This window comes from Drosophila biarmipes, unplaced genomic scaffold (genome assembly GCF_025231255.1).
Source record: "Drosophila biarmipes strain raj3 unplaced genomic scaffold, RU_DBia_V1.1 ptg000018l, whole genome shotgun sequence".
Lineage (NCBI taxonomy): Eukaryota > Metazoa > Arthropoda > Insecta > Diptera > Drosophilidae > Drosophila > Drosophila biarmipes.
In genome coordinates this window covers 660,511-732,599 of record NW_026114536.1, presented here as the reverse complement: position 1 = coordinate 732,599, position 72,089 = coordinate 660,511, and the positions used below count along the sequence as shown (strand labels likewise).

At 36.6% G+C, this 72,089-nt stretch overlaps 3 protein-coding genes across 5 annotated transcripts; 1 reads left to right on the top strand and 2 right to left on the bottom strand.

The window, feature by feature from the left end:
- Window positions 1-20,641: 20,641 nt before the first annotated feature.
- Window positions 20,642-34,253, bottom strand: LOC122818489 (uncharacterized). Of its 3 annotated transcripts, none has more exons than XM_050890260.1 (2): window positions 34,143-34,253; window positions 20,642-21,323 (listed from the first exon to the last, which is right to left on the bottom strand). In XM_050890260.1, exons 1-2 carry the CDS (start codon window positions 34,167-34,169, stop codon window positions 20,886-20,888), a joined length of 465 nt encoding a protein of 154 aa, XP_050746217.1. In that variant the 5' UTR covers window positions 34,170-34,253; the 3' UTR covers window positions 20,642-20,885. The 3 variants fall into 3 exon arrangements, with proteins under 3 accessions (XP_050746217.1, XP_050746216.1, XP_050746215.1); XM_050890259.1 differs by lacking the exon at window positions 20,642-21,323 and adding an exon at window positions 23,281-23,955 and having other exon boundaries at window positions 34,143-34,252; XM_050890258.1 differs by lacking the exon at window positions 20,642-21,323 and adding an exon at window positions 25,918-26,586 and having other exon boundaries at window positions 34,143-34,252.
- Window positions 31,038-31,897, bottom strand: LOC127012073 (uncharacterized). The gene is made up of 2 exons (XM_050890257.1): window positions 31,262-31,897; window positions 31,038-31,208 (listed from the first exon to the last, which is right to left on the bottom strand). Exons 1-2 carry the CDS (start codon window positions 31,895-31,897, stop codon window positions 31,173-31,175), a joined length of 672 nt encoding a protein of 223 aa, XP_050746214.1. The 3' UTR covers window positions 31,038-31,172.
- A 4,052-nt stretch (window positions 34,254-38,305) lies between the features above and the next one.
- On the top strand, window positions 38,306-39,100 carry LOC108022262 (60S ribosomal protein L21). Its single transcript, XM_017091157.3, has 2 exons — window positions 38,306-38,464; window positions 38,534-39,100. Exon 2 carries the CDS (start codon window positions 38,549-38,551, stop codon window positions 39,026-39,028), a length of 480 nt encoding a protein of 159 aa, XP_016946646.1. The 5' UTR covers window positions 38,306-38,464; window positions 38,534-38,548; the 3' UTR covers window positions 39,029-39,100.
- The last annotated feature ends 32,989 nt before the right edge of the window (window positions 39,101-72,089 follow it).

Sequence of the window (72,089 nt, the reverse complement as noted above, 5' to 3'; positions counted from 1 at the left end):
GCAACTCACGCCGCCAAAAACTCAAATAATTTTTAGTAGAATAAATTTAAAAAAATTCCATCACCAATCGACGATACATAACATTGTGACAGTGATAGATTTAAATGGAAATCAATTAATCTAATAATCCATTTAAACCCGGAAATATAAAAATGGTGGACCGAAAGATAAATTATTAACACAAAAACAAAAAAAAAACTCGAAGAGAATCAAAACCAAAATAAACAGTGACAAAAAAAATAAAGGCAAAAAATTAATAAGAAAATCTTCGAATAAATTAAAAAAACAAAAGGGGGGCTGTAGGGCAATCCCTCGCCATACTAACAAATAAATTAAATTAAGAAGGAAGGAAGGGCTGAAGGGCAATCCCTCGCCAAAATCAGCACGACAACACTCAAACCAACTAAGGAAGGAAGATCAACCAACAACCTCACAGAAGGAAGACCCCATCAGGACAGTTTCGTGAGGAATTAATTTAAAAAAAATAAAAAAAAAATTTTTAATTTAAGTTCAGGAAATTAAAAAAAAAATATAATAATAAAATTAATAAAAACAACAAGTTAGATTTGCGAATTAAATAATATCATCAAAAACAATCTGGAAGATTTAATAAATAGCTTTGGTGAATTAAATTTAAAAATGGCAACCGGAAGTTCAGCACCAAATTTCCCCGCAGGAAGTATAGCCACAGCTGGCGGCCTTACAGTGAAGTTAATAAATGGATTTATAAATGTTCAGTTGAATGAAGTAAGCAGGAAAATAGAAGGTTTAGAAGGTAGATTAGCCACAGATGCAAACACTGTAGAGGATTATAAAATTCAAACAATCGACCCAACTATAAAGTGCGATACAACACTTGAAGTGGTAAAATATTTACCAAAGTTCACCGGGAAACCAACACAATATGTAGGTTGTAGAGAAGCTGCGGAGACTCCTATGAGTCTTTATAAAATTCAAAGCGAACAATACTTTATTGCTTTAACAATTTTACGCAATAAAATTATGGGAGCTGCCCATGATGCTCTTACCAATCATGGTACCGTTTTAAATTTTCAAGCAATCTTATCTAGATTGGATTTTATATATAACGATAAACGACCAATACATATCCTAGAATCTGCACTAAGTATTCTCAGGCAGGGACGAATGACAGTTACCGAATACTATAACGAAGTTAATAAAAAAATGACTTCACTAAAAAACAAAAGCATTATGACACACGGAAAGGACAGTGTAATCACCAAAGAAACAAACAAAACAATAAGGGGCAACGCTCTACGAATATTTATATCCGGATTAAATGGATCTATCTCAGAAACTCATTTCTCATTAAATCCACCAGACTTACCCAATGCTTTGGCAAAGGTCCAGGAATTAGAATCAAAAAATTTCCGTGCTCAATTTGCGAACAGGTTTAATGGGTTAAAAATGAAAATAAATATCAGGGAAACAAGTTACGATTTGATCAAGTACGACCAAATAACCAATATTATAACTGGCCACAAAAGGGAAATTTTTGGCAAAACAATAACCAAAACAACACTAAACAGCAACAAGCTGTCGAGCCAATGGAAGTTGATCCATCGATTCAACTCCAAAATAAACCCAATAACAATCGGCAGCCGAATAATAATTGGCAGTCAAATAATAACCGAGAAAGATATAATAATAATTATTATCAAAATAATAATCGATCAAATTACTATCGCCCAAACTAAAATAAAGAGCAAACTGAAGCTCAAAAAAGGGAACCAGAGGGAACTTTAAATCAGCCAGCGAATAAAGTAACTAGATAAAAAAATTATTAATGAAGATCATTTTTTAGACGAGACCCCTACAGGGGAATGCCTTATTTAATTCGGACAGACAGAAAAACCAAGAAGCAGTTAAAAATTTTAATAGATACAGGAGCCACTGCTTGTTATATAAAAAAGGGAATTTTTGAAAATAAAAATTATCTGTATATAAAAGGTAACTACAGTTCATGGGTATTCAATTATTAAGTATTACCATATTATAACTATATTTATGAAATAGAAGGATTGGAATCTAATCTTCTAATTGGATTCAATTTATAAAAAATATTTAGAAAAATTGGAGCTATAATAAATATAGCAAGGGGAGTATTGGAATATAAAGGGAAAACTGAAAAGTTAAAATATTTCGATAATGAGGAAAAAAATGAAATAAGTTTAATTGAAGAAAAAAATAATATTCTTCCGTTAAAAGAATTTATTATAAAAAAATATTTTGATGATAAAAGTAGAGAAAATACAGATTCATTATTTGTGGAAAATAGTGAGAAAAGCTTGGGACTCAAAAATCCTGAGAACGCCGACGTAGAAATATCCGTCAATAAAAATACCAATATCTTGGGATTAAAAAATCCTGAGAACGCCGACGTAGAAATATCAAATTAAAAATGTCTTGGGAATTAAAAATCCTGAGAGTGCCGACGAAGATAATACCGTCAAAAATCGAATAAATAAAAATCGTTTCAAATGTAAAAATTTCAAGCCCGCCGTCGTTGAGGAATCCGACAAACAACAGATAAATAATATAGATACAGATAAATTAGAAGGACTAAAAGAAAAAATAGTTCACTATATTGAAAAAGAGCATTCAAAGATAAATATGGAAATACCTTTTAGAACAGACATAAAGGGGGAAATAAATCTTATTCGCGACAGGCCAATATACGGGAAACAATATCCGTATGCTTTATCTGTCACCGACTTTGTGAATACCGAAATCATTAGAATGTTATCAGAAGATATTATAAGGCCTAGCCGAAGTCCTTACAATTCACCAGTTCTGGTAGTCCCAAAGAAAGGAGAGAATCAAGACGGGAGCCGTAAGTTAAGAATCGTTATTGATTATAAAAAATTAAATGAAAGCACCATACCTGACAGGTACCCAATGCAAAAACCATCAGTAATTTTATCTAATTTGGGGAAAGCAAGATATTTTTCAACAATAGATTTAGAATCAGGTTTTCATCAGATACTAATGAAAGAATCTGATGTCGAAAAAAACATATTTTTCAATAAATAAAGGAAATTACGAATTTTTAAGAATGCCATTCGGATTAACAAATGCACCGAGAATTTTTCAGCGAGCAATGGATGACATCTTGAGAGAACAAATAGGGAAAACATGTCATGTCTACATGGACGACATAATAATATTCTCAAATTCGATTGAACAACATTATAAAGACTTAAACAAAATTGTAAATATATTATTAAATGCAAACATGAAAATCTCTATAGAAAAATCAAAGTTTTTTAAACACGAAACCAGTTTCCTAAGATACATCGTATCTTATAACGTCATTAAGACAGACCCAGAAAAAATTGACACCATTACTAAATATCCGCTTCCAAAAAATATTCGGGAACTAAGAAGATTCCTAGGCCTTACGGGCTTTTATAGAAAATTTGTTTTAAACTACGCATTTATAGCCAAAACCTCTAACAAAATATCTTGGCGGTCATAATGTCAAAATTTCAAAAAGAATGTCAACAAAAATGTTAATTCAGTTGGATGACCCAGCTATTGAAGCTTTTAACGAGCTGAAAGTATAATTAGTTCAACCGGACTATAATAAAAAATTTACACTGACCACCGACGCTTCGGACGCCGCAATTGGTGCAGTTTTAACTCAAGAAGGTAAACCGATTACTTTTATTTCAAAAACCTTATCCAAAACAGAACAAGTTTATGCAACTAATAAAAAAGAACTTTTAGCTATAGTATGGGCTCTTAAAAATCTAAGAAATTACTTATATGGAGTGATTGGAATTAAAATTCAAACCGATCATCAACCATTATCTTTCGCAATCTCTGATAAAAATCCTAATATAGAAATGAAACGCTGGTAATCCTTCATAGAAAGTTTCACTCCAAAAGTCATTTATAAACCAGGTACCACCAATGTAGTTGCAGACGCCTTATCAAGGATTCAGATTAACAATTTAACTGGAAGTAACGAATCGGTCTCCGATCAAAACACTCAGCATTTAGCAGATAGTAGTTTTGAGAATGTTATACAAGAAACCCGAAAACCCTTAAACCAGTTTAAGCAACAATTGCTAATAGCAACGGGAATTTGATACTCCCGAAAATTTTATATCAATCTTAAGAGAATACATTCCTCCTAATATAACAGTAGGTATTCATTGCACTTTAGAGGACTCTTATAGAATTCAAAAACCACTTAAAGAAAATTTTATGAATAAATTTTTGTATACTAGAATATTTGTCCAAGATGTGGAAAATTCTGAAGACAGAGCACTTATAATCGAAGAAACACATTGTAGAGCACACAGGGGACTTGACGAAAATAATAAACAAATCAATAGATAGTATTATTGGCCAAACTTACTCACAAAATTAAAAGAATACATATCAAATTGTAAAATTTGCAATGTAAACAAATACAACAGGCATCCAAAGTCTCACTTTCATATCTTGTATTGACGCTTATTCAAAATTTATAGTAGTAAAAGAAATCCAAAATAAATTAAATATCGAAAACAAAGTAATGGAATTACTTCAACAATTTCCACAAGCCAAAGTAAAATTGACCGATAATGAACCGAGCTGTACCTCGGCCCAATTTAAATCTTTTGCACATATGTGCGGTTTGACTTTACATTACGCGGACCCGAGGCACAGTACCTCAAACGGACAAGTTGAAAGGGCACATTCTACATTAACAGAATTAGCTCGATGCATTAAAGAAGAATTTAATTTAACTGACTATTCCGAAATAGTAATTAGAGCCGCTCAAGATTATAATCAGAGCATCCATTCATCAACGAACCAAAAACCATTTGACGTACTATACAATAAAATAGAGCACGATAATATTCCTCAAATTTTAAAAAATACACAAGAGAAAATGTTAGAAACACATAATGATAACAGAAAAGAAAAACAATATCATGTAGGACAGATAGTTTATGAAAAAAAACACGGGGAAAGAAATAAACTTAAAACTAGATATAAAAAACAAGTAGTTAAGGGAAATTTACCTAACAAAATAATTATCAACAGTAGAAATAGAATTATTCACAAAGATAATATAAAATTCTAAATATTTATATATTTCTTTTTTTTACTTTTTCCAGAAAATGTTTTATCAGGTGCTCATACTACACCTTATTTTTTTTCAAAATCAGAAATAATTGACTATACAAGTCACGAGTACCTTTTATTCAAGGACAATAAAGACGTATTGACGTATGATTCATACGCAGACCTATTTCACGTAACTAACTTAAGTTTTTATAAAGAAATAATAAAATTGGAATTATGGGAAATTAAATATGACTTAGAAGTAATCGAATTAATTTTATTACAATTAATTTCAACTAGATCAAAAAAGGGAATAAATGAGTTAGGCACTGTGTGGAAATGGTTAGCTGGAACTCCGGATCATGATGATTTTATTAAAGTTCAGAATAAAATCAATGAATTAATTGAAAATAATAATAAGCAATCTATTATTAATTCCAAATTGTTTAAAGAAATAGAATCACTTTCTGATGATTTTAAAAATGTTTTTATTGATCAAGATTTACCACTGCGAAAACATCGCTTAATTTAATTGACACAATCACACTTGCAAAAATTGACGTTTTTAATACCAAAATTTTAAGCAATGACATTTCTGTTTTTAAAATCGCACTTCATAAAAAACTTTTAATAATTTATATTAAATACCCAATAATAAAAAGCAGATGCGAAATATATCACGCCAGAGCGATTTCTCAAATCGATGGGAAACTAGTATTAAGCAATCAATTCGCTAAATGCGCAAATATGTTTTATGAAATGTCTAACTTTAAGAACGAACTTTTTAATAATTATTGCACTTTAATTAAGGAAAAAACTTGTTTTACCCGATTATTAAATGGCGAGAAATCAACTTGTAAAAAAATAAGAGAAAAAAATCAACAAATAGACATCATACAAGATGGTGCCATTCTTATAAATGGTAACAATATTTAATAACATTTAATGGTACAACCGAAATTAATAATATCTCATATACCAATTTGGAAAACAAAATTCTTGACTACATAACTACGAACCACTTCAAAAATTATGAAATATCCGATTACATTTTATCAAATAACTCGGAACTCTCTTTGGATAATATAAATATCTTAAATCCTTTCATTAAAATTAATAATATTAAAATATCACTTACCTTTATGTTATTAATTTTAATCATTATATATTTGATATTTTTAATTATTATAAAATACAAAAATGCTATATTATTTGTAACCAAAAAACAACGACCAGAACCAGAAATATCTATTAACCAAGAAAATTTTTTAACAGAATTAAGAGATCAATTAAATGAATTTCATATTGAATCGGGCCGATCCATTTTAGAAGGGGAGAGTTATCCAACCCGTGAAACCAGGCCACTTATGGCTTTTATAAACAATAATTTCAATTTCTGCATTTGCCTTTGTCTTTGCCCTTGGCTTTGAGGTCCGATCTTGGTTCCCCAGCTAAGTTAAACAAATCAAAATTAAATTAAACATTAGCTTCCGTTCGAAGCCCAATCAATTGCGCCTTTTGCGTTTCAAGTGTCCAAGAAATTGCATCGGTCAGCATAATTGAATTTCACAATAAGATGCGACAGTTTCATCTTAAGCTTTTAATCTAAACATAAATTAAAGTTCAAAGTTCTTAAAGAAAAACTCCTGGCCGAGGTTCATTGGATTAGATTCGAGATTGGAAGAGTCAGTCCAGTTTTGAAGAAGACCGCGATCGGTAATAGATAGTAACGAAAAGTGTTATCTAAAAATTGTGTTAATAAATTAATCAATAAAGGTTTATCACCAAAAATAATATATTAAAATAAAAAATAAATTTTTTTAATTTTTTTAATATTTTTTTTTTTTAATTTTTTTTTTTAATTAATCAAAACCAAACGCAACTCACGCCGCCAAAAACTCAAATAATTTTTAGTAGAATAAATTTAAAAAAATTCCATCACCAATCGACGATACATAACATTGTGACAGTGATCGATTTAAATGGAAATCAATTAATCTAATAATCCATTTAAACCCGGAAATATAAAAATGGTGGACCGAAAGATAAATTATTAACACAAAAACAAAAAAAAAACTCGAAGAGAATCAAAACCAAAATAAACAGTGACAAAAAAAATAAAGGCAAAAAATTAATAAGAAAATCTTCGAATAAATTAAAAAAACAAAAGGGGGGCTGTAGGGCAATCCCTCGCCATACTAACAAATAAATTAAATTAAGAAGAAAGGAAGGTCTGAAGGACAATCCCTCGCCAAAATCAGCACGACAACACTCAAACCAACTAAGGAAGGAAGATCAACCAACAACCTCACAGAAGAAAGACCCCATCAGGACTGTTTCGTGAGGAATTAATTTAAAAAAATAAAAAAAAAATTTTTAATTTAAGTTCAGGAAATTAAAAAAAAATATATAATAATAAAATTAATAAAAACAACAAGTTAGATTTGCGAATTAAATAATATCATCAAAAACAATCTGGAAGATTTAATAAATAGCTTTGGTGAATTAAATTTAAAAATGGCAACCGGAGGTTCAGCACCAAATTTCCCCGCAGGAAGTATAGCCACAGCTGGCGGCCTTACAGTGAAGTTAATTAATGGATTAATAAATGTTCAGTTGAATGAAGTAAGCAGGAAAATAGAAGGTTTAGAAGGTAGATTAGCCACAGATGCAAACACTGTAGAGGATTATAAAATTCAAACAATCGACCCAGCTATATAGTGCGATACAACACTTGAAGTGGTAAAATCTTTACCAAAGTTCACCGGGAAACCAACACAATATGTAGGTTGTAGAGAAGCTGCGGAGACTCCTATGAGTCTTTATAAAATTCAAAGCGAACAATACTTTATTGCTTTAACAATTTTACGCAATAAAATTATGGGAGCTGCCCATGATGCTCTTACCAATCATGGCACCGTTTTAAATTTTCAAGCAATCTTATCTAGATTGGATTTTATATATAACGATAAACGACCAATACATATCCTAGAATCTGCACTAAGTATTCTCAGGCAGGGACGAATGACAGTTACCGAATACTATAACGAAGTTAATAAAAAAATGACTTCACTAAAAAACAAAAGCATTATGACACACGGAAAGGACAGTGTAATCACCAAAGAAACAAACAAAACAATAAGGGGCAACGCTCTACGAATATTTATATCCGGATTAAATGGATCTATCTCAGAAACTCATTTCTCATTAAATCCACCAGACTTACCCAATGCTTTGGCAAAGGTCCAGGAATTAGAATCAAAAAATTTCCGTGCTCAATTTGCGAACAGGTTTAATGGGTTAAAAATGAAAATAAATATCAGGGAAACAAGTTACGATTTGATCAAGTACGACCAAATAACCAATATTATAACTGGCCACAAAAGGGAAATTTTTGGCAAAACAATAACCAAAACAACACTCAACCGCAACAAGCTGTCGAGCCAATGGAAGTTGATCCATCGATTCAACTCCAAAATAAACCCAATAACAATCGGCAGCCGAATAATAATTGGCAGTCAAATAATAACCGAGAAAGATATAATAATAATTATTATCAAAATAATAATCGATCAAATTACTATCGCCCAAACTAAAATAAAGAGCAAACTGAAGCTCAAAAAAGGGAACCAGAGGGAACTTTAAATCAGCCAGCGAATAAAGTAACTAGATAAAAAATTATTAATGGAGATCATTTTTTAGACGAGACCCCTACAGGGGAATGCCTTATTTAATTCGGACAGACAGAAAAACCAAGAAGCAGTTAAAAATTTTAATAGATACAGGAGCCACTGCTTGTTATATAAATAGGGGAATTTTTGAAAATAAAAATTATCTGTATATAAAAGGTAACTACAGTTCATGGGTATTCAATTATTAAGTATTACCATATTATAACTATATTTGGAACACGACATTTATTTTATGAAATAGAAGGATTGGAATCTAATCTTCTAATTGGATTCAATTTATAAAAAATATTTAGAAAAATTGGAGCTATAATAAATATAGCAAGGGGAGTATTGGAATATAAAGGGAAAACTGAAAAGTTAAAATATTTCGATAATGAGGAAAAAAATGAAATAAGTTTAATTGAAGAAAAAAATAATATTCTTCCGTTAAAAGAATTTATTATAAAAAAATATTTTGATGATAAAAGTAGAGAAAATACAGATTCATTATTTGTGGGAAATAGTGAGAAAAGCTTGGGATTCGAAAATCCTGAGAACGCCGACGTAGAAATATCCGTCAATAAAAATACCAATATCTTGGGATTAAAAAATCCTGAGAACGCCGACGTAGAAATATCAAATTAAAAATGTCTTGGGAATTAAAAATCCTGAGAGTGCCGACGAAGATAATACCGTCAAAAATCGAATAAATAAAAATCGTTTCAAATGTAAAAATTTCAAGCCCGCCGTCGTTGAGGAATCCGACAAACAACAGATAAATAATATAGATACAGATCAATTAGAAGGACTAAAAAAAAAAATAGTTCACTATATTGAAAAAGAGCATTCAAAGATATATATGGAAATACCTTTTAGAACAGACATAAAGGGGGAAATAAATCTTATTCGCGACAGGCCAATATACGGGAAACAATATCCGTATGCTTTATCTGTCACCGACTTTGTGAATACCGAAATCATTAGAATGTTATCAGAAGATATTATAAGGCCTAGCCGAAGTCCTTACAATTCACCAGTTCTGGTAGTCCCAATAAAAAGGAGAGAATCAAGACGGGAGCCGTAAGTTAAGAATCGTTATTGATTATAAAAAATTAAATGAAAGCACCATACCTGACAGGTACCCAATGCAAGACCCATCAGTAATTTTATCTAATTTGGGGAAGGCAAGATATTTTTCAACAATAGATTTAGAATCAGGTTTTCATCAGATACTAATGAAAGAATCTGATGTCGAAAAAAACATATTTTTCAATAAATAAAGGAAATTACGAATTTTTAAGAATGCCATTCGGATTAACAAATGCACCGAGAATTTTTCAGCGAGCAATGGATGACATCTTGAGAGAACAAATAGGGAAAACATGTCATGTTTACATGGACGACATAATAATATTCTCAAATTCGATTGAACAACATTATAAAGACTTAAACAAAATTGTAAATATATTATTAAATGCAAACATGAAAATCTCTATAGAAAAATCAAAGTTTTTTAAACACGAAACCAGTTTCCTAAGATACATCGTATCTTATAACGTCATTAAGACAGACCCAGAAAAAATTGACACCATTACTAAATATCCGCTTCCAAAAAATATTCGGGAACTAAGAAGTTTCCTAGGCCTTACGGGCTTTTATAGAAAATTTGTTTTAAACTACGCATTTATAGCCAAAACCTCTAACAAAATATCTTGGCGGTCATAATGTCAAAATTTCAAAAAGAATGTCAACAAAAATGTTAATTCAGTTGGATGACCCAGCTATTGAAGCTTTTAACGAGCTGAAAGTATAATTAGTTCAACCGGACTATAATAAAAAATTTACCCTGACCACCGACGCTTCGGACGCCGCAATTGGTGCAGTTTTAACTCAAGAAGGTAAACCGATTACTTTTATTTCAAAAACCTTATCCAAAACAGAACAAGTTTATGCAACTAATAAAAAAGAACTTTTAGCTATGGTATGGGCTCTTAAAAATCTAAGAAATTACTTATATGGAGTGATTGGAATTAAAATTCAAACCGATCATCAACCATTATCTTTCGCAATCTCTGATAAAAATCCTAATATAGAAATGAAACGCTGGTAATCCTTCACTCCAAAAGTCATTTATAAACCAGGTACCACCAATGTAGTTGCAGACGCCTTATCAAGGATTCAGATTAACAATTTAACTGAAAGTAACGAATCGGTCTCAGATCAAAACACTCAGCATTTAGCAGATAGTAGTTTTGAGAATGTTATACAAGAAACCCGAAAACCCTTAAACCAGTTTAAGCAACAATTGCTAATAGCAACGGAAATTTGATACTCCCGAAAATTTGATATCAATCTTAAGAGAATACATTCCTCCTAATATAACAGTAGGTATTCATTGCACTTTAGAGGACTCTTATAGAATTCAAAAACCACTTAAAGAAAATTTTATGAATAAATTTTTGTATACTAGAATATTTGTCCAAGATGTGGAAAATTCTGAAGACAGAGCACTTATAATCGAAGAAACACATTGTAGAGCACACAGGGGACTTGACGAAAATAATAAACAAATCAATAGATAGTATTATTGGCCAAACTTACTCACAAAATTAAAAGAATATATAACAAATTGTAAAATTTGCAATGTAAACAAATACAACAGGCATCCAAAGTCTCACTTTCATAACTTGTATTGACGCTTATTCAAAATGTATAGTAGTAAAAGAAATCCAAAATAAATTAAATATCGAAAACAAAGTAATGGAATTACTTCAACAATTTCCACAAGCCAAAGTAAAATTGACCGATAATGAACCGAGCTGTACCTCGGCCCAATTTAAATCTTTTGCACATATGTGCGGTTTGACTTTACATTACGCGGACCCGAGGCACAGTACCTCAAACGGACAAGTTGAAAGGGCACATTCTACATTAACAGAATTAGCTCGATGCATTAAAGAAGAATTTAATTTAACTGACTATTCCGAAATAGTAATTAGAGCCGCTCAAGAATATAATCAGAGCATCCATTCATCAACGAACCAAAAACCATTTGACGTACTATACAATAAAATAGAGCACGATAATATTCCTCAAATTTTAAAAAATACACAAGAGAAAATGTTAGAAACACATAATGATAACAGAAAAGAAAAACAATATCATGTAGGACAGATAGTTTATGAAAAAAAAACACGGGGAAAGAAATAAACTTAAAACTAGATATAAAAAACAAGTAGTTAAGGGAAATTTACCTAACAAAATAATTATCAACAGTAGACATAGAATTATTCACAAAGATAATATAAAATTCTAAATATTTATATATTTCTTTTTTTTACTTTTTCCAGAAAATGTTTTATCAGGTGCTCATACTACACCTTATTTTTTTTCAAAATCAGAAATAATTGACTATACAAGTCACGAGTACCTTTTATTCAAGGACAATAAAGACGTATTGACGTATGATTCATACGCAGACCTATTTCACGTAACTAACTTAAGTTTTTATAAAGAAATAATAAAATTGGAATTATGGGAAATTTAATATGACTTAGAAGTAATCGAATTAATTTTATTACAATTAATTTCAACTAGATCAAAAAAGGGAATAAATGAGTTAGGCACTGTGTGGAAATGGTTAGCTGGAACTCCGGATCATGATGATTTTATTAAAGTTCAGAATAAAATCAATGAATTAATTGAAAATAATAATAAGCAATCTATTATTAATTCCAAATTGTTTAAAGAAATAGAATCACTTTCTGATGATTTTAAAAATGTTTTTATTGATCAAGATTTACCACTGCGAAAACATCGCTTAATTTAATTGACACAATCACACTTGCAAAAATTGACGTTTTTAATACCAAAATTTTAAGCAATGACATTTCTGTTTTTAAAATCGCACTTCATAAAGAACTTTTAATCATTTATATTAAATACCCAATAATAAAAAGCAGATGCGAAATATATCACGCCAGAGCGATTTCTCAAATCGATGGGAAACTAGTATTAAGCAATCAAGTCTAACTTTAAGAACGAACTTTTTAATAATTATTGCACTTTAATTAAGGAAAAAACTTGTTTTACCCGATTATTAAATGGCGAGAAATCAACTTGTAAAAAAATAAGAGAAAAAATAAAAAAATTGACATCATACAAGATGGTGCCATTCTTATAAATGGTAAAAATATTGTTAACAACTCCCATTTAAACGGCTCATAATTAATAACATTTAATGGTACAACCGAAATTAATAATATCTCATATACCAATTTGGAAAACAAAATTCTTGACTACATAACTACGAACCACTTTAAAAATTATGAAATATCCGATTACATTTTATCAAATAACTCGGAACTCTCTTTAGATAATATAAATATCTTAAATCCTTTCATTAAAATTAATAATACTAAAATATCACTTACCTTTATATTATTAATTTTAATCATTATATATTTGATATTTTTACTTATTATAAAATACAAAAATGCTATATTATTTGTAACCAAAAAACAACAACAACAACTTTGTCTTTGCCCTTGGCTTTGAGGTCCGATCTTGGTTCCCCAGCTAAGTTAAACAAATCAAAATTAAAGTAAACATCCTTTCATTAAAATTAATAATACTAAAATATCACTTACCTTTATATTATTAATTTTAATCATTATATATTTGATATTTTTACTTATTATAAAATACAAAAATGCTATATTATTTGTAACCAAAAAACAACAACAACAACTTTGTCTTTGCCCTTGGCTTTGAGGTCCGATCTTGGTTCCCCAGCTAAGTTAAACAAATCAAAATTAAAGTAAACATTAGCTTCCGTTCGAAGCCCAATCAATTGCGCCTTTTGCGTTTCAAGTGTCCAAGAAATTGCATCGGTCAGCATAATTGAAATTAACAATAAGATGCGACAGTTTCATCTTAAGCTTTTAATCTAAACATAAATTAAAGTTCAAAGTTCTTAAAGAAAAGCTCCTGGCCGAGGTTCATTGGATTAGATTCGAGATTGGAAGAGTCAGTCCAGTTTTGAAGAAGACCGCGATCGGTAATAGGTAGTAACGAAAAGTGTTATCTAAAAATTGTTTTAATAAATTAATCAATTAAGGTTTATCACCAAAAATAATATTTTAAAATAAAAAATAAATTTTTTTATTTAAAAATTCCGGAAGGCATTTAATTTGCATGCATATATACCCTTCAGTTCTGTAGTCCGATCGCCGGGACATGTCCGAGCGAAAAAAGTTTTTTGTTTTTTCCTGCCTAAAACTGTATTCTGCTGTCGACGTCAGCAGAGAATTCGGATCAGTGTAGAAGACGAAAGCAGTTCGGCAAAAAGAGAGGCAGATCTTCGCATATTAGCCTCTCTCTGTCTGTGTCTTATAATCTGCCTGCCCGCGGCTCTCAGATAGCAACCTTTGGCCGGTCCTTTTGTTTTGCTTCTCTCCGTTATGTTCAGAAGGAATACAAAAAAAGAAGAACACCTGGTGCATTCTGTATGAGTTATGAAAATAGAAGCAGCGGCTGTTTAAAGTGTGCGCTGCGTCTCATTTTAATTTATTAATGAAAGTGATAAATTGAGAATTTCCGATGGGATTTTCCTGAGACTTGACCCTTGCAGGTGAAAACTCCATGGAAATCACGAATTTCCGATCGGATTTCCCTGGGACGTGTCCCTTGCAGGTGAAAACTCCATGAAAAAATCGCGAATTTCCGGTGGGATTTCCCGGGGACGTGTCCCTTATAGAGGACAGGCCATACAACAAATGAATATAAGTAAAAGGGAAAATCCAAGGGAACTTCGAAAAAAATTTCCTGTGCATTTTCCCTGTAAAATTTTTATTTTGGAACTGAAGTGTATGTATATAATTATGGTAGCTCTGACGATGACATCGCTCGTAATTTTATAATGCAAATTTTAGGTCAGTCGATAGGTATTGATGAGACAAACACATTGCAGTTAAATTTTTTTTCTATCATAAAAACTGTAGGCGCTTCAGATTTTTGCGGGTTGTAGACGTGGCCCGCTGAAGTAAACTTGCGCTCCGCAGGAAGCCCAGGAATCCGCATGCCAAGTTTAAGTAAATTAGCTCTTATAGTTTCCGAGATCTCAGCGTTCATACGGTCAGACAGACAGACGGACATGGCTCGATTGACTAGGCTCATCAGGACCACATCAAGAATTTATAAAGAATATGAAAATGACACAAAAAAATGTGAATATTCTGTCTTTCGTATCATAGATTTTTTGACACTCAATATTCTTACATTGACATCTAAATAATGGCATATTGATACTATTGCTTGTTTTTTGCGTGTAACAACAGTAGTATAAGAAAATAGTAATATAAGAATAAATTTCAAAATTTTTGCGTAGCCCATCTGTTGAGTAAATTAATACAGAAAGTCAGAGAATCTATTGATACCGCAGCCAAAATATACGCTTGGATTAAAAGAGGCCAAAGCAAAGAAAAATTTAGTTATCATAGGACAGATGATTTTTGTAGATATACAGGTGTAGAATGAAATCAAGTCAAATCAGAAGACAGCCCAGCGATCACGGCATCAAGGGGAATTTTTTCAAGTGAACTGATTAATTTGTACTTCAGTAAATGGACCAAATTCGTTAAAAAAATAAAACGAAGCTGACAACTGATGCCATTGGCATACTTGACACAACAATTAAGCAATTAAATACCATGCTGATTGCCTTGCAATTTAAGGTTCGACGAAAAAAGGGTTTATAAAAGGCTTATGTATAACATAACAGAAATGGTAACTGGGTCGAAACCATTTCAATGCGATTGCGGATAATAAGGAAGAAATTATGAATAAGGCTTATATACAGCTGTTTTTTAACAACAATACTAAGATTTAGTTTTAATATATAAAAAACTACATTAATAACAAATAACAAATAATTATTAACCATTTATTTATAAAATTATAAGAACACTGTTTAAAAGACAATCACCACTCGAAACCAATTGATACACGTTGTAGATTATATTGTACTAAATTATTGTAGAACGAATATCGATTTTTTATCCAACTATTCTATGCAATAGCGAAAAGAGTATTTTATTATTTAGCTATCAGTATCAGTAATGAACATTTATTTAGCTGCGAAGAGATGGAATCTAGCTCTAATTAATTTAAGTCGGACTGTCTCAGCGGCATTTTCTGCCAGGGAAAATAGAAACGATTACGAAGGTCAAACCAGCACATGTTTTCATCTTTAAAAAGTCCAATACAACAATAGAATAAAGGGTGTGTTATAAGTAGATCAGCCTGTTGACATTTGGAAATGGTTCAGTGAGAATCAACGGGTTTTTGCTTGATAAAAACTACCTAATTTCGAAGACCAATGCTTTGCAATAAATATCACAGACTATATTGATGATTTAAGTCTATACAAACTAATCCTTAAAGCAATCGACGATCAAAATTCCGTAATACGTTTTTTTATAACTACTAATTTCGAAACATTATACTTAGTGGACATCACGAAACGTGTCTCAGTTAATGATGGATTATAGACAGTTTTCGTCTTTCGATCAATCACTATGATTATGATTAACAATTTCAGACATGAAATTAATTAATTTCAATTATGACTAACAAATCATAGTGAATGTCCGATAGATAAAAACTGTCTATAATCCATCATTAACTGAGACAAGTTTCGTGATGTCCTCTAGACTTCTGCATAAATGCATCCAAAAGGGCAAATCAATCCCTTATTCTAAAGTGGGCACACTCTTTTCTTTTTTCAGTTTATTTGGGTGTGAGTGGGTGGGTCCGTTTTAACTAACAGTGCGCACTCATTCCATAGTTGTACAGGTGTTGATAAGTACAGCAAAATTGGTGTGCAGTAATCACGCACTGTATAGTGTTTTAGTGTGCAGTTGACTTACTGTACAGTGAGTGAACCTTTATGACTGGTACATTCATTCATATATAGTTCTGGTATGTATGTATGTCATGGAAAGAATACTTCGGCTTGCCGAAGTTAAAGATAAAATTTGTACTTCATGCTTTCCGACTAATTTTCCGATCGTTCCTATGGCAGCTATATGATATAGTAGTCCGATTTTGATAAAATGTAATTCGAAATTCAGAACCAAAAAAAAAAATGTTATTTTTAAACGTAGGAGGTTATAAGTTAAGAAACACCGAAGATACAAATTTTCAATATTATTTTTCCTCTAATTTTCCGATGGTTCCTATGGGGCTATATAATATAGTCGTCCGATTTTGATAAAATTGAATTCGAAATTCAGAACTAATTTAAAAATGTTATATCCAAGCTTAGAAAGGTATATGTTAAAAAACACCAAAGATATAATTCTTTTTTATTTTTTTCCGCGATAGTTCCTTTAGGAGCTATAAGATATGGTTGTCCGATCCTGCAATAGAAAGAAAACTTTTGGGAAAGTTTCAGCCCGATAGCTTTAAAACTGAGAGACTAGTTTGACTAGAAACGGACGGACAGACGGACATGGCTAGATTCTAACGAAAGGCAATGCTGCTGGCGGGGCCCGGAACTGGGCCTCTTTTCCGCTCCTCGACGTAGGCTTCTGAGCAGCTTGTCCGGCTCCAAATACCATAGGGGATGACCTCCTTCGGTCTGAGCGAATACACGGCGTCCGCGCATCCTTTTCCTTTTTTCCCTTTCGGTGGCTCGGCAATATGAACAGGCTGATCAAGTCACTCGCGCTAAACTTTTGCGGATTACACTCGTAAAGAAAATTTAACTTCTGCTTGCTTAGGCTGCCGAAACGGGAAAGACCGACTTTGACGCCACAATTCAGGCGGCAACCCAAATCCCGGAGTATGAGGTGAAAAACTAGTCTTGAGAAAGCCTGACATTTGCCCCTGTTGCTCTCACTCATTCCGAAAACTGCAGCAAAACCTCTCTGCGCACGAATGCTAGATGGCGCCACCCCTGTGTCTCTATGAAACACAGATGGAGCCGATTCTGTTAAAGCAAGCGCTACAAGATCGACTCGTCTTGTGACGCTGATCAAGAATATCTATACTTTATGGGCCCGGAAACGTCTCCTTCACTGCGTTGCAAACTTCTGACTGAAATTATTATATCCTGCAAGGGTATAAAAATATATTTGTATTTTCGTCTTGAATGTTTCATTATAAAACGCAAAATACAGGTTGTATAAAAAAGACGAATGTATTACTTACCCATGAAAAGTGTTACCACATAATGTTCTTAATCGAAGTGAGTACACTGAAAATGTTCCGCTATTTTCTTCTGGCCTGTACTGTTCATTAAAGAACGAGTGCAGCAAATTTAAGAACACTACACAACAATACAGATATGTTATGCTACAAATGAGTACTGTAGCATGTTCACATATGGAATGCACACTGTACTCAGTGTTATACATTAATATAAATACAAACATATTGTGCACTTGCCCACAATACTTTCAGACAAAACTACAACCCAAGCAGTTCCCCAAGAGCACACCACCCTTGAGTGCACTGGGACTGGACATTGCAGAATCAGCATAATTGCCATGCGCGGCCGCTCTGTCACCAAGTGAACATACTACCTCTCTCTTTCGCGGCGAACCTCCGTCAGCCTTAAGCATTTACACATAAGCGTCGACCGCAGCTCTGGCGCCATAGCTCAGCGATAATTAGCGAAATAGACGAAGACAGCAAAATCAAAGAATATTCAAGTCTAAAAACTTAACCGCCATGAATGCCTTCAAGTAGCAAAATATGACTACCATTGTACGAAGTAATACATTTAAACAAAAAAATTATTTTAAATAAACAAGTTGGGAGCGCACGATACAATCGCTATGGCTCCAACAAAAACCAAGCAAACTAAAAGTGTTTTCAATGAACAAAAACGAAAGTGGATGAATTCAAATGGAATTAAAGACATGAAATGGTAACAAATGGCATTACGTTACATGGCGACCGTGAAATAAACTAAGTGGCTTGAGTGACTCGAAGCTGCAATCAAAAGTCAACAAGGAAGAACGTTATAGCCAAGTGCCTCGACTATCAGATACCCGTTACTCAGCTTGATCTCCAAACTCTCACGCTCTCCAACCGCTCTTCGCCGCGCCGTTACTACGCAAATTCGCCGCGTACCTGGTGAGCGACCGGAGTTATTCAACTCGACTTCAACTTGACTTCTCCAGGCGCGATTTTTTGGGTTTCGGCTCGTCCGCCTCCTTCCATTCAGTACTCTGGCGTTTTGTTTTCGGGATCATAATAAAAACACCACGTTTCGTCACCAGTCACAATCTTGTAAAGGAAATTCGGGTCTTTTTTTGCCTCTTTATAATGTCCCTCGAATGTTGAATTCAGAGCATTTTTTGGACGTCGGTCAATTTGTGTGGAACAAACCGTACACACACCTTTTGTAAGCCCAAATGTTCCGTCAAAATGCGATAAGCCGATGTTTTGGAGATGTTCAATTCTATTTCCGTGAATTTTAATGATTATTTCGGCTGACTTTTTATGAAGTTTCGATGGAATTTTCGGTGATCACGGATTTTGGTTGGCCCACATGTTCATCGTCATATATGTCCTTACGACCAATTTGAAAACGTTGAAACCACTCGTGCACTCTGCTACATAGGCAATCATCGCCATAAACTTGTTTTATAAATTGAAACGTTTAGGTAAAAGTTTTACCAATTTTAAAACCAAATTTAATGTTGGCTCTTTGTTCGAAGGACGTTTTCGCACCGATGACAAAAACATACTGACACTTAAAACGCAATAACCTCACTTCCAATAAATGAAATGTCATGAACTTTTTACTGGAAGTCGATAAACGATAGCAGATTCTAACGCACCAGTTGACATATAGATGGAGCCACTAGAGGGCGCTAGATTAAAAAAGTCCTGTTTACTTTAGAACTCACCTTATATAATGTATTTACTCGAAGTTAGTGAGTGATTATTAATTAAAGAAAGAGTTACTCAGCTTAAGGAAGCAAAAGGAAATGCACAGAAATATTGTAACTACCTACCCGCTATTTCAGTATATGTTATGTGGCCGGCAGACAGATTTAAGCGAATAACGGTTTGTGGGCGTTGGAGAGGGAGTGACCAAATTTTTTTAGGTCAGTCGATAGGTATTGATAAAACAAATATATTCCAGTTAAAATTGTTTTCTATCATAAAAACTGTAGGCGGCACAGATTTTAGCGCATTGTGGCACCCCACTAAAACAAATTTGCGTCGCGCAGGAAGCCCAGGAATCTGTATGACAAGTTTTCTGCTCTACCTCTTATAGTTTCTCTCTCAGAGTTCATACGGACAGACAGACAGACGGACAGGCAAACAGACGGATACGGCTAGATCAACTCGGTAAGTGATTATAAAGAATATATTTACTTTATGGGGTCGGAAACACTTCCTTCTACCTGTTACATACTTTCCGACGAATCTAGTATACCCTTAACTCTACGAGTAACAAGTATAATAAAATTTTCATTTTGAGTGGACCCGAGAGAATACAGTAAGGTTAATAGCTGGGGTGATTATCCCTATCGGCCCCAACAGATCACATTTTCCAAATTTTAACTTTTTCGGTTTCACCACTTTTTCTCCCACGCCAATTAATTTTTTTTAAAGTCTTGGAATGCAAGTCTTTTAGTTTTTGCAATACATTTCGAAACAATCTGACAATTACTGTACATTTTCATTTCTTTTGAATATGGCGCGCTTCGTCACTAGGTGGACTGCCGTCCACAGTGGTAACCTTAACTCTTCGGGAATAAAAAGTGAGCTTTTACTGTAAAGGACAGATTTATGCTTTGTGTTAACAATATTATCAGCGGTGTCACCGCTTGGCCGATCACGGGAATGCCTTATAACTCAGGACAGTTGTTGAAGTGATGTGGTGTGTAACGAGCGTTTTAATTTAAAGACAATTGTTCTTAACCTGATACATAATTACTTCTCCTACATACCGCAGTTTCTCTTCCCCTTTCTGTCATGGCGCAAATCGATCTGTTTTAGCCGCCAAATATTGTGTTCCTTTTTACCCGATTTTAGTGCGACCAAATAACCTAAACAACTAGACTTCATAAAAATACTGACTTCATAAAAATCCTGACTATCGATAGCCTAATCCGTTCCGCGACATCCCCACCGCCGTGAAGCAGCCGCATTCACCACGTCCAGGACAGCTAGCTTCGAAGCGGGACGCATAGTCTTGGCTCGATCGGTAGTCCGCACCGCTGCTCGACGAGGTACTCCATCCTTCCCGGTGAACACCTCTTCCACTACGCCTCGTTTCCATTCCCTTCGTGGTATGGCTGGATCGCAGATGAATACAAGGTCTCCTCGACGGATAGGCTCGACGCGCTTGCACCATTTCTCCCTGCGCACAAGAGTTGGCAGGTACTCATGCACCCAACGCTTCCAGAAGCGATCGCGCATCATCCTTGCTATGCGCCACTGCTTCCTAGTAGCGGATCTCACGGGCTCCTGTCCATCATCCTTGGGGAGATCTGGGATATCCGATGCTCCTTTCAGCAAATTGTTAGGCGTCAGTGGAGCCTCCTGGTCCACATGAAATGGTAACAAATGGCATTACGTTACATGGCGACCGTGAAATAAACTAAGTGGCTTGAGTGACTCGAAGCTGCAATCAAAAGTTAACAAGGAAGAACGCTATAGCCAAGTGCCTCGACTATCAGATACCCGTTACTCAGCTTGATCTCCAAACTCTCACGCTCTCCAACCGCTCTTCGCCGCGCCGTTACTACGCAAATTCGCCGCGTACCTGGTGAGTGACAACTTGACTTCTCCAGGCGCGATTTTTTGGGTTTCGGCTCGTCCGCCTCCTTCCATTCAGTACTCTGGCGTTTTGTTTTCGGGATCATAATAAAAACACCACGTTTCGTCACCAGTCACAATCTTGTAAAGGAAATTCGGGTCTTTTTTTGCCTCTTTATAATGTCCCTCGAATGTTGAATTCAGAGCATTTTTTGGACGTCGGTCAATTTGTGTGGAACAAACCGTACACACACCTTTTGTAAGCCCAAATGTTCCGTCAAAATGCGATAAGCCGATGTTTTGGAGATGTTCAATTCTATTTCCGTGAATTTTAATGATTATTTCGGCTGACTTTTTATGAAGTTTCGATGGAATTTTCGGTGATCACGGATTTTGGTTGGCCCACATGTTCATCGTCATATATGTCCTTACGACCAATTTGAAAACGTTGAAACCACTCGTGCACTCTGCTACATAGGCAATCATCGCCATAAACTTGTTTTATAAATTGAAACGTTTAGGTAAAAGTTTTACCAATTTTAAAACCAAATTTAATGTTGGCTCTTTGTTCGAAGGACGTTTTCGCACCGATGACAAAAACATACTGACACTTAAAACGCAATAACCTCACTTCCAATAAATGAAATGTCATGAACTTTTTACTGGAAGTCGATAAACGATAGCAGATTCTAACGCACCAGTTGACATATAGATGGAGCCACTAGAGGGCGCTAGATTAAAAAAGTCCTGTTTACTTTAGAACTCACCTTATATAATGTATTTACTCGAAGTTAGTGAGTGATTATTAATTAAAGAAAGAGTTACTCAGCTTAAGGAAGCAAAAGGAAATGCACAGAAATATTGTAACTACCTACCCGCTATTTCAGTATATGTTATGTGGCCGGCAGACAGATTTAAGCGAATAACGGTTTGTGGGCGTTGGAGAGGGAGTGACCAAATTTTTTTAGGTCAGTCGATAGGTATTGATAAAACAAATATATTCCAGTTAAAATTGTTTTCTATCATAAAAACTGTAGGCGGCACAGATTTTAGCGCATTGTGGCACCCCACTAAAACAAATTTGCGTCGCGCAGGAAGCCCAGGAATCTGTATGACAAGTTTTCTGTTCTACCTCTTATAGTTTCTCTCTCAGAGTTCATACGGACAGACAGACAGACGGACAGGCAAACAGACGGATACGGCTAGATCAACTCGGTAAGTGATTATAAAGAATATATTTACTTTATGGGGTCGGAAACACTTCCTTCTACCTGTTACATACTTTCCGACGAATCTAGTATACCCTTAACTCTACGAGTAACAAGTATAATAAAATTTTCATTTTGGGTGGACCCCGAGAGAATACAGTAAGGTTAATAGCTGGGGTGATTATCCCTATCGGCCCCAACAGATCACATTTTCCAAATTTTAACTTTTTCGGTTTCACCACTTTTTCTCCCACGCCAATTAATTTTTTTTAAAGTCTTGGAATGCAAGTCTTTTAGTTTTTGCAATACATTTCGAAACAATCTGACAATTACTGTACATTTTCATTTCTTTTGAATATGGCGCGCTTCGTCACTAGGTGGACTGCCGTCCACAGTGGTAACCTTAACTCTTCGGGAATAAAAAGTGAGCTTTTACTGTAAAGGACAGATTTATGCTTTGTGTTAACAATATTATCAGCGGTGTCACCGCTTGGCCGATCACGGGAATGCCTTATAACTCAGGACAGTTGTTGAAGTGATGTGGTGTGTAACGAGCGTTTTAATTTAAAGACAATTGTTCTTAACCTGATACATAATTACTTCTCCTACATACCGCAGTTTCTCTTCCCCTTTCTGTCATGGCGCAAATCGATCTGTTTTAGCCGCCAAATATTGTGTTCCTTTTTACCCGATTTTAGTGCGACCAAATAACCTAAACAACTAGACTTCATAAAAATACTGACTTCATAAAAATCCTGACTATCGATAGCCTAATCCGTTCCGCGACATCCCCACCGCCGTGAAGCAGCCGCATTCACCACGTCCAGGACAGCTAGCTTCGAAGCGGGACGCATAGTCTTGGCTCGATCGGTAGTCCGCACCGCTGCTCGACGAGGTACTCCATCCTTCCCGGTGAACACCTCTTCCACTACGCCTCGTTTCCATTCCCTTCGTGGTATGGCTGGATCGCAGATGAATACAAGGTCTCCTCGACGGATAGGCTCGACGCGCTTGCACCATTTCTCCCTGCGCACAAGAGTTGGCAGGTACTCATGCACCCAACGCTTCCAGAAGCGATCGCGCATCATCCTTGCTATGCGCCACTGCTTCCTAGTAGCGGATCTCACGGGCTCCTGTCCATCATCCTTGGGGAGATCTGGGATATCCGATGCTCCTTTCAGCAAATTGTTAGGCGTCAGTGGAGCCTCCTGGTCCACATGAAATGGTAACAAATGGCATTACGTTACATGGCGACCGTGAAATAAACTAAGTGGCTTGAGTGACTCGAAGCTGCAATCAAAAGTTAACAAGGAAGAACGCTATAGCCAAGTGCCTCGACTATCAGATACCCGTTACTCAGCTTGATCTCCAAACTCTCACGCTCTCCAACCGCTCTTCGCCGCGCCGTTACTACGCAAATTCGCCGCGTACCTGGTGAGTGACAACTTGACTTCTCCAGGCGCGATTTTTTGGGTTTCGGCTCGTCCGCCTCCTTCCATTCAGTACTCTGGCGTTTTGTTTTCGGGATCATAATAAAAACACCACGTTTCGTCACCAGTCACAATCTTGTAAAGGAAATTCGGGTCTTTTTTTGCCTCTTTATAATGTCCCTCGAATGTTGAATTCAGAGCATTTTTTGGACGTCGGTCAATTTGTGTGGAACAAACCGTACACACACCTTTTGTAAGCCCAAATGTTCCGTCAAAATGCGATAAGCCGATGTTTTGGAGATGTTCAATTCTATTTCCGTGAATTTTAATGATTATTTCGGCTGACTTTTTATGAAGTTTCGATGGAATTTTCGGTGATCACGGATTTTGGTTGGCCCACATGTTCATCGTCATATATGTCCTTACGACCAATTTGAAAACGTTGAAACCACTCGTGCACTCTGCTACATAGGCAATCATCGCCATAAACTTGTTTTATAAATTGAAACGTTTAGGTAAAAGTTTTACCAATTTTAAAACCAAATTTAATGTTGGCTCTTTGTTCGAAGGACGTTTTCGCACCGATGACAAAAACATACTGACACTTAAAACGCAATAACCTCACTTCCAATAAATGAAATGTCATGAACTTTTTACTGGAAGTCGATAAACGATAGCAGATTCTAACGCACCAGTTGACATATAGATGGAGCCACTAGAGGGCGCTAGATTAAAAAAGTCCTGTTTACTTTAGAACTCACCTTATATAATGTATTTACTCGAAGTTAGTGAGTGATTATTAATTAAAGAAAGAGTTACTCAGCTTAAGGAAGCAAAAGGAAATGCACAGAAATATTGTAACTACCTACCCGCTATTTCAGTATATGTTATGTGGCCGGCAGACAGATTTAAGCGAATAACGGTTTGTGGGCGTTGGAGAGGGAGTGACCAAATTTTTTTAGGTCAGTCGATAGGTATTGATAAAACAAATATATTCCAGTTAAAATTGTTTTCTATCATAAAAACTGTAGGCGGCACAGATTTTAGCGCATTGTGGCACCCCACTAAAACAAATTTGCGTCGCGCAGGAAGCCCAGGAATCTGTATGACAAGTTTTCTGCTCTACCTCTTATAGTTTCTCTCTCAGAGTTCATACGGACAGACAGACAGACGGACAGGCAAACAGACGGATACGGCTAGATCAACTCGGTAAGTGATTATAAAGAATATATTTACTTTATGGGGTCGGAAACACTTCCTTCTACCTGTTACATACTTTCCGACGAATCTAGTATACCCTTAACTCTACGAGTAACAAGTATAATAAAATTTTCATTTTGAGTGGACCCGAGAGAATACAGTAAGGTTAATAGCTGGGGTGATTATCCCTATCGGCCCCAACAGATCACATTTTCCAAATTTTAACTTTTTCGGTTTCACCACTTTTTCTCCCACGCCAATTAATTTTTTTTAAAGTCTTGGAATGCAAGTCTTTTAGTTTTTGCAATACATTTCGAAACAATCTGACAATTACTGTACATTTTCATTTCTTTTGAATATGGCGCGCTTCGTCACTAGGTGGACTGCCGTCCACAGTGGTAACCTTAACTCTTCGGGAATAAAAAGTGAGCTTTTACTGTAAAGGACAGATTTATGCTTTGTGTTAACAATATTATCAGCGGTGTCACCGCTTGGCCGATCACGGGAATGCCTTATAACTCAGGACAGTTGTTGAAGTGATGTGGTGTGTAACGAGCGTTTTAATTTAAAGACAATTGTTCTTAACCTGATACATAATTACTTCTCCTACATACCGCAGTTTCTCTTCCCCTTTCTGTCATGGCGCAAATCGATCTGTTTTAGCCGCCAAATATTGTGTTCCTTTTTACCCGATTTTAGTGCGACCAAATAACCTAAACAACTAGACTTCATAAAAATACTGACTTCATAAAAATCCTGACTATCGATAGCCTAATCCGTTCCGCGACATCCCCACCGCCGTGAAGCAGCCGCATTCACCACGTCCAGGACAGCTAGCTTCGAAGCGGGACGCATAGTCTTGGCTCGATCGGTAGTCCGCACCGCTGCTCGACGAGGTACTCCATCCTTCCCGGTGAACACCTCTTCCACTACGCCTCGTTTCCATTCCCTTCGTGGTATGGCTGGATCGCAGATGAATACAAGGTCTCCTCGACGGATAGGCTCGACGCGCTTGCACCATTTCTCCCTGCGCACAAGAGTTGGCAGGTACTCATGCACCCAACGCTTCCAGAAGCGATCGCGCATCATCCTTGCTATGCGCCACTGCTTCCTAGTAGCGGATCTCACGGGCTCCTGTCCATCATCCTTGGGGAGATCTGGGATATCCGATGCTCCTTTCAGCAAATTGTTAGGCGTCAGTGGAGCCTCCTGGTCCACATGAAATGGTAACAAATGGCATTACGTTACATGGCGACCGTGAAATAAACTAAGTGGCTTGAGTGACTCGAAGCTGCAATCAAAAGTTAACAAGGAAGAACGCTATAGCCAAGTGCCTCGACTATCAGATACCCGTTACTCAGCTTGATCTCCAAACTCTCACGCTCTCCAACCGCTCTTCGCCGCGCCGTTACTACGCAAATTCGCCGCGTACCTGGTGAGTGACAACTTGACTTCTCCAGGCGCGATTTTTTGGGTTTCGGCTCGTCCGCCTCCTTCCATTCAGTACTCTGGCGTTTTGTTTTCGGGATCATAATAAAAACACCACGTTTCGTCACCAGTCACAATCTTGTAAAGGAAATTCGGGTCTTTTTTTGCCTCTTTATAATGTCCCTCGAATGTTGAATTCAGAGCATTTTTTGGACGTCGGTCAATTTGTGTGGAACAAACCGTACACACACCTTTTGTAAGCCCAAATGTTCCGTCAAAATGCGATAAGCCGATGTTTTGGAGATGTTCAATTCTATTTCCGTGAATTTTAATGATTATTTCGGCTGACTTTTTATGAAGTTTCGATGGAATTTTCGGTGATCACGGATTTTGGTTGGCCCACATGTTCATCGTCATATATGTCCTTACGACCAATTTGAAAACGTTGAAACCACTCGTGCACTCTGCTACATAGGCAATCATCGCCATAAACTTGTTTTATAAATTGAAACGTTTAGGTAAAAGTTTTACCAATTTTAAAACCAAATTTAATGTTGGCTCTTTGTTCGAAGGACGTTTTCGCACCGATGACAAAAACATACTGACACTTAAAACGCAATAACCTCACTTCCAATAAATGAAATGTCATGAACTTTTTACTGGAAGTCGATAAACGATAGCAGATTCTAACGCACCAGTTGACATATAGATGGAGCCACTAGAGGGCGCTAGATTAAAAAAGTCCTGTTTACTTTAGAACTCACCTTATATAATGTATTTACTCGAAGTTAGTGAGTGATTATTAATTAAAGAAAGAGTTACTCAGCTTAAGGAAGCAAAAGGAAATGCACAGAAATATTGTAACTACCTACCCGCTATTTCAGTATATGTTATGTGGCCGGCAGACAGATTTAAGCGAATAACGGTTTGTGGGCGTTGGAGAGGGAGTGACCAAATTTTTTTAGGTCAGTCGATAGGTATTGATAAAACAAATATATTCCAGTTAAAATTGTTTTCTATCATAAAAACTGTAGGCGGCACAGATTTTAGCGCATTGTGGCACCCCACTAAAACAAATTTGCGTCGCGCAGGAAGCCCAGGAATCTGTATGACAAGTTTTCTGTTCTACCTCTTATAGTTTCTCTCTCAGAGTTCATACGGACAGACAGACAGACGGACAGGCAAACAGACGGATACGGCTAGATCAACTCGGTAAGTGATTATAAAGAATATATTTACTTTATGGGGTCGGAAACACTTCCTTCTACCTGTTACATACTTTCCGACGAATCTAGTATACCCTTAACTCTACGAGTAACAAGTATAATAAAATTTTCATTTTGGGTGGACCCCGAGAGAATACAGTAAGGTTAATAGCTGGGGTGATTATCCCTATCGGCCCCAACAGATCACATTTTCCAAATTTTAACTTTTTCGGTTTCACCACTTTTTCTCCCACGCCAATTAATTTTTTTTAAAGTCTTGGAATGCAAGTCTTTTAGTTTTTGCAATACATTTCGAAACAATCTGACAATTACTGTACATTTTCATTTCTTTTGAATATGGCGCGCTTCGTCACTAGGTGGACTGCCGTCCACAGTGGTAACCTTAACTCTTCGGGAATAAAAAGTGAGCTTTTACTGTAAAGGACAGATTTATGCTTTGTGTTAACAATATTATCAGCGGTGTCACCGCTTGGCCGATCACGGGAATGCCTTATAACACTCAGGACAGTTGTTGAAGTGATGTGGTGTGTAACGAGCGTTTTAATTTAAAGACAATTGTTCTTAACCTGATACATAATTACTTCTCCTATATACCGCAGTTTCTCTTTCCCTTTCTGTCATGGCGCAAATCGATGTGTTTTAGCCGCCAAATATTGTGTTCCTTTTTACCCGATTTTAGTGCGACCAAATAACCTAAACAACTAGACTTCATAAAAATACTGACTTCATAAAAATCCTGACTATCGATAGCCTAATCCGTTCCGCGACATCCCCACCGCCGTGAAGCAGCCGCATTCACCACGTCCAGGACAGCTAGCTTCGAAGCGGGACGCATAGTCTTGGCTCGATCGGTAGTCCGCACCGCTGCTCGACGAGGTACTCCATCCTTCCCGGTGAACACCTCTTCCACTACGCCTCGTTTCCATTCCCTTCGTGGTATGGCTGGATCGCAGATGAATACAAGGTCTCCTCGACGGATAGGCTCGACGCGCTTGCACCATTTCTCCCTGCGCACAAGAGTTGGCAGGTACTCATGCACCCAACGCTTCCAGAAGCGATCGCGCATCATCCTTGCTATGCGCCACTGCTTCCTAGTAGCGGATCTCACGGGCTCCTGTCCATCATCCTTGGGGAGATCTGGGATATCCGATGCTCCTTTCAGCAAATTGTTAGGCGTCAGTGGAGCCTCCTGGTCCACCGTCACCGGTAGATGAGTGAGCGGACGAGAGTTTACGATGCTCTCCGCCTCAATCAGCAGGTTCTCCAGTACATGCTCCTTGGGCGCGAGCTCCTTCATTGTGTGCGCCAGCACCTTCTTCACGCACTGCACCATCCTCTCCCAGGCACCGCCTTCAGCTGGGTTCGCCGGGCAGTTGAAGATCCATTTGACTCCCTTACACGACAGCTCGCCCTGGATCTGTGCAGTCTCGAACACTTCGCTGAACCTCTTGGCCTCGCGGTCGGCTCCAACGAAGTTCTTCCCATTGTCGCTCCTTATCCTGACCACTGGTCCACGGCGACTCATGAAGTTCCTCATGGCGATTATGCAGGAGTCGGTGGACAAATCGTGAGCCATCTCCAAGTGGATAGCCCTCGTGGTCAGGCACGTAAACAGTGCCACCCACCTCTTCTCTGTGCGACGTCCTATTGTCACAAAGAGCGGCCCAAAGTAGTCCAGGCCAGTAGACTTAAATGGCCATCCGTTGGCCTCTAGTCGATCCGCAGGCAGGGGGCCCATCTGAGGCTGTGTGGGTCGTGCCTTCCGCAGCTTGCAAACGTTGCATTTGCTCACCACCCTCCGCAGCAGTCTCCGCAAGTTCGTTATCCAGAACTTGCTCCGAATCGATCCGATCGTCGCCTCCGTGTTTTGGTGGCACATCTTTTCGTGGTGTTGCTGCACTATCATTTCTGCCAGCGCCTCCTCGTGAGACAGTATGATCGGCCGACGTGCGTTGTATGGCACACACATCGCGTCGTCGATCCTTCCACTGGCTCTCAATACTCCGTCCTCGTCAAGGTATGGGGACAGTCCGTGCAGTCGGCTGTCCTTGGCGACGTTTCCTTGGCTGTCCTCAGCAAACGCTTCTCGCGGTCAATCCGTAGACCTCTTCATCGCGACGTATTCCACGGCATCGTCGAACAAATCTGAGCGCCCACGCAGTCGTCCTCACCAGTCAATTATAGCTGGAGAACCTCTGCAGGGATATAAAGTTTACCGTGACCAAGGCAAACTCACATTTCATTTCCTCGTCGTCGGTCGTCGGAGGAATCCAGTCCTCGCTCGATCTCGGCCAGCTCTCCTCTGGTCCTCGTAGAAACGGCGGTCCGCTTAGCCATCGCGAACCGATGCTCAGGTCCACGGCCTTGCGCGGCCTTGTCGCGTCATCCGCCACGTTTTCGGCGGACGGGATCCATCTCCACTGGGACGCCCCTGTCGATTCCAAAATCTCCGCCACCCGGTTTCCGACGAACTGTTTGTATCTCCGGTGGGTGTTGCTTATCCAGTGCAACACAGTCTTTGAGTCCGTCCATAGCGCACAGCTGCTGATCGCCACACCGTGCTCCTGCTTGACGGTGTCCATCAATCTCGTGCCCAATACCGCTGCTTGGAGTTCCAGTCGCGGGATCGACATGGTCCTCATCGGGGCGCATTTCGTTTTGGAGCTTATGAAGTGCGCCTGCACGTCTCCGTTCTCGTACGTGGCCCGCCAGTAGGCCGCTGCTGCGAACGCCGTTTGACTGGAGTCCACGAAGATGTGCAGCTGTAGCGCCCGCACTCGTCCGCCGCCAAAGTAGTGGCGCGGGCATCGGAACTCCTGGATCCGACTCATCCCTTGCCGCTAATCCTCGAAGGCTGCGGCCAATTCATCCGGTAGCGGCTCGTCCCAGTTGACTCCTCTCCGCCAAATCTCCCTCAGCAGCAGTTTGGCAGTCACCATGTAGCAGCTCAGGAACCCAATCGGGTCAAACGTAGACACCAGGCTTAGGAACTCCCTCTTAGTAGGGACTCGTTCCCCCGTCATCACGTTCCTCGGGACTCGATGGTACTTGACGCCGAACTTGAACTCATCGGTAGCCGGCTGCCAGTACATCCCAAGCACCTTCTCCTCAGCTTCGGTCCATCCGACGCTGGCGATGGGCTCAAGTGGGTTCAGGGCTCTGACCACACTTGCTGAACTGGAGGTAAATCGGCACAAATCAAAACCAGCTTTAGCGTGAATTTCTCTCACCCGTGTCGAGATGGCGATAGCTTCGTCCTCGCTGGCGAAACTGTCGACGTAGTCATCCACGTAGTGGTATTCGTTGATGGCCAGGGCTGCTCGCGGGTCCGTGCTGCTATACCGCAAGGCATTCACGGTCTTCACGTAGTCCGCCGAACATGGTGAGCAGGCCGCTCCGAACGTCATTACTGCCATCTCGTATACGTCCGGCTCTCGCTGGTCGTCTCCGTCTCTCCACAGAAACCTCTGGGCGCATCTGTCCTTCGGCTGCATCAGTACCTGATGAAACATCTCCTTGATGTCTGCACAAACTCCAACCGCTCCTTCCCGAAAATGGAAGAGCACTGCTGGGAGGGGCTTGTAGCGCTGTGGGCCTTTCAGTAGCGCTGAATTCAAAGACACACCGTCCACCTTGGCAGCCGCATCGAAAACCAGCCGGATTTTCCCAGGCTTGTTCGGGTTTTCCACTCCGAAGTGCGGCAGGTACCACACTTTGCCCTCCTGAAACCTCTGGACTTCCTGGGCCTCCAGTCGTCGTGCGTATCCCTTCTTGACATAATCGTCCATTATCCGGATGTAAGCCGACGCGAAGTCCACATCGCGCTTCATTTTACGCTCTATGTTGACAAGCCTCCTGAGGGCCATGCTGTAGCTCTCCGGCAATCTCACTTCGTCGTCCTTCCAGATCCATAACTTTTGGTTCTGAAGGGTACTCCTAAATGCGCATGATCCAGTCCAATTAGGATCCTCGGCGTCGCATTGTTATACGGCATCACCGGCAGACGCGTGTTCGCCTTCACTGCTTGTACATCCTCCTGACGCAGGCTCTGCATCGGAAGGTTCAGATTGGCCACTCCGTACACATTTTTCAGCCCATGGCGCTTTGGTTTGCCCGCTGCGCTGATCTGCAGGCTGACCACCTTCGTGTGCTCCAATTGAGTCGATGTTGAGGTTTCGGTGCGGTAACTCCTGGCGATCGTACGCCAATCGCCCTTCATCCCGCTCACGTCGCGCGTCTACAACTGCGGCCGACGTAGGATGGTTCCTTTCGCTGGAATCCACTGACCGTGGCACTCCCCTCCGATTGTTGCCGTCTCTGTACGGCTGTCGGTCCTGATCCCTCCTGTGGCCCCCATCTGCGACTGGCGGCCGTTTGGATCGTTCAGGTACTTCGTGGAGCAGGTGGTGATGCCTCATCTGCCATCCGAGGACGTTGCATCCGCGGCTCTTACTGCAGAACCGGAACATGTGTCCAGGCACGAGAAGCACAGTCGTCGCTTCCTCGCGGACTCGATCCGTGTCGTTGTAGAGGCGCTCATGAAGTCCTTGCAGTCCCTGACCTGGTGCTGTCCCTCGCATATAGGGCAGCATCTGGGGCGGTCGACATATCGCTCCTCCTCGCGAACACTATTCGCGTGCAGAATCCTTCGCTTCGGTTGTTCCCTGGCTCCGGCGTCCGTGACAGTGCACACCAGTTTGGCGAATTCATGGAGCCACTCGCTCAGGTGCGCCACTGTCGGATACGGCTGTATCGTGGCCGCGTGCCTTGCCCAGTCCAACCTCTTGCTTAGCGGCAACTTGGCTATCAGCTTCTCCATTAGGGTTGGGTTGGCTAGGTGCTGGCTGCCGGTCGCGGTCGACTGCAGGAACGCTGACAGGTTGCTAACCTTCGTCGCGAACGGCACGATTCTCGCGATGTTGGCCTCCTGAATCGGCTGCACTTCGCGCACGCTCTCCAATTGGCTGCGGATCAGTTGCTCCGGGCGTCCATACCGGAATCGTAGCTGCTCCATAACAGCTTGTACGTTGCTGGGATGGATGAGCACGTTGCTGGGATGGATGTTTCGCGAGCCTCTCCCTTCAGGGCTTTCACTAGCCTCTGGTTGTTCTCCAACTCGGTGCACTGGTAGGCTGCAGTTGTCTCCGTGAACGCACACAGGAATATTGGCCATTCCTCTGGCTGACCCTCGAAATCGGGAAGATCGGGTAGTCTGCGTGGCGTCCATCCTTGTATGCTTGTCGTCGGCGCTCCATATGATATGGGCGATGGCGCAGGTACCTCTGGGTGAACATAACCTAGCACCGGCTGTGCTGCGGCGCTCACACAAGATCGCGGAGAACAGCGCAGTATTGTTGTTGTTGACACAGGTTGTCCGTTTGCCCAATGGCCGCCAAGCGTCGGCGCCAAATTCGCACTCCATTGTGGGCAAATTTGCACTCGCTTGTGCCGGCAACTGCAGCGATGGCGTCATTCCGAGATCCGTTTGCAGATTGTCCCTCATCTGCCTGGGCAGGTTTTCGCTCAAACTCTGCCGTGGCGCTGCTCCATGATGTGGCAGCGTTCCACTCGAACATGGCGGTGTATTCGCTGCACCGCTCACTCCAACGCCGCGTGCCCCGTTCCAACGGGATGTCTGGCGGCCTCTGCCTGTCCTCCACTTGCTCTTGCCTTCGCCAGCTCCGACTCCAGACGTGCGATCCTTTCCATTAAGGCCGCCACTACAGTTGTGGAATCCGTAGTCTGCCCCGTCGCTTCGGGCTGCAGGTTACTTTCCGCTTTCCTGGCGGCTGTTCCACTTTCCTTCGGAGTCTGTGGCCTCTGCCGATCACCAGCCACACTCGCAGAGCTGGTCGCGGTGCCAGTTGCTGTGGCCGTGGTGGTCGCAGTTGCGGGAACGCCCGAGGCATCCAGCCTGGGGCTCCGCCTGGGTGAGTGCTTCGTGGGCATCATCTTGCACAGTGCGAATAAAAGAATTTGTCACCGCTTGGCCGATTACGGGAATGCCTTATAACACTCAGGACAGTTGTTGAAGTGATGTGGTGTGTAATGAGCGTTTTATTCTAAAGACAATTGTTCTTAACCTGATACATAATTACTTATCCTACATACCGCAGTTTCTCTTCCCCTTTCTGTCATGGCGCAAATCGATGTGTTTTAGCCGCCAAATATTGTGTTCCTTTTTACCCGATTTTAGTGCGACCAAATAACCTAAACTAAATACTAGACTTCATAAAAATACTGACTTCATAAAAATCCTGACTATCGATAGCCTAATCCGTTCCGCGACAAGCGGTGTCACAGAAACCAATGGATTTCAAGACGGTTGGTTTGGAAACCAACCCTATTAATGGTTAGGGTAATGAACAAGGCTGGATACATACACAAAGTTTCTTTCCAGCCTAGTAATTCTTTAACAGACGACCAATCTAAGCAAAACGTTTGCCATCCGACGCTATTTTGACGCACATGATAGTCAAACCGACCACCATTGCAAAGCAGCCTGACCCTTGGGACTACTATCCCTAAATGACAAATGCAAACGAATTGGACTACGTGGTATTAATATAAATATATTTTTAGGAGAAACACAGACGAGTTATGCATTGGGGAGCCACACACAACATTACCAGCTAGTTGACCTCTAATGTTGTGCTGAAGGATGCGCTGGCTTTTATAGGGAGGAGGAGAAAGGCCGTCCGCTACTCAGACTGGCTAAGAGTTTCAATAGTCGGAAAATTGTATTCTTTGTAGGGTGACGAAATATATATTGTTAAAATTGAAAGAATTTTATAAAAAGATTTATACCTTTTTTCCGTCTATCTGTTCGAATGGTTTTGAATTTTTGACAAATGATATGCTCTGTGGGAATCGGAGTTTCACATTTGGAAATGGGAGGCGCAGAAGCAACAGGTTTGGTTCCATTCTTCCTTTGTGTAAACACTCCTCTCATGACATGCTCTCGGTCAAGTCCCACAATATTGAGCAACATTTTGGCGTCCATTTGATGCCAATGATGCGAGTGATGCACTGACCTCCTGAAGGAGTCTTTTGCGGTGATTCTTTGTTTTTCTTCCATTTTTAAATTTTAATTTCCACACCACTTCTGCACAAACACAGCCATAGCTTAACTTTCTTATTCTTTGGACAGCGGCTAACGGAGCTCATTGATATTCAGTAGATAAATTTGGTATTTTTCTGGTATTTTCTTAGATTATCTGAGTACCGCGGTGCAAAAAAGAGTCGACAAATAGAGTTGGCGGCCTACTAGCCTCTCGCTCACTCGTATGGTTAGCTCACGATTTTCCTCAATGTGATTAATAGGCTTTATACCCCCTTCCCATAGTGTCCAGTAGTGAAATGTGAAACTTCGATTCCCACAGGCCACATCCATCATTTACCATCCGATAACAGCTGATATCAAGACATGTGCCTAATCAAACCAATCCTGTGGCACCTGCGCCTCCTATTCTCAAATAAGGAGCTTCGATTCCCACAAAGCACATCAAACATTAACCATCCGATGACAGCAGTTGCACCGTTGTTGTCGCTTAAGCTTATTACTCGAATCGACTAAGAGATTCAAAAGTCAAAAAGTCTTGTTTTAAATAGCGTGACCGAGAATTTCAAAGTTCACCTGCAATGCATGCAGCTTGATTCTACTGTCAATGTCTGGTAATCACACCAACGATTGTCGGGTCTGCGGTACTCAAATGAGCTAGGGTTATACCAAAAAAATACCACAGGAAGCTACAATAAAATCCAAGAGACGATTCCGAAACAGAATAACCACTAAAGCTACTATTACTAAAAGGACATCCTGGCGGTCGCGTTCACGTAAAAATAGTAAATTCTGTGCAAACAAATTTTATAACGTGGTACTAATATCAAACAAAAGCATCTCTTAAGGAAGTTAAAATATTGTGACGATCGAACCTTCAACAAACCAAAGTTTTGACGGTCTACTGTAATAAATAATAAATAAACTTTCTACATTTTTCAGATTCAGCACGCTTCATCAAAATCAAACATTCCATCCATTACGGGTGTACAAAATGTACCTTTTTATAGCTGTTTTTTCGTCAAACTCGCTAGTTTTTAAAAAAGTGGTAGAGCGAATGTTTCTTATATTGATGTTTTTAACATCGTCTAGAATTTTTTGGACTCTAAAATAACGTTTTGGGTCAAACTGACGAACAAAATATAATTGTTATTTTTACAAGTTCCCCAAAGTTGTACTTTGCATATTACTCTTGAACGGGGCACCCAAATTTGAGAGTTGAGATGCCAAATATGTAAATAGAGGCGGTATAGAAAGTATATAGTAGTAGTTTATAACTTCATTTTAGTGTGGCGGATGCTTTGCCATCTAGGCCCAGCTAAGCATACGCTGCCAACTGTCTGCTGGTGGTGGTGGAGTGCATTGTTTCCCCAATGGATAGCACGGCGGAAATTGTGGCAAGCCAGACGAAGTCCAACTGGTCATGCTCCTTCTCAATGGTATTCTCGATTGAATTATCTCCAGGATTTCATCTGCACTGACCTCCTGAGGGCGTTTTTCGAACCGTTTCTTTTTTTCCTCAGTTTGTATGGTTTAGTTTTTGCCACACTTCTGCACAAACACAGCAAAAGTTTAAATTTCTTTTTCTTTGGCAAGTGGCGAACTGCATTCATCATAATTCACTAGTTAAATGTGGTATTTTTTCTGGAATTTCCTTAGCTCATCTAAGTAGCGCATTAAAAAAAAGACCCGATGAGAAGCGTTAGCCTCTCGTTCACTTTAATGGTTGGCTGGTGGTTTTGGCGTATGTGATTATTTCGCTTTACCCCCTTCCCATAGAATCCATCCGTTCGACACGGTTAGAACTTTTGACATCGCATTGTTGGACATCGCATATAAAGGTCCATGAACTTGGATGTGGGACTTACTGGGAAACAGATCAACAGATGATAGTAGATGATGAATAGACCTCTGTGGGAAAACGCTTTTAAAGGGTATGACGAACCGCAGTAGTGATAGTACTTTTTCCGCGCGACTCACCAGTATTAACACGAACATAATTCCCTTATTTAAAGAGAATACTTATTATTATTGCGGGCCCTACATAGGTTTAGTACCCACTGCATACAGCCACTTGCAATTGAAACTATTATTTGAAAGGATATCTGTGCAGTAAAAAAAAGATTTTGGCACAAATCTATGGAAAATTCGCATCTGTAATTTTAAGTCAAGAAGTGCGTTGATAAGTTTATGCCCTTCTCTACCGAAAACAAATATACACTTATAAATCACCTTGTGTGCACGAGTAAAGAAGTGACCTTCATACAGAGAATTGGCATGGGACACTTCCCATGTGAGATCACTTTGAAAATTCTGAATATTTCATTAAGTTTTGACCTATCATTCATTTTTGAATTAAAGTTATTGTTTAACAGCTAAGTTCTTTGTTTTTTCACTTTGTTTTATACGTCAGACATGGCCTTAAACATTTGTATGGGTCCTCCAAAATGCTCCTGAAAAAAGTAATGAAGCGTGTTTAAAAAAATGTGGATCACTAGTATATTTATATTTTCAGTATAATAAAAAAATTAATAACAAATCAAAATTTGTCGCAGCGCACATTTTAAACAGCCTACTGCATCTCTTTTCATAACTCAAACAGAATGCACCTGCTCTTCTACTTATTTAGGTTTCTTGCTGAACATATCGGAAAGTCGCAAAAAAATAGGACTGGCCCAAGGCTGTCTCTGTGGGGGCAGCGCGCAGGCAGATTATAAGACAGAAGAAGATAGGTATCTCTGAAGATCTGGCTCTCCTTCTAGGCTGCCGGCTTCTCTGCCAACGTCGACAGCGGCACAGAGTTTTAGGCGCAAATAAAACAACAACAACAAAAGCTTTCCGCCGCCGACAGGTCACTCCGAGCTTACTTTAAAATTAAGGGCTACTATAATTAAATATACACAAGCAATAAAATTATTATTAAATTATTTTTTACCGCATTAACCACTGCGCTGCCTGTGAAATTGAATTAGTGAATTATATAATTAATGTCTGTTTAAGCATTTGGTCGTGTTTTTGGCTTGCGCTTCGAATGTGTATAGAATGCAGTATTAAGGATAAGATCAAGAAAAATTTATTTAGCCGCAGATTTATGTTCGTTTATGTTCGGATTAACTACTACTGTTTACGTTTGATGTTATCGGATGGGGAATGTGCTCTGTTGTAAACGCAGGATCACATTAAATACGAACTGATTTCGACTCAGTGGCTAATTTTCGAAAGGTCAAAACTTTTTGTACAATGCACAGTGAGGAAAGCTTATAACTCGCTCCTACATAAATGTCAAAAAGGGGGAACTGTGGCAACTCTATGTAGGTAGAGGTCTTTCTTTCCTTTCCCAACTTTACGGCAGCGTGCACGTCGATACATAAAGGTTAGGATCTGTATAATTTGGAGTGATGGAAAACTTGCATGAGATGTTTTAATAAAATTATTTTTGTAGGGGACATCCAACAAAATGACTAACTCAAAGGGCTACCGACGTGGCACACGGGATATGTTCTCCCGTCCTTTCCGAAAGCATGGCGTCATACCACTGTCGACATATATGCGCGTCTTTAAAATTGGAGACATCGTGGACATCAAAGGACATGGAGCCGTACAGAAGGGTTTGCCATACAAGGCTTACCATGGCAAAACTGGGCGAATTTTTAATGTGACTCAGCACGCCGTTGGTGTAATTGTTAATAAGCGTGTACGCGGTAAGATACTTGCCAAGCGTGTTAATGTGCGCATTGAACACATCCATCACTCCAAGTGCCGGGAAGATTTCCTGCGTCGCGTCAAGGAAAACGAGCGCCTCCTAAAAGAGGCAAAGGTCAAGGAACAATGGGTCTGCCTAAAGCGCCAGCCGGAACAGCCAAAGAAGGCGCATTTTGTCAAGAAGTTGGAGGAACCTATCGCACTGGCTCCAATTCCATACGAATTCATTGCCTAATTGAATTATTTTGTGGCTTTGAAATTTGTTAGTTCCGCAGTAAATTAAATGATTTTCTATCAACCGCTGCAATTTTCGTTTTTATTATTGTTACGGAAGATGTATCCAGCTATTTTTTATTCTAACAATTCATTCAATTTTTTGTGATAAGTAATTAAAAAAAATAATGCATTAATTTAGTAGATTGTATAATTCATTTTCGTCGCAAACATAGGTATCAGGACATTGGTATGCTGTAGGTGCGATCGTCCCCATACTTTTAATATCGTTAAAAAGTGTTTTTGATTGATATCAGAAGTTTTTGTTTTTAAATCAATATATTATTCATGTTACACAAAAATCAAAGAATAGAAGGTGAGAGCTTCACTAGATGTTCAGCTTTTTTTTATCATTCATATAATTCTTCTAGTTTCCCAAAAAAGGTTGAAGAAAATTAAATAAAAAATACTGCACCCCAATCTTCTTTAAACGATGGTTATTAGAAAAATTATGTTACTTTATTATTTTTAAATACTTTTTTTTACGTTTACATTTTGCACAAGGCTGTAGCTGTAGTATTTTGGCATTGAGGAACGCTATAGTGGAGTGCCTCGACTATAAGGTACCCATTAATCAGTTTAAGGGTGCTAAGGAGAAAGTAAAGCTATGTTGTAAGGCACCACCTATTTCAGTATATGGTACTGTGGGCGGCAGAAGGATTAAATCATTTTGGTCATTAAAGTGGGCGTTAAAGACGGTGTGAAAAAATGTTTTTGACCGTAAACGATAGGTACTACAGCCATCCCAAAGACGACCCTAGGAGGTCAGAGTATATAAAAAGGGAAGCCTAGTCCGAGTCCATTATTTTGTGAAAATACCCACAGGAAGCAGTGATGCAAGTGATGGAAATAATCCAATTGAGAAGACCATTAAAAAGAATCATGCCCACTGGTACTTCGATAAGAGCCTGTCCATGCAAAGAAAATATGTTTTCACAAAACAAATTGGTTCAGTTCCATCGAGCGCTCCATTTTGAAACGATTTGAGTCCACCACCACCAGCTACTTGGCAGCTTAAGCGGAGCTGGAGGATGCGCTGGCTTCTATAGGGTGGAATAAAAACAGCCAGTCTAGGGGAGTCATAAGAATCCATGGACAGGATAACCCGTTCCCATATTGGGAATCGTAATGGGTAGGAATACTCAGTTGTACATCCAAAATCACCGACTTGTAATTCTTGAAACAGCATCTATAAAAAGCTCCAATATTAAAAGTGGAAAAGATCTCTGGCTGGGATGAGTGACAGGGCGAGATTGGGTGTATAAGTGTACGCCTGCATAAGGGCGGTTAACTTCCATCCCATTAAACTGATGGGAAATAGATCTGCTGAGCCTGTGCTCGCACACGTAATAGCTAGAGCATTTTTTTCATGCCAAACTTTAGTCGCGTCATTTTGCACTAATTTTTTATTTGTGATTCCAAGATGTTTTGGTTTTATCTTTAAAATACATTTTACGATAGGATATCCGGGCCTTCATAAAAAGTTCTTGGAGCCGTTTCCCCTAAAGATAAAAAATTAATTAAAAATTTAAATGTTAATTTCAAACCTCTTATACCGAGGCCTACCAACGACACTGTATCTCCCCAGCCATATGAGGCGGCTGCTGCTACGTCTTTTGCGATCGTTAACCCTTCTATCAAGCCCTGGCGCTCTCATCCTTCCTAACGCACCATCAACAACAAAAGCTAGAGCTTTTTGTTTTTCGCTTTGCGCGACATACGCAGTCAACCTGATTCTAATATTGGTGCGCTGTTCGGAAGTTGCGCTTTAATTTTAGTAATTACGATAGAATCCATCTTATGGATTCGGGTCATGATCCTGGACCAATTATGGATAGAATGACCATAGATGACCGGATATGCGCAAACAATACAAATATCAATATTTATTTTCAAAATGTCGGTGGAATGAGTACGAAGGCTCAATCCCTTTTCCAGGCAACGTCTCATGGTGATCACGTCATAATTTTTATTAAAACCTCTCTCAACATGGATTTCTTTGATAATGAACTCTTCGATACGAATTTTTATCATATGACCCGTAAAGATCGAGATTCTGTTAAAACATGATGCTCCAGGGGTGGAGAAGGTTTAATTGCTGTGCGGCGTTAGCAGCGTTGCACTTCTGTTTCCAGAACGAGGATTCTCCGCTCGATCATTTTTCGCTGGTCTTACGGAGACAATTTTCCTGACACTATCACACATACCACCAAGCAGCAGTTTCGATTTATATAAAGGGACAACATTACATATAGAGAGCATGGTCAGTATATATTTGTTTTGGGCGACTTCAACCTATCTTCACTCGTGTGGGCTTATGATGTTGAGTCATCAACAATAGTTTCCAGTAATTTCCATCTTCTCCATGAAATCTTAGTCATCGATGAGCTTCTTAGCATAAGGATTAGTCCAGATTAACTTTGTATTTAATTACTTTAAAATGCTTATAGATCTAATTTTTGTACATCCTGATTTACATATGTCTTAATTTATGTTGCAGTGATAATCCTTTAGCCGCATCTGATGCTCATCACAAGCCCCTATTAATCTTAGTTACTTGTTATATATATTCAACAAATAATTCTCGCTTGCCTCTTACTTATTTTAAATCTAGCAGTTTAGACTCTATCAGTAATTATATTTCTAATATTAGATGGGGGAAAGTTCTAAAATCATTCTGGAACTTTGTAAATTCTAAACAAACCTCTTACTTTTCTTTACTTATGTCATTTGAAAGTCATTCAGTTGCCTTCGATATTGGGAACGCTAATCTATTTGCTAATTACTTAGCATCTTTCTTTGAACCGAGTTCGCTGTGGAATGACGATGACTTACTCAGTGCCATTGCCACGATGCTACATATTGAGTGCTTAGATGTCACTGATTTTGACTGCTATATGGCGTCTGAGAGTTTAACGACTCAGAAAAATTAGACTACGATGGCCTTTCTAGATTTTTTTTCAAAATCTGTATTGGTGTTTTTTGTGAGCCCCTTATAATCATCTTTAACATGTCTATTTCCACAGGCTTATTTGCGCATAGATGGAAACTTCCCATAGTTTCTTCTATATTCATGTCTGGTTACAACAACATTGTTCCAAATTATAAAACAACTGCAAAGCAAAGTAATATCTCCAAAATGTTTGAACGAATAGCTAACCAGCTAACTCTTCTTGCTGGTCGGATCATCAGTCCTAACCAACATGGTTTTATGCCTGAATGGTCAACTCCCACTAACTTAGCTACGTTCAATCTTTTTTGTATCCACTCGATCATCAGTCATCATCAATTTGATTTAGTCTACACCGACTTTGCCAAAGCTTTTTACAATTCTTTCGTAATACTTTATTAGCAAAACTGCAGATTGGAATTTCATTCAATAAATATATTTAAATCATATTTAAATGATTGGATTGATATAGTAGAGTGCAATGGTGTATTGTATTTGGTAATTTCTGGCCTTCCTCAGGGATGGGAAGGGAAGGGAGCCTCAGGAATATGAAAATGCTGAGTTCGCAAATAATTAATTTAATTTAATTTAAATATCGATCGATATTAGCTTTTTCTTAAAGCGTAAAAGGTAGTCTTACGCTCCCAATTCTTGTTAATTTTATAATAGTTTGTAGACAAAAAAGTTCAGCCTTAGAATCGCATTTCTCAGATTAATTTCGGCACCCATACATAACAACTTTTCCAAGAATCGGTTTTGAGTTATTTACTAAAATATTGCTTTTTAATGTTGCTGATTTAAAGAGCTTATATTTTAGAGTCCAACAATTCAACCGTTTGGCATGAGGTTATCTTTTTTAATGATCGCACTCCAAATATTGGGGATCAAAGAAAAACAGCACTTAACGAGGTGAAAATCTAGCAACGATCGCAACTACAGTAAACAAAAGTTCTGATATAAATTTTTGTGACGAAAATGTATTAAACGATCTCCTAAATACGAGGTGTGTTCAAAAAGTAAGGTGACTTTTCAAATTTCGCGGGCAACATATTTTCGATTATCGATTTTTTTGTTTTGTTATGTTGGTACACTCTTCCCTAACATCTGTACCAAGTTTCAATTGAATCGCCTTTTTTTTTTAGTTGTGAGAGGCGTAAAGGTGACAAGTTGTTTTGCGTGCTCAGCGATTTTTCGCCATCGAAAAATATGGATCAAAGGATTTGCATCAAATTTTGTGTAAAAAATAAAATTAAGTGCTCCGAAACACTTCAAATGTTGACAGTGGCATACGGTGAAACTGTTCTGAGTAAAAAAAATGTTTACAAGTGGTACAAACTCTTCCAAGATGGCCGGGAAGATGCCAATGACGACGCCCAAGCACGTCAACAACTGATGAAAACGTTCAAGCTGTGAAGAAAATTGTTTTGGAAAATCGTCGAATCATTATCAGAGAAATTGCTGAAATTTTTTCAAACGTTTTGGGCATGAATTTTGACCAAAAGAACCGTCGCATGAGCATCGCTCAAGAGCTGTTGGATGACGTCAACGACGACCCAGATTTACTCAAAAGGGTCATAACCAAAGCCCAATCGTCACAATGGAAGAGCCCAGATGATCCAAGACCGAAAAAAGCACGCCAAGTTCGATCAAATGTCAAAGTTTTGATCGCTGTATTCTTCGATTACCATGGCGTGGTGCATCAGGAGTTCTTACCATATGGTCGTACGGTCATTAAACAGTATTATCTGGAAGTTATGCGCCGTTTGCGAGAAGCAATACGAAAGAAACGTTCAGAATTGGGGGAAAACAATTCATGGCTTTTGTATCACGATAATGCCCCTGCTCACTTATCTTTGGTTGTGAGATATTTTTTGGCCAAAAACAACACCACAATAATGCCTCAGCCACCATATTCACCGGATTTGGCCCCATGTGACTTTTTCTTGTTCCCAAAACTAAAGAGACCTATGAAAGGACGGAGATTTGCAACGATTGAAGAGATAAAGACTGCATCGATGAAAGAGCTCAAGGCTTTACCGAAAAGTGCTTATGGGAAGTGCTTTGAGGATTGGAAAAACCGTTGGCATAGGTGTATTGTATCTGAGGGGGATTACTTTGAAGGGGACAACATTAATATTGATAAATAAATTAATAGTTTTTCTTGAAAATACAAAGTCACCTTATTTTTTGAACACACCTCGTAAATACAGTTTCATAATTTTTGTACATTCGGCACGCTTTATTAAAATCATACAGCTAAACGCTGTTTCTGTATGTGTTACGTGGACGGCAGACAGATTTAACCATTTTGGATGTTTGTGATTGTTAGAGTGGGCGTGGCATATAAAGTATATTATTAGGTCAATCAGTGGGTATTGATGAGAAAAATAGATTTCAGATACATTGTTTTACTAGCATAAAAACGGAAGGCGAGGCATCCTGCTGAAACCAACTTTCGCTGCGCAGAAAGACCTGCCAAGTCTAAGTAATTTTTCCCACCAAGATATTTCTTTTTTTTTAATGGCAAGGGTATCACAGAAAGTGGCGACGGACTGGGGACGGTTGGTTTGGAGCCCAACTATCAAAACCGCAGGGCTGGATACATAACCTAAATATCGAATATTTATATTTATGTTTTATATTTATATTTTTATGTATGTTTTTTTTTTGCAAAAGTACAAAATGTATAATTGCTTAAAACGCATATTGTATTAAATAAAAGAAAAATGAAAAATTTGAATTACCCGCAAGGTTAGATACTGCAGCCCCAAACAACCAAACCAAAATGCCATCTGCACCTTTATTTGTTCAAATTAATAACAAACAAAAATGGTTTACTTTTACTTACAGGGTTGCCCATATTCGACGGACCCATCTGACGACGCCATAACTTTTGACAGAGATGCCAGATCGCTTAATGACATACCGCGTTTGAAGCGTCAGTCCAAGCAGATTTTTAACATGGAACACGCCACGCGAGCGCTCTGAAATAGTTGAAATTTACATTCAACAGAACAAGTCAATTGTGAAAACTCAACGTGCTTTTAAAAAATTAAAAAATGTGAAAAGTGCGCCTTCTAAGAACACCATTAAGCGTTTATAAGAAAAATTTACGACTGGTGAGGCTCTTTCTAATCCGAAGAGGCCAAATAAAAGTCGACCAAGGCGATCGGACTAGAATATCGCTGCCGTACGAGCCAGTGTTGAGATGTTTTTTTTTTTTCTCAGAGTGCGCTGTTTTTAAACCCATGCAGAGGGTAAAATGATTTCAGTCAGAAGCTTGCAACACAGTGAAGGAAACGATTCCGATCCGATAAAGTATATATATATTTGATCAGCGTCACTTGATGAGTCGATCTAGCCATGTCCGTCCGTTTCTACGCAAACTAGTCTCTCAGTTTTAAAGCTATCGAGCTGATAGTTTCCCAAAAGTTTTCTTTCTATTGCAGGTAGTATATAAGTCGGAACCAGCCGGATCAGACAACTATATCTTATAGCTCCCATAGGAACAACCGGGGAAAAAATTAAAAAAAAATATATCTTTGGTCTTTTTTAACATATCTTAACGAACTGATTTCTTTAGTTTCTGCTCGCTACGGTATTTGTGCGGCTAGCTCAGTGTGTTCGTCCCACCAAATTTATATAAACGTGACCGCCCAGTAGTTCTGTGAAAAAGCACAGAATTCTCGGGTTCGGAGTGGGTTTATTGCGGGTATAACTGCAGTCGGCTTTATAACTTGCTTGTCTCGCTGTCTCCGACGGTGTGGGTTGTCTTGTCGCTCCTCGAAGATCCTTGACCGGTGATTGCTCCTGACGTGGTTGGCTCGGTGACTGCTCGGCCACGATTCAGACTCGCTATGGGGTCAGCCGTGCAGGCTTAGGGAAGCGTCACCGTGCTCAGACCAGGGTGAACAGACTGACGAGCTCTCCAGGATCACTTCTCTCGATACCCGACCGCCTGTCCCTTGCTCTGTCCCGGATGGTCCCACGGGCTTCCGCTCAGATCGTACGGACAGTCAAGGCGGAACGCCAGGAAGCTGCCTCGCTTTTCACTTCGCTTCCGTGCCTCGTGTAAACGAACGTTCCACCCTAGCCTCACCCTTTCGCGTGCTTTCCGTGCCGTTCCTGCGGGCTCGATCCTCCTTGCGTGGCCGTTGCGGTGTGGTGTCCTGCTTGCTGGTGGCGATGTCCTGCGAATTGCTCCTGACAGGTGGCTGTAGGTCTTGACTTCTGTGCTGGGTTCGAGGGCATACGCCGATCTGGGACTTCTCTCCCTTCTGGCTTGTGACTCTCGGGGTTCTGTTGCGCCGCTCCGGGACTTCTCTCCCTTCTGGCTCGCTACTCTAGGGGTTCTGTTGCGCCGCTCCGGGACTTCTCTCCCTTCTGGCTCGCTACTCTCGGGATTCTTTCGCGCCGCTCCGGGACTTCTCTCCCTTCTGGCTGATCTCACGATTTCAAATCTAAGTCTAGTAGACCCTCCAGGCGTAACGCCAGGACTTTGTCGGCGGGACAGAACAGAACTTAGCCGTGTGGTGCCTCCTTAGACCTCATCCACCTGTGTCTCAGTTCGGAGATTCCAATCCCGAACGTCTCAACGTGACAATCTTGCTCCTCGTGGGCTCCCACGGCGCAGCTTCCGACGACTCGCCCTGGTGTGGCTCCCTCGTAGCTTGCTTGGTTGGATTTCGTTCGACTGCTTGCTTTCGACTGACTGCTCGCTCTTGACTGACTGATCTCGATTGACTGCTCGCTCTTGACTGAATGATTTCGACTGAATGCTCTCGACTGAATGATCTCGACTGAATGATCCCGACTGAATGATTTCGACTGAATGATCTCGACTGAATGATCCTGCTGCCTGCGCCCTGCGGGTTTATATAGGGCCTCTGGGAACCGTTATTTCCCTTTTGCACACGGCCCGCCACAACTCTCCACACCGGGTCCAAAGTCCATGGCTCCTGTTTGACCCTCTTGTCCTTGACGCACTGCCTCCCGCCGCCGTCCAGCCTGATGCTGCCGTCCCGCTGATACCGGAGACGCATGCGGCATGTTTGTGTGCCGCACCGCTGCTGAGATGTGGCACCTTCTTTCCAAAGTCCAACCCTCTTGCTCTTTAAACTCTCTCGCTCTCCAAACTCTTGTCTCCAAACTCTCTTCCTCTCCAAACTCTCTTCCTCTCCAAACTCTCTGCCTCTCCAAACTCTCTCGCTCTCCAAACTTTTGTCTCCAAACTCTCACGTTCTCCGTCCTCAATCTCCAAACTCTCTCGTTGTCCGTCCTCGCTCTTCGCCGCGCCGCCACTACGCAAATTCGCCGCGTACCTGCTGAGCGTCCGGCCCTCTGCTGCTGGGATTTGTGTGGAGTTATTCAACTCCTCACATTCCCCCCTTACTGATTAAGTAAAATCAGCGCTCCCACTCTCCGGCGTTCCCTTGTATAACCTAGCCATTGTTCCGGTTCCCTCGGTGCTCCCTCGTTGCTCCCTCGACGTCCCCTCGACGCTTTCCATCTTGTTTCCTTTCCACAGCGCCGGTCGTCCTCCGTATAGCAATTTCAAATCTCCCGCGCCGATCCTCCATCTGTTCCTACTGGGCACCGATATTAATCAGCTATCGATACCCAGAGGGCGCTCACGATATCGATATCGCAGGTGCGGCGTTGCCACTTGCTAGCCGCGATGTTTATCATCACCGATATTTCCATATTGCTCGTGCCCATCGATCGCACTATCGTCCAGTGCCAATCGACCGCCTATCGAGGCGCCCCCTTCCCTGTTGAATGGTGATTTTGCAAATTGTTTATGCCCGTGCACCGGTCGGCAGAAGTTTAGTTTTTTCGTACCCCTCAGCCCGGCGTTTCCACTTGTCCTTGCCACTACGTAAGTACTCTGATCACACACCCGACTCCTTGTATGTGATCATCAGCTTCTTTTCTTTTGGCAGGTTGCCTTTGTTGACCACGAGTGCCCTTTCAGACTCCAGCAGCTGTGCTTCCTGGTTTGGACCCCGATCCGGCCCGCGATCCCGTCTCCTCGTCTGGGCATGATGCCCTTCTTCGTGATGCTTGGCCTCTTTCTGTACAGCTCTCTTAGCTGTGCCGACTTCCCCCTTCCTTCGGCAGACTGCTGCTGCCAGTCCTAATCAGATCCTTGTAGACCATGGTTCGTTCCTTTCCGCATTCGTTATCCTTGACGTGTTCCTTGTACTGTATATGATTGTATCGTAGTGCCTTGTAGAGAATCCTTCGAGTTCTATCTGTGTAGCCTTTACGAATCCTAGGAGTGATCCTCGGAGTCTTTCCTTGTTCCTGAGCATCCTTGGAATTATCCTCGGGCTCTTTTCTTTGTATCCTTTGGGCATCCTTGGAGCTATACTTGGACCCTTCTCCTCGCGTCCTTTGGGTATCCTTGGAGCTATCCTAGTACCCCTTTCCTCGTGTCCTTCGGGTATCCTTGGAGCTATCCTTGGACCCCTTTCCTCGTGTCTTTCGGGTATCCTTGGAGCTATCCTTGGGCCCCTTTCCTTGTGTCCTTCGGGTATCCTTGGAGCTATCCTTGGACCCCTTTCTTCGTGTCCTTCGGGTATCCTTGGAGCTATCCTTGGACCCCTTTCCTCGTGTCCCTCGAGACTCTTTGAAACTTTACCGTTGCCTTTTGTCTACCGTGTCTGCTGGTAGCTGCTCGCTGGTGTTCTGTGTTTGCTGTTGTTTCAGCTCGCTCACGTGGATGGTCCTCTCTTTTTTTGTGTTCACGTGCCGTATTTTGCAGATTACTGGTCACGCAAAATCCGTGACCTGGTAAGGTCCGTCGTATCTTGGGGCCAACTTTGCTGCGAACCCCTCGGCCGCCTTCGACAAATGATGTTCCTTGGCCCACACGACGTCTCCCACCGCTGGTGTCCATTGTCTCCTCCTTAGGTTGTAATGCCTAGCCTGATCCTGGGAGGCTGTCTCCAGATTCCGCCTTACAATCTCGAAGATTTCCCCGAGTTTGTTTGCCTTCTCCCCTGGGGATTCAGTGGGTCGTCCTGTTCCCAAGGTCTCTCTGTCGTGTAGAGCGCTCGGCATTTTCGGTTCTCTGCCTTGAGTAATAAACGCTGGCGTGTATACTGTGCATTCCGAAACACTCGTATTTACTGCCATCATGATCTCAGGCCATTTCTCGATCCAGTTTCTCTGATCCTGCCCTGTGAACTGCGCTATCATCGTCTTCACGGTCCTGTTTGCTCTTTCTGTCGGGTTCTCTTGCGGGGTATATGGAGCCGTGAACTGTTGCTTGGCTCCCATCTCGGCCAGGAAACTCTTGAAGATTTTGCTGTTAAACTGCATTCCGTTGTCCGTTATGACTACCTTAGGGACCCCAAACCTTGCGATGATGCGCTCCCTGAACGCTTTCTTTAGGGACTCGGCTGTCGCGCTCCGCAGCGGCACCAATTCAGTCCACTTGGAGAACCTGTCTATCAGCACCAGCAGCATTTGGTTGCCGTGTTTTGAACGCGGCAGGGGTCCGACGAAGTCTGCGCACACTGTAGCCCACGGTTCCTCTGGCACCTGCGTTAGCATTTTCCCAGCTGCCTGCATCTGATTTGGCTTGAATCTGATACATGTCTCGCATCCTCTTACGTGGGCTCGAGCGTCTCGGTGCATGCCTGGCCAGTAGTACCGGGCTGCCAGACGTGCTATTGTCCTTCTGCTTCCTACATGGTCAGCTGCCGTTAAGTCGTGGTTCTCTTTCAGCACCGCTTCTCGCAGAGCTTTCGGGACGCACATCTTCCACGTCGCGACATCCTCACTGCCTGCTCTGTGTGGAATGTTCCTGTACAAGGTGTCTCCCTCCATTACGTAGTCCGGGTACTTTTGTGGCTGGGTCCTAATCTTTCCGCGCATGTCCTGAATCCAGCTGCATGTTGCGGAGGCTTCCGTCGCCGATGTCTCCTTGATCCCTCGCAGTGTTACTGGTAGTGGCTGCCTTGATAATGCGTCTGCCACCACATTGAGTTGTCCCTTCCTGTACGCTATTTCGAAGTCATACTGCTGCAACTCCAGGGCCCATCTGGCGATCCTTCCTGAAGGGCTCTCGATGCTGTTGAGCCACTTCAGCGCCATGTAGTCGGTTACCACCTTGAAGTGTTACCCTTCCAAATATGGCTGTTTCCGGATCACCCAGACTATTGCCAAACACTCCTTCTCGGTCGTGGAGTTGTTTTTCTCAGCCCCGTTAAGCGTTCGGCTTGAGTAAGAGATCACCTTTTCGCCACGTTCGGTTTCCTGGGTTAAAATGGTTCCAATACCGTAATCACTTGCGTCCGTTTGCAGGACAAATGGTTTTTCAAAATCCGGGCACGCCAGTACAGGGTCTGCCACCAGCCTTGCCTTTACCTCTTCGAATGCCGACTGATGTTCCTGTGTCCACACCCACTTGTTGCCCTTGCGCAGCAGATCGTTGAGCGGTTTGACTATTTTTGCGAAGTCAGGTACAAATCGCCGATACCATGAAGCTATTCCCAGGTACTGTCGGAGCTCTCTTACTATTGACGGCGGCTCTAATTCGGCAATGGCTGCTACCTTTTCCGGATCCGTGCCTATCCCGTCGCTAGTCACTCTATGACCCAAATACAGCAGCTCCTTCTTGAAAAACTGACATTTTTCCGGGTTTAATCTCAGATTAGCCTCTTTCAGTCGCCGTAATACCTCTTTCAAGTTTGCCTTGTTCTCTTCTAGTGTGCGTCCGATCACTATGATATCGTCCTGGTACGCAAATGCGTGCGGCGACATCTCTCTCCTCAAACCACCCATTGTGTCGGTTCCTGGCCGGTATTCTCACCTCGTGTCCAGCGCACCTTATCTCGGTTCCGACTTGAGTTAGAAAGTCCCATCCTAACACCAATGAATCTACTACCCCTGGTAGTATCAACAGGTTCATGGTTAGTCGCTTGTTCCCGAATGTGATCTCCACCTCCAGCTGTTCATCGATTCCGCCGCACCTTCCGTCTGCCAACCTAACTTGCCGCCGTGTCCTCGTAATCCTCCCGAGGGCACCCAGGTTGTCCGCCAGTTCCTTTCTTATAAAGCTCGCTGTTGCCCCGGTGTCGATCGTGGCCTTGTACGTGCCTCCCCCAATCGTCACCGCTGCGGACAACTGCTGCTCCTCCTCGATTAGCTTGCCCGTTAGTTTGGAGAGGTAGCATCTTGCGACCCCCGCTCGCCTCTCTGCGGCTGTGGTCGCTGGGCATTTCCCGCCTGCTGGCAGCACTCGACGCTCCTGACACCTACTCTCCCGCACACCCAGCAGAACAACAGGCGTTGGAGTCGACATCCTCGTGCCCAGTGTCCGTGGCCGCCGCACCTTCGGCAGGCCTTATGGGGATCTGCAATGTGTGTCGTGCCCCGCGGCCTCTGTCCATTTCCATTGTTTATTGTTGGCGATAAACTAGTTCAACGCTCTTCCTTTCAGCAACTCCGACCAAAATGACCACTCGCGGACTTGTTTAGCGACCCTTGCATAATCCTCCTGGCTGTGTCTAGAGGTCAGCACCGTTGTCTTCCTGTCCTGGCTGGACTCTCTCCTGTGAGCCTTCCTTTGCATGTTGTCGACGCTCAAGCTTGCTTCTAGGTTATCCCCTTCGGCGTTAGTTAGCGTGATACTCGGGCCGGTTCTGGCGTAATACATGGCTTCCAACTCAGCCCAGATGTCGGCAAGTTGTGGGTCGTTCTCTGTTTCGGAGTAATACTCCGACAATGTCCTCCTCATGTCCTCTAATCTGCCGTCCCGGGCGACATTAAGCCTTTGTGCGACATGGGCGAAGTCCTCCTTCTTAAGGCGGTAAATCCACTTCTTTCCCATTCTGTTTATTTTGCTTTCACCGCTGGGACAATCACGTATTGGGCGCCAGATGTAACGAACTGATTTCTTTGGTTTCTGCTCGCTACGGTATTTGTGCGGCTAGCTCAGTAGATTGTGTGCGTGCGGCGACATCTCGGAACCAATTACCCGGTCCAACACTCGCTGGAAGGTCGCAGATGCCGAATGGAGTCCAAACGGCATTACTCTCCACTGGAATAAGCCCTTTCCCGGCATTGTATATGCTGCCTGCTGCTTTCCTTTAGCGGGATTTGCCAGTAGCCATCCTTCAGGTCCAAGCTGCTTATGTACCGTACCTCTCTCAGCTGGTCGAGGATATAATTTATTCGAGGCATCGGATAGGCATCCTTTATCGATTTGGCGTTGATCTGCCTGAAGTCGACGCACAGTCTCCACCTGCCCGTCTTCTTCCTAACCATCACGACGGGAGAGCTGTATGGGCTGGTTGAGTGCTCTATGCATCCCATTTGGAGTAGCTCGTCCACCTTCGCATTGATCTCCCCTTGAACTTTCGGATTCTTCGGGTAGTATCGCTGCTTTATTGGCTTGTCGTCCTTCAAGACCTTCTTTCCAAAGTCCAAAGTCCGGCGGCGTCCCGTTACTCCTTTTTGCACACGGCACTCTCGCTCCGCCCGCCAAGTCTCCGCTCTCTCCTTCTCCATTGTTGGTCTCCAAAATCTCTTGGTCTCCGAACCCTCTTTCTCTCCAAACTCTCTTCCTCTCCAAACTCTTGTCTCCAAACTCTCACGTTCTCCGTCCTCGATCTCCAAACTCTCTCGTTCTCCGTCCTCGCTCTTCGCCGCGCCACCACTACGCAAATTCGCCGCGTACCTGGTGAGCGGCCGGCCCTCTGTTGCTGGGATTCGTGTGGAGTTATTCAACTCCTCACAATATACCTTTCTAAGCTTGGATACATAATTTTTAAATTAAATCTAAATTTCGAATTAAATTTTATTAAAATCGGACGACTATATCATATAGCTCCCATAAGAACAATCGGAAAATTAGCGGTAAAATAATATTGAAAAATTATATCTTCGGTGTTTTTTAACATATAACCTCCTACGCTTAGAAATAAAATTTTTTATTTGGTTTTGAATTTTGAATTAAATTTGATCAAAATCGGACGACTATATCATATAGCTGCCATAGGAACAATCGGAAAATTAGTAAGAAAACCTTAAATAAAAATTATATCTTTTGAGTTTTTAAACATATAACCTTATAAGCTTGAAAATAAAATTTTTTAGGTAGTTCTGAATTTCGAATTAGATTTTATCAAAATCAGACGACTATATCATATAGCTCCCATAGGAACAATCGGAAAATAAGTGGTACAACAATATTGAAAAATTATATCTTCGGCTTGAAAATAACATTTTTTAAGTAGTTCTGAATTTCGAATTAAATTTTATTAAAATCGGACGACTATATAATATAGCTGTCATAGGAACGATCGGATAATTGATGGATAATAATATGAAACAAATTATAGGTTTGGGGCTTTTTGACATATTATATTATAATATTGGGAATATAAATTTTTATATTTTTAAGAATTTCGAATTCAATTTAATGCAAGGGTATATAAACTTCGGCTTACCGAAATTAACTTCCTTTCTTGTTTAACATATAACCTCCTACGCTTGGAAGCAACATTTTTCATTTGGTTTTGAATTTCGAAATAAATTTATCAAAATCGGACGACTACATCATATAGCTGCCATAGGAATGATCGAAAAATTAGTAGGAAAACATTTAATAAAAAATATATCTTTTGTGTTTTTAAACATATAAAATTATAAGCTTGAAAATAAAATTTTTTAAGTAGTTCTGGATTTTGAAATAAAATTTATCAAAATCGGACGGCTATATCATATAGCTGCCATAGAAAGGATATGAAAAAATTATATCTTCGGTTGTTTTTTAACATATAACCTCCTACGCTTGGAGATAAAATTTTTTATTTGGTTTTGAATTTCGAATTAAATTTTATCAAAATCTGGCGGCTATATCATATAGCTGCCATAGGAACAATCGAAAAATTAGTAGGAAAACATTAAATAAAAATTATATCTTTTGAGTTTTTAAACATATAACCTTATAAGCTTGAAAATAAAATTGTTTAGGTAGTTCTGAATTTCGAATTAGATTTTATCAAAATCAGACGACTATATCATATAGCTCCCATAGGAACAATCAGAAAATAAGTGTTACAACAATATTGAAAAATTATATCTTCGGCTTGAAAATAACATTTTTTAAGTAGTTCTGAATTTCGAATTAAATTTTATTAAAATCGGACGACTATATAATATAGCTGTCATAGGAGCGATCGGATAATTGATGGGAAATAATATGAAACAAATTATGGCTTTGGGGCTTTTTGACATATTATCTTATAATATTGGGAATATAAATTTTTATATTTTTAAGAATTTCGAATTCAATTTAATGCAAGGGTATATAAACTTCGGCTTACCGAAATTAACTTCCTTTCTTGTTTAACATATAACCTCCTGCGTTTGGAAATAACATTTTTCATTTGGTTTTGAATTTCGAAATAAATTTGATCAAAATCGGACGACTATATCATATAGCTGCCATAGGAATGATCGGAAAAGTAGTAGGAAAACATTAAATAAAAATTAAATCTTTTGTGTTTTTAAACATAAAGCCTTATAAGCTTGAAAATAACAGTTTTTAAGTAGTTCTGAGTTGAGAATTGAATTTTTTTAAAATCGGACGACTATATCGTATAGCACCTATAGGAACAATCGGAAAATTAGTAGGAAAACATTAAATAAAATGTATATCTTTTGTGTTTTTAAACATATAACCTTATAAGTTTGTAAATAACATTTTTTAGGTAGTTCTGAGTGTCGAATTAAATTTTATCAAAATCGGACGACTATATCATATAGCTCCCATAGGAACATGGGAAAATTATTGGTAAAATAATATGAAAAAATTATATCTTCGGTGTTTTTTAACATATAACTTCCTACGCATGGAAATAGCATTTTTTATTTGGTTTTGAATTTCGAATTAAATTTTATCAAAATCTGGCGGCTATATCTTATAGCTGCCATAGGAATGATCCGAAAATTAGTAGGAAAATATTAAACAAAAATTATATCGTTTGTGTTTTTAAACATATAACCTTGTAAAGCTAGAAAATAACATTTTTGAAGTAGTTTTGAATTTCGAATTAAAATTTATCAAAATCGGACGACTATATCATATAGCTTCCACAGGAACAATCGGAAAATTAGTAGGAAAACATTAAACAAAAAATATATCTTTTGTGTTTTTAAACATGTAACCTTATAAGCTTGAAAATAACATTTTTTAAGTAGTTCTGAATTGCGAATTCAATTTTATCAAAATCGGACTACTAGCTCCCATAGGGACTATCGAAAATTAAGTAGGAAAACGTTAAACAAAAAATATATCTTTTGTGTTTTTAAATATATAACCTTATAAGCTTGAAAATAACATTTTTTAAGTAGTTCTTAATTTCGAATTAAATTTTATCAAAATCGGACGACTTTATCATATAGCTCCCATAGGAACAATCGGAAAATTACTGGTAAAATAATATAAAAAAATTTTATCTTCGGTGTCTTTTAACATATAACCTCCTACGCTTGGAAATAACATTTTTTATTTGGTTTTGAAGTTCGAAATAAATTTATCGGACGACTATATCATATAGCTTCCACAGGAACGATCGGAAAATTTGTAGGAAAACATTAAACAAAAAATATATCTTTTGTGTTTTTAAACATATAACCTTATAAGCTTGAAAATATCATTTTTTAAGTAGTTCTGAATTGCGAATTAAATTTTATCAAAATCGGACGACTATATCATATATATATATCATAGGAACAATCGGAAAATTAGTGATAAAATAATATTGAAAAAGTATATCTTCGGTGTCTTTTAACATATAACCTCCTACGCTTGGAAATAACATTTTTTATTTGGTTTTGAAGTTCGAAATAAATTTATTTTTTGAAAATTACATTTTTTAAGTAGTTCTTAATTTCGAATTAAATTTTATCAAAATCGGACGACTATATCATATATATATATCATAGGAACAATCGGAAAATTAGTGGTAAAATAATATTGAAAAATTATATCTTCGGTGTCTTTTAACATATAACCTCCTACGCTTGGAAATAACATTTTTTATTTGGTTTTGAAGTTCGAAATAAATTTATCGGACGACTATATCATATAGCTTCCACAGGAACGATCGGAAATTTTGTAGGAAAACATTAAACAAAAAACATATCTTTTGTGTTTTTAAACATATAACCTTATAAGCTTGAAAATAACATTTTTTAAGTAGTTCTGAATTGCGAATTAAATTTTATCAAAATCGGACGACTATATCATATAGCTGCCATAGGAATGATCGAAAAATGAGTAGGAAAATATTTAATAAAAAATATATCTTTTGTGTTTTTAAACATATAAAATTATAAGCTTGAAAATAAAATTTTTTAAGTAGTTCTGGATTTTGAAATAAAATTTATCAAAATCGGACGACTATATCATATAGCTGCCATGGAAAGGATCGGAAAATAAGTAGGAAACCATTACACAAAAACTATATCTTTTGTGTTTTTAAACATATAAACTTATAAGCTTGAAAATAACTTTTTTTTAAGTAGTTCTGAGTTTCGAATTAAATATTATTAATATCGGACGACTATATCATATAGCTGTCATAGGAACGATCGGATAATTGATGGAAAATAATATGAAACAAATTATAGGTTTGGGGCTTTTTGACATATTATCTTATAATATTGGGAATATAAATTTTTATATTTATAAGAATTTCGAATTCAATTTAATAAAATTATTGATTATTTTTTACAACTGCAAGGGTATATAAACTTCAGCTTACCGAAGTTAACTTCCTTTCTTATTTAACATATAACCTCCTACGCTTGGAAGCAACATTTTTCATTTGGTTTTGAATTTCGAAATAAATTTATCAAAATCGGACGACTATATCATATAGCTGCCATAGAAACGATCGAAAAATTAGTAGGAAAATATTAAACAACAAATATATCTTTTGTGTTTTTAAACATGAAACCTTATAAGCTTGAAAATAAAATTTTTTAAGTAGTTCTGAATTGCGAATTAAATTTGATCAAAATCGGACGACTATATCATATAGATGCCATAGGAATGATCGAAAAATGAGTAGGAAAATATTTAATAAAAAATATATCTTTTGTGTTTTTAAACATATAAAATTATAAGCTTGAAAATAAAATTTTTTAAGTAGTTCTGGATTTCGAAATAAAATTTATCAAAATCGGACGACTATATCATATAGCTGCCATAGAAAGGATCGGAAAATTAGTAGGAAAACATTAAATTAAAATTATATCTTTTGTGTTTTTAAACATATAACCTTATGAGCTTGAAAATAACAGTTTTTAAGTAGTTCTGAGTTGAGAATTGAATTTTTTTAAAATCGGACGACTATATCGTATAGCACCTATAGGAACAATCGGAAAATTAGTAGGAAAACATTAAATAAAATGTATATCTTTTGTGTTTTTAAACATATAACCTTATAAGTTTGTAAATAACATTTTTTAGGTAGTTCTGAGTGTCGAATTAAATTTTATCAAAATCGGACGACTATATCATATAGCTCCCATAGGAACATGGGAAAATTATTGGTAAAATAATATGAAAAAATTATATCTTCGGTGTTTTTTAACATATAACTTCCTACGCATGGAAATAGCATTTTTTATTTGGTTTTGAATTTCGAATTAAATTTTATCAAAATCTGGCGGCTATATCTTATAGCTGCCATAGGAATGATCCGAAAATTAGTAGGAAAATATTAAACAAAAATTATATCGTTTGTGTTTTTAAACATATAACCTTGTAAAGCTAGAAAATAACATTTTTGAAGTAGTTTTGAATTTCGAATTAAAATTTATCAAAATCGGACGACTATATCATATAGCTTCCACAGGAACAATCGGAAAATTAGTAGGAAAACATTAAACAAAAAATATATCTTTTGTGTTTTTAAACATGTAACCTTATAAGCTTGAAAATAACATTTTTTAAGTAGTTCTGAATTGCGAATTCAATTTTATCAAAATCGGACTACTAGCTCCCATAGGGACTATCGAAAATTAAGTAGGAAAACGTTAAACAAAAAATATATCTTTTGTGTTTTTAAATATATAACCTTATAAGCTTGAAAATAACATTTTTTAAGTAGTTCTTAATTTCGAATTAAATTTTATCAAAATCGGACGACTTTATCATATAGCTCCCATAGGAACAATCGGAAAATTACTGGTAAAATAATATAAAAAAATTTTATCTTCGGTGTCTTTTAACATATAACCTCCTACGCTTGGAAATAACATTTTTTATTTGGTTTTGAAGTTCGAAATAAATTTATCGGACGACTATATCATATAGCTTCCACAGGAACGATCGGAAAATTTGTAGGAAAACATTAAACAAAAAATATATCTTTTGTGTTTTTAAACATATAACCTTATAAGCTTGAAAATATCATTTTTTAAGTAGTTCTGAATTGCGAATTAAATTTTATCAAAATCGGACGACTATATCATATATATATATCATAGGAACAATCGGAAAATTAGTGATAAAATAATATTGAAAAAGTATATCTTCGGTGTCTTTTAACATATAACCTCCTACGCTTGGAAATAACATTTTTTATTTGGTTTTGAAGTTCGAAATAAATTTATTTTTTGAAAATTACATTTTTTAAGTAGTTCTTAATTTCGAATTAAATTTTATCAAAATCGGACGACTATATCATATATATATATCATAGGAACAATCGGAAAATTAGTTATAAAATAATATTGAAAAATTATATCTTCGGTGTCTTTTAACATATAACCTCCTACGCTTGGAAATAACATTTTTTATTTGGTTTTGAAGTTCGAAATAAATTTATCGGACGACTATATCATATAGCTTCCACAGGAACGATCGGAAATTTTGTAGGAAAACATTAAACAAAAAACATATCTTTTGTGTTTTTAAACATATAACCTTATAAGCTTGAAAATAACATTTTTTAAGTAGTTCTGAATTGCGAATTAAATTTTATCAAAATCGGACGACTATATCATATAGCTGCCATAGGAATGATCGAAAAATGAGTAGGAAAATATTTAATAAAAAATATATCTTTTGTGTTTTTAAACATATAAAATTATAAGCTTGAAAATAAAATTTTTTAAGTAGTTCTGGATTTCGAAATAAAATTTATCAAAATCGGACGACTATATCATATAGCTGCCATGGAAAGGATCGGAAAATAAGTAGGAAACCATTACACAAAAACTATATCTTTTGTGTTTTTAAACATATAAACTTATAAGCTTGAAAATAACTTTTTTTTAAGTAGTTCTGAGTTTCGAATTAAATATTATTAATATCGGACGACTATATCATATAGCTGTCATAGGAACGATCGGATAATTGATGGAAAATAATATGAAACAAATTATAGGTTTGGGGCTTTTTGACATATTATCTTATAATATTGGGAATATAAATTTTTATATTTATAAGAATTTCGAATTCAATTTAATAAAATTATTGATTATTTTTTACAACTGCAAGGGTATATAAACTTCAGCTTACCGAAGTTAACTTCCTTTCTTATTTAACATATAACCTCCTACGCTTGGAAGCAACATTTTTCATTTGGTTTTGAATTTCGAAATAAATTTATCAAAATCGGACGACTATATCATATAGCTGCCATAGAAACGATCGAAAAATTAGTAGGAAAATATTAAACAACAAATATATCTTTTGTGTTTTTAAACATGAAACCTTATAAGCTTGAAAATAAAATTTTTTAAGTAGTTCTGAATTGCGAATTAAATTTGATCAAAATCGGACGACTATATCATATAGATGCCATAGGAATGATCGAAAAATGAGTAGGAAAATATTTAATAAAAAATATATCTTTTGTGTTTTTAAACATATAAAATTATAAGCTTGAAAATAAAATTTTTTAAGTAGTTCTGGATTTCGAAATAAAATTTATCAAAATCGGACGACTATATCATATAGCTGCCATAGAAAGGATCGGAAAATTAGTAGGAAAACATTAAATTAAAATTATATCTTTTGTGTTTTTAAACATATAACCTTATGAGCTTGAAAATAACATTTTTTAAGTAGTTCTGAATTGCGAATTAAATTTTATCAAAATCGGACGACTATATCATATAGCTGCCATAGGAACGATCGGAAAATTAGTAGGAAAACATTAAACAAAAAATATATCTTTTGTGTTTTTAAATATATTACCTTATAAGCTTGAAAATAACATTTTTTAAGTAGTTCTGAATTGCGAATTAAAATTTATCACAATCGGACGACTATATCTTATAGATGCCATAGGAATGATCGAAAAATGAGTAGGAAAATATTTAATAAAAAATATATCTTTTGTGTTTTTAAACATATAAAATTATAAGCTTGAAAATAAAATTTTTTAAGTAGTTCTGGATTTCGAAATAAAATTTATCAAAATCGGACGACTATATCATATAGCTGCCATGGAAAGGATCGGAAAATAAGTAGGAAACCATTACACAAAAACTATATCTTTTGTGTTTTTAAACATATAAACTTATAAGCTTGAAAATAACTTTTTTTAAGTAGTTCTGAGTTTCGAATTAAATATTATTAATATCGGACGACTATATCATATAGCTGTCATAGGAACGATCGGATAATTGATGGAAAATAATATGAAACAAATTATAGGTTTGGGGCTTTTTGACATATTATCTTATAATATTGGGAATATAAATTTTTATATTTATAAGAATTTCGAATTCAATTTAATAAAATTATTGATTATTTTTTACAACTGCAAGGGTATATAAACTTCAGCTTACCGAAGTTAACTTCCTTTCTTATTTAACATATAACCTCCTACGCTTGGAAGCAACATTTTTCATTTGGTTTTGAATTTCGAAATAAATTTATCAAAATCGGACGACTATATCATATAGCTGCCATAGAAACGATCGAAAAATTAGTAGGAAAATATTAAACAACAAATATATCTTTTGTGTTTTTAAACATGAAACCTTATAAGCTTGAAAATAAAATTTTTTAAGTAGTTCTGAATTGCGAATTAAATTTGATCAAAATCGGACGACTATATCATATAGATGCCATAGGAATGATCGAAAAATGAGTAGGAAAATATTTAATAAAAAATATATCTTTTGTGTTTTTAAAAATATAAAATTATAAGCTTGAAAATAAAATTTTTTAAGTAGTTCTGGATTTCGAAATAAAATTTATCAAAATCGGACGACTATATCATATAGCTGCCATAGGAACGATCGGAAAATTAGTAGGAAAACATTAAACAAAAAATATATCTTTTGTGTTTTTAAATATATTACCTTATAAGCTTGAAAATAACATTTTTTAAGTAGTTCTGAATTGCGAATTAAAATTTATCAAAATCGGACGACTATATCTTATAGATGCCATAGGAATGATCGAAAAATGAGTAGGAAAATATTTAATAAAAAATATATCTTTTGTGTTTTTAAACATATAAAATTATAAGCTTGAAAATAAAATTTTTTAAGTAGTTCTGGATTTCGAAATAAAATTTATCAAAATCGGACGACTATATCATATAGCTGCCATGGAAAGGATCGGAAAATAAGTAGGAAACCATTACACAAAAACTATATCTTTTGTGTTTTTAAACATATAAACTTATAAGCTTGAAAATAACTTTTTTTAAGTAGTTCTGAGTTTCGAATTAAATATTATTAATATCGGACGACTATATCATATAGCTGTCATAGGAACGATCGGATAATTGATGGAAAATAATATGAAACAAATTATAGGTTTGGGGCTTTTTGACATATTATCTTATAATATTGGGAATATAAATTTTTATATTTATAAGAATTTCGAATTCAATTTAATAAAATTATTGATTATTTTTTACAACTGCAAGGGTATATAAACTTCAGCTTACCGAAGTTAACTTCCTTTCTTATTTAACATATAACCTCCTACGCTTGGAAGCAACATTTTTCATTTGGTTTTGAATTTCGAAATAAATTTATCAAAATCGGACGACTATATCATATAGCTGCCATAGAAACGATCGAAAAATTAGTAGGAAAATATTAAACAACAAATATATCTTTTGTGTTTTTAAACATGAAACCTTATAAGCTTGAAAATAAAATTTTTTAAGTAGTTCTGAATTGCGAATTAAATTTGATCAAAATCGGACGACTATATCATATAGATGCCATAGGAATGATCGAAAAATGAGTAGGAAAATATTTAATAAAAAATATATCTTTTGTGTTTTTAAAAATATAAAATTATAAGCTTGAAAATAAAATTTTTTAAGTAGTTCTGGATTTCGAAATAAAATTTATCAAAATCGGACGACTATATCATATAGATGCCATAGGAATGATCGAAAAATGAGTAGGAAAATATTTAATAAAAAATATATCTTTTGTGTTTTTAAACATATAAAATTATAAGCTTGAAAATAAAATTTTTTAAGTAGTTCTGGATTTCGAAATAAAATTTATCAAAATCGGACGACTATATCATATAGCTGCCATAGAAAGGATCGGAAAATTAGTAGGAAAACATTAAATTAAAATTATATCTTTTGTGTTTTTAAACATATAACCTTATGAGCTTGAAAATAACATTTTTTAAGTAGTTCTGAATTGCGAATTAAATTTTATCAAAATCGGACGACTATATCATATAGCTGCCATAGGAACGATCGGAAAATTAGTAGGAAAACATTAAACAAAAAATATATCTTTTGTGTTTTTAAATATATTACCTTATAAGCTTGAAAATAACATTTTTTAAGTAGTTCTGAATTGCGAATTAAAATTTATCAAAATCGGACGACTATATCTTATAGATGCCATAGAAACGATCGTAACACCAGTAGGAAAACATTAAACAAAAAATATATCTTTTGTGTTTTTAAATATATAACCTTATAAGCTTGAAAATAACATTTTTTAAGTAGTTATGAATTGCGAATTAAATTTTATCAAAATCGGACGACTATATCATATAGCTGCCATAGGAACGATCGGAAAATAAGTAGGAAAACATTACACAAAAAATATATCTTTTGTGTTTTTAAACATATAACCTTATAAGCTTGAAAATAACATTTTTTAAGTAGTTCTGAATTTCGAATTAAATATTATTAATATCGGACGACTATATCATATAGCTGTCATAGGAACGATCGGATAATTGATGGAAAATAATATGAAACAAATTATAGGTTTGGGGCTTTTTGACATATTATCTTATAATATTGGGAATATAAATTTTTATATTTTTAAGAATTTCGAATTCAATTTAATAAAATTATTGATTATATTTTACAACTGCAACTTCCTTTCTTATTTAACATATAACCTCCTACGCTTGGAAGCAACATTTTTCATTTGGTTTTGAATTTCGAAATAAATTTATCAAAATCGGACGACTATATCATATAGCTTCCACAGGAACGATCGGAAAATTTGTAGGAAAACATTAAACAAAAAATATATCTTTTGTGTTTTTAAACATATAACCTTATAAGCTTGAAAATAACATTTCTTAAGTAGTTCTGAATTTCGAATTAAATTTTATCAAAATCGGACGACTATATCATATAGCTGCCATAGGAACGATCGGAAAATTAGTAGGAAAACATTAAACAAGAAATATATCTTTTGTGTTTTTAAACATAAAACCTTATAAGCTTGAAAATAACAGTTTTTAAGTAGTTCTGAGTTGAGAATTGAATTTTATCAAAATCGGACGACTATATCGTATAGCACCTATGGGAACAATCGGAAAATTAGTAGGAAAACATTAAATAAAAATTATATCTTTTGTGTTTTTAAACATATAACCTTATAAGCTTGAAAATAACATTTTTTAAGTAGTTCTGAATTTCGAATTAAATTTTATCAAAATCGGACGACTATATCATATAGCTGCCATAGGAACGATCGGAAAATTAGTAGTAAAACATTAAACAAAAAATATATCTTTTGTGTTTTTAAACATATAACCTTATAAGCTTGAAAATAACATTTTTTAAGTAGTTCTGAATTTCGAATTAAATTTTATCAAAATCGGACGACTATATCATATAGCTGCCATAGAAACGATCGGAAAATTAGTAGGAAAATATTAAATAAAAATTATATCTTTCGTGTTTTAAACATATAACCTTATAAGCTTGAAAATAACATTTTTTAAGTAGTTCTGAATTCCGAATTCAATTTTATCAAAATCGGACTACTAGCTCCCATAGGGACTATCGAAAATTAAGTAGGAAAACGTTAAACAAAAAATATATTTATTGTGTTTTTAAATATATATTCTTATAAGCTTGAAAATAACATTTTTTAAGTAGTTCTTAATTTCGAATTAAATTTTATCAAAATCGGACGACTTTATCATATAGCTCCCATAGGAACAATCGGAAAAATACTGGTAAAATAATATAAAAAAATTATATCTTCGGTGTTTTTCAACATATAACCTCCTACGCTTGGAAATAACATTTTTTTTTGGTTTTGAATTTCGAAATAAGTTTATCAAAATCGGACGACTATATCATATAGCTTCTTTTGTGTTTTAAACATATAACCTTATAAGCTTGAAAATAAAATTTTTTAAGTAGTTCTTAATTTCGTATTCAATTTTATCAAAATCGGACGACTATATCATACAGCTCCCATAGGAACAATCGGAAAATTAGTGATAATATAATATTGAAAAATTATATCTTCGGTGTTTTTTAACATATAACCTCCTACGCTTGGAAATAACATTTTCTATTTGTTTTTGAAGTTCGAAATAAATTTATCGGACGACTATATCATATAGCTTCCACAGGAACGATCGAAAAATTTGTAGGAAAACATTAAACAAAAAATATATCTTTTGTGTTTTTAAACATATAACCTTATAAGCTTGAAAATAAAAATTTTTAAGTAGATCTGAATTGCGAATTAAATTTTATCAAAATCGGACGACTATATCATATAGCTGCCATAGGAACGATCGGAAAATAAGTAGGAAAACATTAAAGAAAAAATATATCTTTTGTGTTTTTAAACATATAACCTTATAAGCTTGAAAATAATATTTTTTGTAGTTCTGAATTGCGAATTAAATTTTATCAAAATCGGACGACTATATCATATAGCTCCCATAGGAACAATCGGAAAATTAGTTATAATATAATATTGAAAAATTATATCTTCGGTGTTTTTTTAACATATAACCTCCTACGCTTGGAAATAACATTTTTTATTTGTTTTTGAAGTTCGAAATAAATTTATCGGACGACTATATCATATAGCTTCCACAGGAACGATCGAAAAATTTGTAGGAAAACATTAAACAAAAAATATATCTTTTGTGTTTTTAAACATATAACCTTATAAGCTTGAAAATAAAAATTTTTAAGTAGATCTGAATTGCGAATTAAATTTTATCAAAATCGGACGACTATATCATATAGCTGCCATAGGAACGATCGGAAAATAAGTAGGAAAACATTAACAAAAAATATATCTTTTGTGTTTTTAAACATATAACCTTATAAGCTTGAAAATAGCATTTTTTAAGTAGTTCCTAATTTCGAATTAAATTTTATCAAAATCGGACGACTATATCATATAGCTCCCATAGGAACAATCGGAAAATTAGTGGTAAAATAATATTGAAAAATTATATCTTCGGTGTTTTTTAACATATAACCTCCTACGCTTGGAAATAACATTTTTTATTTGGTTTTGAAGTTCGAAATAAATTTATCAAAATCGGACGACTATATCATATAGCTTCCACAGGAACGATCGAAAATTTGTAGGAAAACATTAAACAAAAAATATATCTATTGTGTTTTTAAACATATAACCTTATAAGCTTGAAAATAACATTTTTTAAGTAGTTTTGAATTGCGAATTACATTTTATCAAAATCGGACGACTATATCATATAGCTGCCATAGGAACGATCGGAAAATAAGTAGGAAAACATTAAACACAAAATATTTTTTTTGTGTTTTTAAACATATAACCTTATAAGCTTGAAAATAACATTTCTTAAGTAGTTCTGAATTGTGAATTAAATTTTATCAAAATCGGACGACTATATCATATAGCTGCCTTAGGAACGATCGGAAAATTAGTAGGAAAACATTAAATTAAAATTATATCTTTTGTGTTTTTAAACATATAACCTTATGAGCTTGAAAATAACATTTTTTAAGTAGTTCTGATTTTCGAATTAAATTTTATTAAAATCGGACGACTATATCAAATAGTTCCCATAGGAACAATCGGAAAATTAGTGGTAAAATTATATTGAATAAGTATATCTTCGGTGTTTTTTAACATATAACCTCCTACGCTTGGAAATAACATTTTTTATTTGGTTTTGAAGTTCGAAATAAATTTATCGGACGACTATATCATATAGCTTCCACAGGAACGATTGGAGAATTAGTAGGAAAACATTAAACAAAAATTATATCTTTTGTGTTTTTAAACATATAACCTTATAAGCTTGAAAATAACATTTTTTAAGTAGTTCTTAATTTCGAATAAAATTTTATCAAAATCGGACGACTATATCATATATATATATCATAGGAACAATCGGAAAATTAGTGATTAAATAATATTGAAAAAGTATATCTTCGGTGTTTTTTAACATATAACCTCCTACGCTTGGAAATAACATATTTTATTTAATTTTGAAGTTCGAAATAAATTTATCGGACGACTATATCATATAGCTTCCACAGGAACGATCGGAGAATTAGTAAGAAAACATTAAACAAAAATTATGTCTTTTGTGTTTTTAAACATATAACCTTATAAGCTTAAAAATTACATTTTTTAAGTAGTTCCTAATTTCGAATTAAATTTTATCAAAATCGGACGACTTTATCATATAGCTCCCATAGGAACAATCGGAAAATTAGTGGTAAAATAATATTGAAAAATTATTATTAATTATAAATAATATTGAAAAAGTATATCTTCGGTGTTTTTTAACATATAACCTCCTACGCTTGGAAATAACATATTTTATTTAATTTTGAAGTTCGAAATTTTATCGGACGACTATATCATATAGCTTCCACAGGAACGATCGGAGAATTAGTAGGAAAACATTAAACAAAAATTATATCTTTTGTGTTTTTAAACATATAACCTTATAAGCTTAAAAATTACATTTTTTAAGTAGTTCTTATTTTCGAATTAAATTTTATCAAAATCGGACGACTATATCATATATATATATCATAGGAACAATCGGAAAATTAGTGATAAAATAATATTGAAAAATTATATCTTCGGTGTCTTTTAACATATAACCTCCTACGCTTGGAAATAACATTTTTTATTTGGTGTTGAAGTTCGAAATAAATTTATCGGACGACTATATCATATAGCTTCCACAGGAACGATCGGAAAATTTGTAGGAAAACATTAAACAAAAAATATATCTTTTGTGTTTTTAAACATATAACCTTATAAGCTTGAAAATAACATTTTTTAAGTAGTTCTGAATTGCGAATTAAATTTTATCAAAATCGGACGGCTATATCATATAGCTCCCATAGGAACGATCGGAAAATAAGAAGGAAAACATTACACAAAAAATATATCTTTTGTGTTTTTAAACATATAACCTTATAAGCTTGAAAATAACATTTTTTAAGTAGATCTGAATTGCGAATTAAATTTTATCAAAATCGGACGACTATATCATATAGCTGTCATAGGAACGATCGGATAATTGATGGAAAATAATATGAAACTAATTATAGGTTTGGGGCTTTTTGACATATTATCTTATAATATTGGGAATATACATTTTTATATTTCTAAGAATTTCGAATTCAATTTCATAAAATTATTGATTATTTTTTACAACTGCAAGGGTATATAAACTTCGGCTTACCGAAGTTAACTTCCTTTCTCATTTAACATATAACCTCCTACGCTTGGAAATAACATTTTTTATTTGGTTTTGAAGTTCGAAATAAATTTATCGGACGACTATATCATATAGCTGCCACAGGAACGATCGAAAAATTTGTAGGAAAACATTAAACAAAAAATATATCTTTTGTGTTTTTAAACATATAACCTTATAAGCTTGAAAATAACATTTTTTAAGCGGATCTGAATTGCGAATTAAATTTTATCAAAATCGGACGACTATATCATATAGCTGCCATAGGAACGATCGGAACATAAGTAGGAAAACATTAAACAAAAAATTTATCTTTTGTGTTTTTAAACATATAACCTTATAAGCTTGAAAATAACATTTTTTAAGTAGTTCTGAATTGCGAATTAAATTTTATCAAAATCGGACGACTATATCATATAGCTCCCATGGGAACGATCGGAAAATAAGTAGGAAAATATTAAACAAAAAATATATCTTTTGTGTTTTTAAACATATAACCTTATAAGCTTGAAAATAACATTTTTTAAGTAGTTCTGAATTGCGAATTAAATTTTATTAAAATCGGACGACTATATTATATAGTTCCCATAGGAACAATCAAAAAATTAGTGGTAAAATAATATTGAAAAAGTATATCTTCGGTGTTTTTTAACATATAACCTCCTACGCTTGGAAATAACATATTTTATTTAATTTTGAAGTTCGAAATAAATTTATCGGATGACTATATCATATAGCTGCCATAGGAACGATCGGAAAATAAGTTGGAAAACATTACACAAAAAATATATCTTTTGTGTTTTTAAACATATAACCTTATAAGCTTGAAAATAACATTTTTTAAGTAGTTCTGAATTTCGATTTAAATTTTATCAAAATGGGACGACTATATCATATAGCTGTCATAGGAACGATCGGATAATTGATGGAAAATAATATGAAACAAATTATAGGTTCGGGGCTTTTTGACATATTATCTTATAATATTGGGAATAAAAATTTTTATATTTTTAAGAATTTCGAATTCAATTTAATAAAATTATTGATTATTTTTTACAACTGCAAGGGTATATAAACTTCGGCTTACCGAAGTTAACTTCCTTTCTTATTTAACATATAACCTCCTACGCTTGGAAATAACATTTTTATTTGGTTTTGAAGTTCGAAATAAATTTATCGGACGATTATATCATATAGCTTCCACAGGAACGATCGAAAAATTTGTTTGTGTTTTTAAACATATAACATTATAAGCTTGAAAATAACATTTTTTAAGTAGATCTGAATTGCGAATTAAATTTTATCAAAATCGGACGACTATATCATATAGCTGCCATAGGAACGATCGGAACATAAGTAGGAAAACATTAAACAAAAAATATATCTTTTGTGTTTTTAAACATATAACCTTATAAGCTTGAAAATAACATTTTTTAAGTAGTTCTGAATTTCGAATTAAATTTTATTAAAATCGGACGACTATATCATATAGTTCCCATAGGAACAATCGAAAAATTAGTGGTAAAATAATATTGAAAAAGTATATCTTCGGTGTTTTTTAACATATAACCTCCTACGCTTGGAAATAACATTTTTTATTTAATTTTGAAGTTCGAAATAAATTTATCGGACGACTATATCATATAGCTTCCACAGGAACGATCGGAGAATTAGTAGGAAAACATTAAACAAAAAATATATATTTTGTGTTTTTAAACATATAACCTTATAAGCTTGAACATAACATTTTTTAAGTAGTTCTGAATTGCGAATTAAATTTTATCAAAATGGGACGACTATATCATATAGCTGCCATAGGAACGATCGGAACATAAGTAGGAAAACATTAAACAAAAATTATATCTTTTGTGTTTTTAAACATATAACCTTATAAGCTTGAAAATTACATTTTTTAAGTAGTTCTTAATTTCGAATTAAATTTTATCAAAATCGGACGACTATATCATAGAGCTCCCATAGGAACAATCGGAAAATTAGTGATAAAATAATATTGAAAAATTATATCTTCGGTGTCTTTTAACACATAACATCCTACGCTTGGAAATAACATTTTTTATTTGGTTTTGAAGTTCGAAATAAATTTATTGGACGACTATATCATATAGCTTCCACAGGAACGATCGGAAAATTTGTAGGAAAACATTAAACAAAAAATATATATTTTGTGTTTTTAAACATATAACCTTATAAGCTTGAACATAACATTTTTTAAGTAGTTCTGAATTGCGAATTAAATTTTATCAAAATGGGACGACCATATCATATAGCTGTCATAGGAACGATCGGATAATTGATGGAAAATAATATGAAACAAAGTATAGGTTTGGGGCTTTTTGACATATTATCTTATAATATTGGGAATATAAATTTTTATATTTTTAAGAATTTCGAATTCAATTTAATAAAATTATTAATTATTTTTTACAACTGCAAGGGTATTTAAACTTCGGCTTACCGAAGTTAACTTCCTTTCTTATTTAACATATAACCTCCTACGCTTGGAAGCAACATTTTTCATTTGGTTTTGAATTTCGAAATAAATTTATCAAAATCGGACGACTATATCATATAGCTGCCATAGAAACGATCGGAAAATAAGTAGGAAAATATTAAACAACAAATATATCTTTTGTGTTTTTAAACATATAACCTTATAAGCTTGAAAATAACATTTTTTAAGTAGTTCTGAATTGCGAATTTTATATATATATACTATATCTTATAGATGCCATTGAAACGATCGTAAAACCAGTAGGAAAACATTAAACAAAAAATATATCTTTTGTGTTTTTAAACATATAACCTTATAAGCTTGAAAATAACATTTTTTAAGTAGTTCTGAATTGCGAATTTTATATATATATACTATATCTTATAGATGCCATTGAAACGATCGTAAAACCAGTAGGAAAACATTAAACAAAAAATATATCTTTTGTGTTTTTAAACATATAACCTTATAAGCTTGAAAATAACATTTTTTAAGTAGTTCTAAATTGCGAATTAAATTTTATCAAAATCGGACGACTATATCATATAGCTGCCATAGGAACGATCGGAAAATAAGTAGGAAAACATTAAACAAAAAATATATCTTTTGTGTTTTTAAACATATAACCTTATAAGCTTGAAAATAACATTTTTTAAGTAGTTCTAAATTGCGAATTAAATTTTATCAAAATCGGACGACTATATCATATAGCTTCCACAGGAACGATCGAAAAATTTGTTTGTGTTTTTAAACATATAACATTATAAGCTTGAAAATAACATTTTTTAAGTAGATCTGAATTGCGAATTAAATTTTATCAAAATCGGACGACTATATCATATAGCTGCCATAGGAACGATCGGAACATAAGTAGGAAAACATTAAACAAAAAATATATCTTTTGTGTTTTTAAACATATAACCTTATAAGCTTGAAAATAACATTTTTTAAGTAGTTCTGAATTTCGAATTAAATTTTATTAAAATCGGACGACTATATCATATAGTTCCCATAGGAACAATCGAAAAATTAGTGGTAAAATAATATTGAAAAAGTATATCTTCGGTGTTTTTTAACATATAACCTCCTACGCTTGGAAATAACATTTTTTATTTAATTTTGAAGTTCGAAATAAATTTATCGGACGACTATATCATATAGCTTCCACAGGAACGATCGGAGAATTAGTAGGAAAACATTAAACAAAAAATATATATTTTGTGTTTTTAAACATATAACCTTATAAGCTTGAACATAACATTTTTTAAGTAGTTCTGAATTGCGAATTAAATTTTATCAAAATGGGACGACTATATCATATAGCTGCCATAGGAACGATCGGAACATAAGTAGGAAAACATTAAACAAAAATTATATCTTTTGTGTTTTTAAACATATAACCTTATAAGCTTGAAAATTACATTTTTTAAGTAGTTCTTAATTTCGAATTAAATTTTATCAAAATCGGACGATTATATCATAGAGCTCCCATAGGAACAATCGGAAAATTAGTGATAAAATAATATTGAAAAATTATATCTTCGGTGTCTTTTAACACATAACATCCTACGCTTGGAAATAACATTTTTTAT

Coding starts and splice junctions, on each gene's coding strand:
- LOC108022262 (XM_017091157.3), top strand. CDS start 38,549: ATGACTAACTCAAAGGGCTACCGACGTGGCACACGGGATATGTTCTCC.
- LOC122818489 (XM_050890260.1), bottom strand. CDS start 34,169: ATGACAGAAAGGGGAAGAGAAACTGCG. Junction 21,324..34,142: donor AAAGGGGAAGAGAAACTGCG/GTATGTAGGATA, acceptor CATGTGGACCAG/GAGGCTCCACTGACGCCTAA.
- LOC127012073 (XM_050890257.1), bottom strand. CDS start 31,897: ATGGCCCTCAGGAGGCTTGTCAACATAGAGCGTAAAATGAAGCGCGAT. Junction 31,209..31,261: donor CTATCGCCATCTCGACACGG/GTGAGAGAAATT, acceptor ATTTACCTCCAG/TTCAGCAAGTGTGGTCAGAG.